The sequence below is a fragment of the Hemiscyllium ocellatum genome, unplaced genomic scaffold (assembly GCF_020745735.1).
Source record: "Hemiscyllium ocellatum isolate sHemOce1 unplaced genomic scaffold, sHemOce1.pat.X.cur. scaffold_495_pat_ctg1, whole genome shotgun sequence".
Classification (NCBI taxonomy): Eukaryota; Metazoa; Chordata; class Chondrichthyes; order Orectolobiformes; family Hemiscylliidae; genus Hemiscyllium; species Hemiscyllium ocellatum.
The window spans coordinates 407,670-478,002 of NW_026869086.1; the positions used below are offsets into that span (position 1 = coordinate 407,670).

General features: G+C 43.6%; 2 non-coding genes across 2 annotated transcripts; one reads left to right on the forward strand and one right to left on the reverse strand.

Moving 5' to 3' along the window:
* Positions 1 to 21,709: 21,709 nt before the first annotated feature.
* Positions 21,710 to 21,791, forward strand: trnal-aag (transfer RNA leucine (anticodon AAG)). The gene has a single exon. It is a non-coding gene; the product is annotated as a tRNA-Leu (tRNA).
* A 22,735-nt stretch (positions 21,792 to 44,526) lies between these two features.
* On the reverse strand, positions 44,527 to 44,608 carry trnas-uga (transfer RNA serine (anticodon UGA)). The gene has a single exon. It is a non-coding gene; the product is annotated as a tRNA-Ser (tRNA).
* Positions 44,609 to 70,333: the final 25,725 nt, after the last annotated feature.

The window sequence follows — 70,333 nt, forward strand, 5'->3', positions numbered from 1 at the left end:
TATGGACCTTTTACACTCTGGGTGACCCAGTCAATCCAGGGGAAGTTAAAATCTCCATCCAATACTACTCTATTATTTTTATAGGTACCTGCAATCTCACAATGCAATTGCTCCTCTCGTATCCTCTGGCTATGTGGGGATCTAGAACACCATCCCAGCAGACTGACCATCCCCTTTTTGTTTCTAACTTGTCAAAATATGGCCTCATTCAAATACCACTTAACAATATTGTCCCTAAGCACTGTTGCTATGTCCTCCCTAATGAAAGGGACAACTTCCCCTACTCACTTACTTGTCCTTCTGTCCAGCCTGTAGCTTCTGCATCCTGGAACACTGGTCTGCCGGTCCTGCCCTTCTCTCAGCCATGTTTATGTTATGGCTATAATATCCCAGTTCCCAGAGTCAATCCATGCTCTGAGCTCGTCTGCCTTACCAGTCAGGCCTCGTGCGTTGTAATAAATACCCTTTAAACCAGAAGTCTATTCCCTCCCTTTACTGTGTCCTGGATATCCTGAATAGGAAACTAGCTCTCGATGGCTGATGTATTTTCTCCTGACGAGTTGATGGCCCCTCTCTTATTCAGAGTCTCAACTCCCTGCCAGACTCGTTTAATTCCTGCCCGGTAACACGAGCAAATCTCCACTCAGGGATACTGGTACCCCTGCTTCGAGTGCAAACCATCCCCCTGGTACAGGTCACCTCTACCCCAGAAGAGATCCCATTGACCTAAGAACTGAAAAATCTTGTCTGAATAAATCAGTTCAGTTTTTTTTTAATTGGTGTCTGAAAATATTGATGAGTGCAGTGCAAATGATGTGAGATCCATGGAGTTCATTAAGGTCTTTGACAAGGTCCCACATGGGAGGCTGGTCCAAAAGGGAAGAGCCCATGGGATCCAAAGCAAGTTGACAAATTGGATCCACAATTGGTGGAGGGTTATCTTTTTGTTTGAAAGCCTTTGCCCGGCGGGTGTACCACAGGGGCCTGTGCAGGAGTCATTGCTGCTACTTATGGGCATTAATCACTTGGATATGAAAGCAGAAGGAATCATTAGTAGGTTTGCAAAGACTTGAAAGGTGAGGGTGTTCTCCACAGTGAGGAGGATGGTCTCAGGCTACAGTCTGAAGGTTGAGGCTGGGACGGGATTTCAACAGAGTAATTTCAATTGATAACCAGGCAAGAGCACAGCAGGCAATGAGGGAAAACTGATCAATTAAACTGCTTTTACTTTGATGTAAAATGCCTGACAGGTAAGGCTGATTAAAGCAAGGCATGGATGAGAACCTGGGACTGGGAAGTCACAGGAGTTACAGAAACACAGCTGAGGGAGGGACAGGACTCGCAGATCACTGTTCCAGGGGACAGTTTCAACAGGAGGGATAGAAGGGGAGGCAAGAGAATGGGGGAATGGAGTTTTTGATCAGTGAAAACATCACTGCAGCACTGAGAGAGGATATTCCTGGGGATCGCCCAGTGAAGCTATGTTAGTGGAACTGAGAAATAAGAATGAATAATCAGTTTGATATGACTGTACGACAGGCCCGCAGTAGTCAGTGGGAAATTGAGCAGCAAATATGTCGGAGATCTCAGATATCTGTAAGAATGGTAGGGTTGTAATGGTCGGGGATTTTAACTTTCCAAAGCTAGACTCGGACTGCAAGAGTGTTCAGAGCTTGGATTGAAGGAATTTGTTCAGTGTGTTCAAGAAAACTGTCTCTATCTATGGAACTGGTCCGACTGGAGATAGGGATAAAATCTGACCTCCCTTTGGGAGACAAGGTAGTGAAAGGGGCTGAAGTGTTTGTGGGGGAGCACATTTGCAAAGTCACCATAATTCCATTAGTTTGAAAATAGAGATGGAAAAGGACAGCCTGGTCCACAAGTCAAAGGTCAAAACTAACCTTGCCCCAATCCAGAAGGTATTAGACAAGACCGTCCAAAAGTTGATTCGTGGAGGCTATTTGCAAGTAAAGTGGGATTCTTTCAAAAGAGAGATAAATTAAGATTTCAGGGCCAGCATATTCCTTTTAGTGTGAAGGACAATGCAGACATAAGTGGGAAATACTGGATGACTGGGGATATTGAGGCTCTGGTCAAGACAAAAGGGGATACATGTCATATACAGCCAGCTGGATTAACTCAATCCCTTGAAGAACATTGTGGGTGTAGTAATACTCTTAAGGGGGAAACCATGAGGGCCCAAAGGGGACCTGACAGAGCTTTGGCAGAGAAGGTTCAGAAAACTCCAGAGAGATTGTACAAGTATAATAACAACAGAAGATTACCTCGAGACATAATGTGACTCCTTAAAGTTCAGTGAAGCCATCCATGTCTGGAACAACAGAAAATGGCGAGATCAGAAACAAAAATTTCATGTCAGAACTGACTGTGGAAAAAAACACTGGAGAAGCCGGGAAATAAACAGTGATGTACACAGGAGATGCTAAAGGTTTTAAAATGCATTAAAATTATACAACTCCTTGGGAACTAGTCAAGTACATCCCAGGACATTGGGGTAAATTAGGAAACAAACTTACAAAGACATTTCTATCACTGACAGCCACGGGGAGTGAGTTGGGAGCCTGGATTATGGCTAATGTTGTGCCAGCATTTAGGAAAAGCTGTGTGGCAAAGCCAGGGACATAAACACAAATTAGCTTGATGTCAGTGGTGTGAGTGATGTTGGAAGTGATTCTGTGGGACAGGCGTAACATGCATTTGGAAAGGCAATGATTGATTAGAGATAGTCAGCATAGCTTTGTGCGTATAAAGGAGTGTCTCTCAAACCTGATAGAGGTTGTTTAAGAGGTGACCAAGGAGGTGGATGAAGGCAGAGCAGTAGACGTTGTCTATCCTAACTTCAGCAAGGCCTTTGACAGGGTTTATCATGGTGCACTGGTTAGTAAGGTTAGATCACATGGGATCAGGGAGACCGAGACAAACAGACACAAAATGGGCTTGATAGTAGGAGACAGAGGATGGTGGCAGAGGGTTGTTGTGCAGACTGGGGTCCTCTGACCAGCGGTGTGCCATAAGGATTGGTGCTGGGGCCACGCATGTGCATTATTGACATAAGCGAGAGTATAGGAATTAATTTTAGTAAGTTTGTGGATAGTAAAATAAGTGTTATAGTGGGCAGTGAATACAGTTATCAAAGGTGATCTTAACCCACTGAGCCAGTTGGTCAAGAAATGAAAGGTGGAGTTGAATTCAGGAGCTGGATTTTGTTATAACAAACCAGAGACAACTAAAACAATCAATGGAATAGCTCTGGGCCGTGTTGTCAAACAGAGAGAGAGAGAGAGAGAGAGAGAGGCAGAAAGTCCAAGAGCTTCAGTTACATTGTTCCTTGGAAGTGGCATCGCAGGTGGACAGGCCAGGGAAAGCAGCATGTGACACATATCCCCTCATGGAACAGAGCATTGAGTACATGAGTTGATACATCATGATATGGCAGTTTCAGACATTGCTGGGTCTCCAGATGGAGTACTGTGTAGAATTCTGATCCTCCTGCTTTGGGAAGCATATTCTCAAACTGAAAATGGAGGAAAGATTGACAAAGATGTTACTGATACTGGAGGGTTTGACTTGAAAGGAGAGGCTGGATAAGTTGGAAAACAAAACGTTGGGATGAGATATATTTGACAGATAAGAGATCCTACAGCATACACGAACAAAAGAGCAACTGGAGAGACAACAGATCAACGAGGCCATCCATGCGTGGAACCACAGGAGGTGGACGAGAGCCTAAATGAACATTTCATGTCAGAACGTACTATGGACAAAGACTTGGAAACAAAGGGAAATAAACAGTGATGCCTTATAAAGAGTCCCCATTACAGAAGAGGTGGTGCTGGAGATCTTAGAACACAAAGGTAGAGAAAGCCCCAGGTCCTGAACAAGTGTATCCCAGAACATTGTGGCAAAGTTGCAGCAGAGACAGTGGCAGAGATATTTGTGTCGTCCTTCATATTTCCCTTGGGCGTAGGTGGCTGAGGGGTGAGCTTATAAAGGATTATAAAACCACAGGGCGTATACGTAGGGTGAATAGTGAAGGTCTCTATCCCCGGGTAGGGGATCCCATACTAGAGGGCATAAATATGAGGTGAGAGAGGAAATACTTAAAATGGACCGGAGGAGAACATTTCCCACACAGAGGATGGTGCACGTATTGAATGAGCTGTCAGAGAAATGGGAGAGAAAAGTGCAATTACACCATGGAAAATATATTTGGGTAGGAACATGGAGAGGAGAAGGTTTGAAGGGATATGGATCAAATGCAGGGAAATGTCACTCGTTCAGGAACCATGGTCAACATGGACTAGTTGCATTGAAGGTTCTGTTTTCATGCTGCATGACTTTATCATTGGAGGTGGAGAGTATCGAGATAAGGCATGTTGCAGAGACTGAACCAAGTTGCAGCAATAGGGATGGTATTCCGGAGTGCAGCATATTTCAAATATGTGGAGGGAATGTAGGGGAAGGGAGGAGGTTACAGGGACAGGAGCTGTTATAGGAGTTAAAAATTATTGAAGACACTGACATGCTGTAGATACAGTGTTGGAGAGGGAATACAGAACAGAAAGATCCCAGGCAGCATTCCCTCCCTCTTGTGGGAGGCCTGCTTTTCCCTCTGTTGTACTGATGTTCACTAAGACAGCACAGACCTGGATGGATAATTGTGAACTCTATATGCTGTCTCAAAACAACAAAACTTACAGTGGGGGCAGTGATTGAGCCTCAGGTGTGTATCTGTACTGTGCTCCCCCTCCAGCACTGTATCTGTGTCATGTCTTGTTAGCGATGTTAGGAGCCCTCTCATTGCTCCCTGCTCTGTGCACTGTGAGTGATCTTACCTCTCTGCAGGATTTATTGAAGGCTCCAGATCTCCCTGCCCTTTGTCTCTCTGGCTGACCAACCATCTTCAATGTGGTGATGTACGAGACACCCAGCATTTGGGAAGTCAATTGAGTCAGGAACTTTCTGAGAACCTACAGGAGACAGAGAGAGATAGAGAATGGGAAATTAGGCTGATACAATGAGAGTTACATATGGAGAATGGCACAGAGTCCCTTAGATATATGGAAAATCCCAGTCTCCATCCCTGGCCTGTGCTGCTGCGTCTCTGTGGAGTGGACCATTTTGTTGCCTCAGGATCTGGAGTAGCTGCAAGAGCGAGACTCGCTGACAGAGGCAGCAATTAGACCCACACAGTGAGGGATACCACATGGAGAGATACTGAGTGATATCACCAGAGTGCAGGAAGGTGTCAGAAGCAAACAATTGTGTAGGAAGAACGGGTTCTGCTTTGTGGTGCACTGGTATCAGCGCTCAAGGATGAGCAACCTGTGAGCAGACGAAGTGATGGCCTCATGTTATTATTGCTTGAGCAAGTATCCAAAACCTCAACTAATGTTCAGGAGAGACAGGTTTGAATCCCACCATCAGAAATGAAGGAATTTCAATTCAATAACTAAAAAATAATAATTAACAATCCATAAAGGAATATGAGACCATTGCTGATGTACCAAAACCCAAACCCTTGTCCTTTAGAGAAGGACATCTGTCTATCCTCATGTGATCTGCACGACATACCCACAGCAAAGTGTTTGCCTCTAAATGACCCTCTGAAACGGCCAAGCAAGCCCAAGGACAGCTAGGGCTGGATAAGAAAGGCTGGTCTGGCAGAGACACTGACATCCCATACCTGACTTAAAAAAAACAATCCATTAGGATGCTCCTACTGGAACTGCACTGGGACCAGTGTCCTGGCCAATCATATCGGTAGGTTTATGGACAGGGGTTTAAACTGACAGAGAGGATGCAGGGACAGGGTTCAGGTGAAAGGAGCTTTCCAAATCCAAAGAGAAGCATTGGAACAGCATGGGAATGTGGCTGAAGGCATTCAGAAAGGAACAGGATTGGACAAAGTTTAACTAAAACTGTACATCAGTGAATATGGATGTGACAGGAGATTGTGGGAAACAGGAAATTATGTTTTTCTTTGGAATGGACAAAGTCTCCACAATCAGTTGGATGGATTTTTGACAGACAGATAAATGAGATTTAGACACCAGGGAGACGTGGTTACCGGGCGAATAAGAGGTGGAATGTATTAAGTCGATGGTTTAGTCGTGCGGGTCTTAAGCAGAATGGGAAAGGAGGGTTGGGTAACGCTGACAGTAATTGGCAACAAAGGCATTACAGAGAAAGCTTTTGGCCTTAGATCATGAAGTAGAGTCAGTCCGAATGTAAATTCTGGCTATGACTTGCCAAGGACACAAGTAGCAGAACAATTTTAGCCACCGAACAGCATTTCATTGCTCATCACTGCATTAAACACAAATTCCATTGTAATTTTTATTAGAGGCATAGTGTTAATTTTTGGAAACTTCAATATTGGTATAATCTGTGACAATCACACCAACAAAAGTGATATTAGAAAAAGAGTTCAGAGAATGTTTCTGTGACTGTTTCTTTGATTAATACATTGGGCAACTGGCTTGGGACGTAACAATCTTAAGTTGACCACTGTGTCATGAAGTTGAGGGAATGAGTAATGTCACACTGAGAGGTCCTCCGGGAAATTGTGATAAAGTACAGTTTAAAGGGATATAAAATTTTTTAGTGACTCACGGAAAGGGCATGCCACAACTAGAAACAAAAATAGGAGAAAGTGAGGACTGCAGATGCTTGAGATCAGAGCTGGAAATGTGTTGCTGGAAAAGCGTAGCAGATCAGGCAGCATCCAAGGAACAGGAGAGTCGACGTTTCGTGCATGAACCCTTCTTCAGGAATTAAGAAGGGCTCATGCCCGAAACATCGACTCTCCTGTTCCTTGGATGCTGCCTGACCTGCTGCGCTTTTCCAGCAACACATTTTCAGCTAGAAACAAAAGTTGCCAATTACATGAGTTTGAGAGAAGAACTGATCAAGGGAAACAGGCTAAACAGACTGAAATGTGTGTCTGTAAACAAACAGTGGAAAACATTTGAAGGGATAGTGTAAAACATTCAACAGACAAAACCTCAGCAAGAAACTCATACCGGTCACTCACTCAAAACAAAATGGATCATATTAGATTATCAGGCTGAGAAGGTCACAAAAAAGTACTTAAAATTCTGTGGTGATAGCGAGGGCTTAAGCAGTAAGTGTTAAAGGGAGATTGCGATGGGTCTGCTAGCAGGAGGAGGGCACTGGCAAGGGGAATTGTTGTCAGTGTTTAATGATACGATAGGAACAGGGAGAGGTGAAGGTGCTGGAGGTGGTGAGAGTGTTACAGAGAGTGATCAGGGCCTGAATGGTGTTACAAAGTCATTATGGATTACTGCAGCTGGAGGGGTTTGCAGAGATGGGAGGGACATATGTATTTTTATTTATTCAGTGGATGTGGGTGTCACTGATTGTACCAGCATTCTTTACCCCATAACTAATTACACAGAGGTTAGCTCAGAGTCAGTCATATTGCTGTGGTTCTGGAGTCACGTGTAGGCTAGACCAGGTAAGAGTGTTAGATGTCCTTCCCTTAAGGAGGTAAGTGAACCTGATGAGCTCTTCCTACTGATTGACAATGCTTTTATGGTGACCTCACCAATGTCTTGTACAGATTCAACATGACATCCCAACTCCTACTCACAATGCTCTGCCCAATGAAGGTAACCATCTCAAATGCCTGCTTCACCAGCCTGTCTACCTATGACACCTCTTTCAAAGAACTGTGTACCTGCATCCCTGCGTCACTGACTGACAACACTACCCAGGGCTTGAACATTAACTGTATAAGTCCCTCCCTGGTTTATTTTACCAAAGTGGAACACTTCGCATTTATCTAATTAAACTCCATCTGCTATTCTTCAGCAGTACTGCTAATCCTGTTGTATCACAGATAACCTTCTTCACTGCCTACTATATCACCAATGTTAGCGTCACCCACAAACTTAAATACCAGGAAACCAATATTCCCATCTAAACCATTTATCCACATGACAAACAACAATGGACCCACTACACCGCTGGTCACATGCCTCCAGTTGGAAAATCAAAACATCTCCTACCACACTCACTCTCCTACTATCAAGACAATTCTGCACCTAATGGATATCGCATCCTTTCACATTGACTTGATGTTATTACCCATTCTACCACAAGGAACGTAGAATGCAGATCAGTACAAGACTCTTCGGCCCTTTTTGTCATGCTGACCTTTTATCCTCCTCTAAGATCAAACAAACCTACACTTAACTCATTTTACTATCATCCATGTATCCATTCAAGAGTTTATACAATTAATTCAATTTATCATTTCTCTGCCCATTCTTTTTCCAGCTGATGTATTGATTGGTGTATCATTTGATATCCTTACTCGTTCTTAACAACTCCACCAAAATTTTTATCATCTGCAAAATTACTAATCGCACCATTGTCATTTTCAACTGAATTACAATGAGGGGTGCAGCACCTACCCTTGCAATACCCCATTTGAAACAGACCATCCAGAGCTTCCTCACCCTCTGCTTGTGGTGGTACGTACACAGCAGTTAGTGTAGCAGCAGTAAAATCCCGTGGTAGAGTGAACATTGGAATATTATTTCACTCGCAGGAGAGATTAAGATCTTCCAAACCCTGTTGACTTCTTTGTCCAAGGTAATTTTGTCTCCAACTCCAACAAGATTGTAAAGATTGAGTGAGGTTACAGATGCGGAGAAGGGTCACGTGGTTTGATAATGTTACATAAAGGGAGGATTGGTAGGAAAGGCTGTCGGGACTGGAGGACTTTATACAGATGAGGAGGTTGAGAGGGATGTTAAAAGGTTAGAGGCAATGAGGTGGATAGGACAGGATGGAGGAGTCCTCTGATGACTGGAGAAAGTTACAGTGATATCATGTGCTGTGCAGCGTGGATAAGGTACACAGATGGGAAGGTTGGTAACGTCTGAGGGATGTCACAGAGACAGGATTGGCTGTCGGTACTGGACATGATGACAGAGATATGGATTAGATAGATTTTTGGGAATAGTGACCATAACTCTAAGTTTCAATGTTATTGTGTAAAGAGGTAAGGATTGTGCAGAAGTTAAGTGTCTAAATTTGGGAAAAGCCACTTGTCATTTGATTATCACTATCATTCAACTTAATCACTATCATTAGACAGGATCAGACAACCAAACACTGGGAGGAATTATATGCAGTTGAGGATACAATCGGAAAGTGGGAGTATTTTAAAATGATACAGTAAGAATTCCGGGCCAGTGTGTCCCGGGAACAGTGAATGGAAAAGGCAGCAGGTCCGGCGAATACTGATTAAGCGATATCGTGAGTTTGATAAAGAAAATACAGTACAATTTTAAAAAAAACGCAGGTGAAGCCCTTCAAATGTAGAGAGAGTGCAAGGGGGTTCTTAAAAAAAGAGGGGCAATCAATGGGCATGAAATATCCTTGGCAGATACTAGTAAGGAAAAGCCACAAGGTATGTTATTTGTTTTGTTACAGTAAAAATGTTCCCAGATAAAGGGTACGGCCTGTTAGAGACATAAAGGGACCTTCTGTGCATGGAGCCAGAGGAAGTATATGAGGTCTTCAATGAATACTTCCCACCTGTACTCACAAAGGGGAAAGACATTGTAGCTGCGGATTTCAGTCGGGATGATCAGGTTCTAGAACATGGTAAGATCAATAAGGATGAGGTATTAAATGTTTTCACCGGCATAAAGGTGGTGAAATCCCCGGTGCCCAATGCAATGTATCCAAGGCTGCTAATGGAGGTAAGGGAGGAGATTGCTGGGGCCCTGGTGTCTATATTGAATACTTTGCTGACCATCAGCGAAGTGCCGAATGACTGGAGGATAGCTAATGTGGTTCCTTTGTTCAAGAAACCACTCTCTGGGTGAAGAGGTTTCTCCTTGTCTCATTTCTAAACAGGCTTCCAATTACTCAACTCTGGTGCTATTCGGATCTTAATCTCTCCTGCCAGTGAAATAATATTCCAATGTCCACTCTACCACGGGATTTTACTGCTACTACACTAACTGCTGCGTACATACCACCACAAGCAGAGGGGGAGGAAGCTCTGGATGGGCTGTACTCCATCACTAACACCCTGGAGACAGAATACCCCGACTCCCTGTGTATTGTAACTGGTGACTTCAATCAAGCCAATCTGAGGAAGGTGTTGCCCAGGTACCATCAGGGGCCCGCAATTTTTAAACCACTGTTACACCACTGGGAACGATGCTGACCACTCCAACCCCCATCCTCATTTCAGCCATGTCTCTTCTCCCAGCTTACAGGCATAAGCTCAAGGAGGAGACCTCCTCGCGGATATAGGTCCAGTGCTGGTTGTAGGAGGCGGAGGATCAACTCTGGGGCTGTCTGTAATCAGCTGATTGGGTCGTTTTCAAACAGACCGCAGGTACCTTGAACAAGTATGCTACCACTGTCACAGGCTTTATCAGCAAGTGTGTGGAGGACTGCATACCCAGGCAGTCAACCCAGGTGTTCCCCAACAGGAAACCCTGGATGAATCAGGATATACAGAACCTGCAAAAAACAAGGAGTGAGGCCTTCTGATCAGGAGACCCACTTGAATATAAGTAATCCAAGTATGGCCTTCGCAGAGCCATTAAGAGAGCCAAGGGCCAACACCGATCCAAACTAGAGCCCCAGAGAGACACCCGGCGACGATGGCTGCAGTTCGAAGGGTTTGCAGTGGTAGGGAGGGAAGATATGTACATGCATTTATTCATTCATGGAATGTGGATGTCACTGATTGGGCTAGAAATCTTTGCCTCACTACTGATTATCCAGAGGACAGCTCAGAGTCAGCCATATTGATGTGGATCTGGAGTCACATGTTGGCCAATCCAGGTGAGAATGTCAGATGTTCTACGTTAAAAAAGAGGTCCGTGAACCAGATGAAATCTTCCTGCTAATCAACAACGCTTTCATGGTGGCTTCACCAATGTCTTGTACAGATACAACATGACGTCCCAACTCCTACTCTCAATGCTCTGACCAATGAAGGTAACTATCCCAAACACCTGCTTCACCAGCCTGTCTACCTGTGACACAACTTTCAAAGAACTGTGTGCCTGGGTCTCTGATTGACGACACTACCCAGGGCCCGAAAATTAACTGAACAAGTCCCACCCTGGTTTGTTTCATCAAAATGGAACAAATCACATTTACCTAATTAAACACCATCTGCTATTCTTCAGCCCACTATGCCATCAGTCCTGTTCATCCTGTTGGTTCTTCGCTGTGTCACAAATTTCAGTGTCACCCAAAAAACCTTACTTACCAGGAACCAATACTCCTATCCAAACCATGTATCCAAATGACAAACAACTCTGCAACCACGACACGGCAAGTCACATGCTTCCAGTCAGAAAAACAATACGTTTCCCACCCCGTTCTGTCTCCGACCATCAAGCCAATTTTGTATCCAGTTCACTACCTTCTCCTGAATGCCATATCCTTTTACACTGATCTGAGCTTATTACCCAGTTTACCATATGGAACGTAAAATACAGAAGAGTGCAGTACATGTCCCTTCGGCCATGATGTCATGTCAACCTTTAATCCGACTGCAAGATCAAACTAACCTGCAAACTGCTGATTTAATACCATCCTTGTGACTATCCAAAGACCTAATAAATGTCCCAAATGTATATCATTTTCGATTTTACTTCCACCACTGGCAGTGCATTCCACCCATCCAACTCCCTCTGTGCAAAGAACCTACCTCTGAAATATCCCCTTAACCATCCTCAATTCACTTAAAATTCTACCATCTTGTGATAGCCATTTTCCGCCACGGGGAAAAATAAAACATCTCACTATTAACTCTCTCTGTACCTCTCATTGTTTTGTTCAACTCCTCCAAGACCCCCTCACCCTTTTTCACTCCAATGAGAAAAGCCTTCGTTCCCTCAACTTTCTTCATAAGACATGTACTCCAGTCCAGGCAGCATCCTCGTAAATCTCCTCTTTACCATCTATAAAGCTTCCACATCCTTCCTGTTATGAGGGGACCAGCACTGAACACAATATTCCAAGTGGGGTAAAACCAGGGCTACACAGAGGTGCAGCATAACCTCACAGCTTTAAAACTAAGCTAATGAAAGCCAACACAACATATTCCTTCTTAACATTCCTATCAACTTTTGTGGCAACTTTGGTGGGATCTCTAGATGTCTACCCCAAGGTCTATCTGTTCCTCCACATTGCCAAATGTCCTGCCTTTATCCCTGCATTCTGCATTCGTTTTCGACCTTCCAAAATGAATTACTTCACATTTTTCGAGGTTGAACTCCATCTGCCACTTCTCAGCCCAGCTCTGCATCCTGTCAATGTCCCGTTGCAGCCTATAACACCCCTCCACACTATACACCACTCCAGCAACCTCTTGGCATTGACAAACTTATTAACCCACTCTTCCATACCCACTTCCAAGTCATTTTCTAAAAAAAATGACAAAAAGCAGAGGTTCTAAAACAGATCCCTGCACAACACCACTGGTTACCGACCTGCATCTGAGTGATTTCGATCTGTTATCACCTTCTGTTTTTTATGGGCCAGGAATTCAGTGTCCAGGATGGCAGGTTTCCCTGTAACCCATGCTTCCGTACTTTCTGAATGAACCATTAACGTGTTTTGTCACATTCTCAAAGGATTCAGTAAGATTTGTAAGTTTACACAACCATGCTGACTATCTCTAATCAAACTATGGTTTTCAAAGGAATTATAATTCCTGTCTCTCAGAGGCATCTCCAATAATCAGCCCACCACAGACATAAGACTAAATGGTCTGTAATTCCCAGGATTAATTATATTGCCTTTCTCAACCAAGGTAATAACATTTGCCATCCTCCAATCTTCTGGTACGACACCAGTGGACAGGAAGTGGAATGGTACTCACAAACGGCACAAAAATCTCTTCCCTCGCTTGCGGCAGTAACTTTGGAAACATCCCGTCTGGCCCAGAGGATTTATCTATCCTTACATAATTCTCAGCAAATACGCATTCTTTACATCAACCTGTTGACATACATTAGTTCTTTTCACGCTGTTCTCACAAACAACAAGGTCCCTCACAGTCGTGGCTACTGAGGCATAGTATTCATTAAGGACCTTCCCTATCTCCTCTGCCTCCAGACACAAGTTCCCTCCACTATCCCTGACCGGCCCTACACTCAATCTGGCCATCCTCTTATTCCTCACATAAGTGGAGAATGCCTTAGTGTTTTCCTTAATCCTAGCTTAATGTTTTGTAATGCCCCCTTGTAGCTGTCCTAAGTCAATTCTTAGTTCCTTTCTAGCTACCTTCAAAGAATCCCTACAGTGTGGAAACAGGCCATTTGGCCCAATTCTATACACTTACTCTAAAGCGTATCCCACTCAGAAATATTCCCCCACCCCATTACTCCCCATTTTCCCTGACTAATTCACCAAACCTACACATTCGTGAACACTATGGGTAATTTACCATGGCTGAGTCACCCAACCTGCACATCTTTGCACTGTGGGTGGAAACCGGAGCACCTGGAGGAAATCCACACAGACATGGGGAGAATGTGCAAACTCCAGACAGACAGTTACCTGAGGCTGGAATCAAAATCGGGTCTCTGGACCTATGAGCCACCATGTTTCTCCACATAACTCTACAAAGCCCTGTCTGTCCTTGCTTCGTCAACCTTAAATAAGCTTCCTTGTTCCTCTTGACTAGATAGTCTACATCCCTTCGAACAGTGTTAAATATGTCACTAAAGACCATTTGGACAATGTTCACTGCTCTGCCTTGATCCATCTTTGGCCACCTCCTCAAAGAGTCACTCCGGTTTGTGAAACACGGTTTCCCACTCACAAAGCCATGCTGACCATCTTGAATCAACCCTTGCCTTCTAAATATGCGTCGCTCCTTTCTATCAGAATCTCCTCCAACAAGTTCCCCATCGTTGGGCTCACGGTGCTTTAATTTCCTGGCTTTTCTCTGCAACCTTTAAGTGATGAAACAGCATTAGCCGCCCTGCAGTCTTCCGACACCTCACTGTGTCTGTTGAAAATATAACTATCTTTTAAGGACACTACAATCTCTTCCCTCGCCTCCCACAAAAAAAATCTAGGTTCGACCTAATGAGCTACTGAGGATGGATCTACCTTTATTTGTTTTAAGATTCCAGCACTTTATATTCTCTGTTGATGATTCTTTCCAAGGCATCACTATTATTTCCCAAAGTTCCTGAGCTTTCATGTCTTTCTCCACAAGATTTATTTTGGTTAATATCACATCCAAATCCTCTGTTTCTACACATAGAAGATCTTATTTATATTTAATGGGCACTATCCTTGAACAAGTTACCCCTCAGCCCTTACTGAAACTTACATCAAGGCTTCTGAAAATTCACATAGAACGTATCCCCCATAACAACACGCCCTACCTACACCCTTATCTATTCTGCCATTTCTATTTACACCAACAAATAAAGTCCAACTGGTTCAAAAACACATTTTATTTTACAAAATGTTTTTCTAAGGGTCCAATTATTGTTTATTCACATATCCTTTCTAACGTATATCAGCATGCTGTCAGGCTAACACGATTTGGTTTCAGACTGCCAGCAGAAGGGGTTGACGGAGTTCTTGTTTGTCAATCTGAAAAAGGTAGTTCCCAGGCTCAGCAGGTATTAGAGAAGGCAAATCCAATGTTGCCACTTATTTCAAAGGGAATGTTGTCTTGCAAAAACTATACAAGATACGAGTCAGACCACACCTACAATATTATGAACGGCATGAGTGCCCGAAGGAAAGATATTCTTCCAATGGAAGCAGGCCACAGAAGGGTAACTCGGCTAATCCTGAGAATGGATGAACTTTCAAATGGGAAGAGGTGAAGGTGATTGAGGGTGAACCCATTGATGTTTAGAAAAATGAGACAGGAATTGAATGTAACTTCCAAGATTCTGAAGGGCGTTGACATGGTAGATGCTGGGAAGTTAGAAAATAGAACAGTACTGCACAGCTATAGACCCTTCGGCCCACCATGGCTGTGCTTGTCCATGGTGCTGTTCTCGACATATACCACCTGCCTGCACATGATCCATATCCCTCTATTCTCTGCCTGTTCATGTTTCTGTGTAAAAGCCACTTCAAAACTTCACACACATTTCTGCTTAGAGGACCGCCCACACTCGTACATCTCATGGTCTTAACTCAGACACCATATCTACATTATAACATTGTGGGTCACTGCTCACAAAACTCCTTTATAATGAGATTATGAGATATTTATAATTACACTGCATTTAATCTACAATAGACAATTTTGTGGCTGGCTCCTTGATATGATCTTATAGAAAAACATCTCATGTGTAATCCTGGATTCTATCCGATACAGCCCTGATATCTAGTCGGGATGGAGACCACTGTCACACAGTTACTGTACTGCCCTTGCTACAAGTATATTCAGTAACCTGACCGTAACCATATTGACATTACCATCAGTGCCTGGTGCCTATAAAAGAATTTCTGATAAGGGCTGCTGCTGCTTGTTTATTCTCAGCTCCATCCAAATAGATTCCAACATTTGATCTTCAGATCCACATGACTGTCTCATTAATGCATTAATCTCATTCTTTCTTCACAACTTGCTGGCTTTTTGCCTAGCCTGCCGAGATCCCAAAAACCCTTCAATATTCCCTTCCCAGCAATGGTCATTCTGCAGCTACATCTCCGGAATGACGGTTCCGTTACGTCTGTTCACTGTCATTCCATCTGCCTTATGGCGAATGCAGAGAGTCATTCCTCAGTACTGGGGGGCTGAACAGATGAGAAGAGGTTACAGATTTAGGGAGGCTTACAGGGGCTCGAGGATGCTAGAGTTAAACAAAGTTACATCTGGTCAAGAATGTCAATGGGACAAAGGTGTTTGGTGATTGGAGGAATTTACAGTGATAGAGGGAGTTGGATTCCATTCTGGAGATAGGGATAGGTATGGATGTAGGGAGAGGCAGGCAGACTGAGAGGTAGAGACAGGGGGTGTTTCAGGGAGAAGAGAACCGTGTATACTAACAGAGATATGGCAGGTTGTAATGACTGAAGATGCTTACAGATACAAGAGGGCCTCTAGGTCCTGGAGACGACATAGATAGAAAGGCAAGGGAGAATGCCAGGTTGCTGGGTTGGAGACAGATACACAGATGGGGAGTGTTGCGCAAGCTGAAAGAGTTTCCTGTGGTCGGGAGGGTGGAGGGAAAGATGGTGAAATTTAATTTAATTAGCATCAAAGAATTGGAGAAGGATAAGGAGATTATAGATGGATGTAGAGACTGGATGAGTTGGCACTGAAAGTGAGTCTTATTGGAACTGGACAGTCACAAAGATTGCAGTTGGTGATAAGATCAGGAATTCGTCAGGGTCTTAAAGTGATTACACAACAAGGGAACATTAAAGGGGCACCATAGATTGGGGCTGTTGACAGGACTGGAAGAGGTTATACAGAAGGGGACAGCTTTATGAACTGTAGATGTTTATGGAGATAGTGGATAATTTGGAGCAGTTTACAGAGACATGAAAGTTTTTAGGACATTACTAAGATACACAGGCTTTAGTTAATGCAAGCTTGTGAAGCTTAATGGGACTGCAGGACTGAAGAAAAGTACACACAGCAGTGGTGGCTGCAGATGTTAATGGATTAGAGAGAGAATTGCAGGTTAGAGTGAGTGTGGACTTCAGATTCTGACAGATATTGTCGGACCTGGAGTAGCCTTGGCAAATGGGGTGTTTGCATTTATATAAGGTGCTGAAGGGGCTGGAAGTGGGAAAGGATGTAGGGAGGGTTGTAGAGGCAGTTGGTGATTAGAAATAGGGAGGGCTGCAGAGACTGCGTGGTATTAGATAGATGGCGGTTTCGAAGACGAGGGGAAAGTGACAGAAATAGAGAAAGTGCAGTGGCTGAAGAGGATTCAGCAAACAGGAGGTTGAAAGATGCAGGACAATGTTACAAAGACAGGGACTGTTGTATGGATGGGAGGACCATGCAACGGCAGGGAGGGCTTTAAATCCTATTGGATAGTACTTTGCAGAGATAATGAGAGTTTCACAACTAAAAGTAGTTAGATCGATCAGGAGAGTTAGAGGATATTTGATCAGCTTTGAATGGAAGGTTTTTTCCAATGATAAGGAGAATTGTCGAGGCTGGAACAGGTGACATAGATAGGGAGCGTTTGAAGGAGGATATTCAGAAAAATGGTGGGCTGTAGGGGTGGGACATGGTGAGAGTCACAGACAGAATTAGGGCAGCACATGAAGGTAATGGAAATGACTATTGTAGTCATAAGGGGAGGATGTGAAAGGTAGAAAGATTTGTAGTGACCAGCATTATATCTGAGTGTTGTCTTCCCGGTCGAAAGTTAGAGGCCACTAACTTCTCCCTGTGCTGTTTACTGTGAGTGACTTTACTGGTTGCAGAATTTACTAAAGGCTTTAGACCTGCCTCTCGATCTCTCTCTGGCTGACCAACCATCTTCAATGTGGTGATGGATGAGACAGGAGTTGGAATATCCTGAGTATCTGCAGGAGACAGAGAAACAGACAGAATGGGTAATTAGAATGATGCAGTGAGGATTACTCATGTAGAGGAGCACTGAGTCCAACAGAGATCTAGAGAAAGCCAGTCTCCGTCCCAGACTTCTGCTGCCTCCTCTCTCTGGAGTGAAGAATTCTGTTATCTCAGGATCTTAGACCAGCTGTAAAAGCGAAAGGCATTGACAGAGGCAGCAGTTAGACATTGAGGCATACCACATGGAGAGTTAATGAGTGATATCATTAGAGCGCAGGAAGGTATCAGGATGAAACCATGGTGTCAAAAGAAGTGGTTCTGCTGCAGTGAGCACTGCTACCAGTACTCAGAGCGGAGTCAGCTATTTTACAGGGATGGTACAGCGCTGGGACCTGGTCAATCATATGACCGGGATTATGTAGAGTGCTTTAAACTGACACAGAAAAGGAGGGACAGGGCTCAGCTGAAAGGAAATTCCCAATTCCATAGAGAAATGTTGAAATATTGAAACTTGGGGATGTGACTGAGGAGAAACAGAAAGAAACAGGAAGACACTGAGTTTAAGTAAAATTGTACATCAACAGATAAGTTTGTAACAGGAAATTGTGATTTTTAAAGTAAATTAATGCTTCTTAATTTGAGTGCATGAAGCATTTGCAATAAGGGATTTGCTCGTGTGACTTGTGATTTCTATCTAATCACCATCACGGAGACACGGTCACAAGGTGAACAAAAAGGTGAGGTATTAATATTCACAGGACACAACATTGTGGAAGGTCAGGCAGAATGGAAAGCAGAACGGGGAACTCTCACCATTAGAGATTGCAATAGATGGCTAAGACAATATGTGGCTTCAGATTATCAAACAGTCGGAGACCAAATTCTGGGTAATAAGGATCAGAACATAGGACTGGACGGACAGGTGTTCAGGGCCCCTTATAAGCATTCCAGTTTTAGACACTGCATTAACAGGGAATTATTGGAATTTGTAACAAATGCACTGGGATAATAGTGAATGGATTCAATCTTCCTATCTCACCATCTCATTGGTAATGGGTCACAGACAAGGCTGATTCTCTCCCATTGTCAGGGGAATCTGTTGGTGGGTGTACAGACCAATTGGGCCTTCCACAGACTCTGTTACACTTGGGGCAGAAGGTGACCGTGGAAAGGGGGTGGGTGGGGCATTGCTGTGACAGTGCGCTCCTTGTACTGTTTTCTCCTGGATTCCCCTTTTTCCCCACAGCAAATATCGAGGTGCGCAACCCCTACCTTGCTGCAGGAAGTCGAGGTTGAGAAAGTTAAAATCCCCGACCATTACCACCCTATCATTCTTACAGATATCTGAGATCTCCGACGTATTTGCTGTTCAATTTCCCGCTGACTACTGCGGACCTGTACTACCGTCATATCAAACTGATCATCCAGCCATATTTCTCAGTTCCATGAATAAAGCTTCGCTGGCAGTTCTCGAGTAATATGCTCTCTAAGTGTTGCAGTGATGTTTTCACTGATCAAAATCACCAATTCCCCTCCTCTCTTGCTTCCCATTCCATCCTTCCTATAGCATCTGTGCCCTGGAACTTTGAGCTGCCTGTCGAGGCCCTCATTCAGCTGTGTTTCTGTAACTCCTGTGATTTACCATTCCCATGATCCCATCCAACCGAGTGTTCATCTGCCTTACTTTTCAAGTCTTTTACATTGAGGTAATGCAGTTTAATTGATAGTTTTCCCTTAATGCCTGCTGTGCTCTTGCCTGCTTATTAATTGAAATTACTCTCTTGAAATTCTGTCTCAGACTCAACCTTCAGACTGTAGCCTGAGACCATTATCACACTGTGGACAACACCCTCACCTTTCCTGTCATTTGCAAACCAATAATGATACCTTCTGCATTCACATCCGAGCAATTAATGCCCATAATGCACAGATCCCTGTGGCACACCCGCTGGACAAAGACTTTCAATCACAAAACCAACCAACATTGCCAAGTGTCCCTGCTGCTATGATGGTAATTCTTTAAAACCGGTGTAAGCAACACAATGTTATTGGGGAACACCGCGTGGAAACAGATACTTCAGTGTATCTCATCCATGCTCGCCATATAACCAAAATTAAACAAGTCCCGTTCCCCAGCATTTGGCCTCAATCCCTCTAAACCCATCCTATTCAGAAACTCATTCGATTACCATTGCAATTTTCTTAAGTGCAATAGCCTACTCCACTCCCTCTGGTAGCTCATTTCATACACGCACAACCTTGTGTGTGGGAAATGTGCCTCAGGTCCTTTGTCAATTTCAGATCACTCACCGTAAACCTATGCTCTCGAGTTTTCAACTCACCCCAGCTTGGGTAAAACACGAAAATACTCAGTTTACAACCCTTCCATAAAATCATGTCGCAGCCGTTACGCTGTCGGGAAAGATGTCCAGCCTGTTCCACCTCACCCTATAGACCAAACATTGACGACATCCTTGGCTCAATTTTGTAACCAATTTCAACTGTCATTTGTTTTAACTTTTTCAAGATGTCAATTACCCTGGACAACAATGAGCTGTTGGAAACAGAAAGGTGAAAGATAAGTGAGTGACTTTCTATCTGTTGTCATGCAGGAGCTCAATTGGAAATGCAAGAAAATGGGGTGGTAGCGCTGCTGGTAGTGTTGCCGAGCGGTCTAAGGCGCTGGATTAAAGCTCCAGTCTCGACAGGGGCGTGGGTTCGAACCCACCACTGCCATTTCTACTGATCAGTTGCAACGACACAGCGTTCTTAAAATGCTGTTTCCATTCCCGCTGTACTTCTGTTCACAAAAAAATTCGATTTGCTTCCCGGGGAATTAAATGTGTAGTGGGAAAGTGCCAAATTGTCTATGCTGCCTCATTTGGAAGCTGTCTGTCGTTATTCAAAGTGCGAGAATTGGCACCAGAGGTCCTGAATCATGTTTTGGAGCAGTTCGCACGTTAGTGGCTCATTCAATCAGCAACAGCAATGAAAGAAATTGCACTCTCAGAGGAAGCTCTGGACCTGTGCTTTCAAAGCTAGTATTAAGGTGCGCCCCGAGATCTAAGCCATGTTGGAATTTAAACGGAGGAATCGACAAAGAGGCTGCAGAATAACATCGCATCCTTTTGGTTTTCTTTAAATCACTGATGAGCAGGAAAATGTCAACGGGGAGAGCGACTGGGAAAGTGAGGCAGTTGCAGCTCTGGTGAAACTCCTTCTTTTTGAGTCACTCAGCAACAAGAGGCGTGAAGGTGACTCAGGCGTGAGAGCTCTTCACATCGAGAACAAAAAGCAATCAAGTGCAGTTAGCACCTCTCCCGGAGTGGAGGTGGGGTGAGATAATTAGCTTTTGATTTCAGTTACTATGTTCAAAAACTGCCTTTTAAATTGAGGTGAACAGAAACTGCATTTCTAATAAGCACCATGGAATTTAGCAAGATTTATTGAGTCGCTTCTCGTTGATTCCCACGCAGGTTTCCAACTCAGTTGTATCGATGTGGCTCATGTCCAGGTGTGAACATCCCTGCAGCCAATTGCACGGTTTATGTAAAAGGCAAGGAAAGTGGCATCTCGAACTGGCCCCGAGGTCAGAGCATCCTCACACTGTGATCGGTCGTTCTCGGATTGTAATGCTACCTCCGCTTTTAGGCTGGAGAACATTCTTTGGGACTCTTATTCTGCAAAACAGACACAGTGACTGAAACTATGCTGCACGGTATGATGTGGAACACGGCCTGCTCAGCTTTGTGCATTTTCCCTGTAGTCCGGTGTGTTTCATGTTCCGTGTAAACGTGAAAGTTGTCCTGTTTCGAGCAATGGGTGAAATCATTTAGCAAAGCAAGAATCGAAATTGCAGTAATGTCAAGCAGTTCATGGTTATTTGACCAAATCATAAGCGAACATGTTTGCTCACGCACTCACAGATACATTTGTAGCTGAAAAGAGTCTGAGAAGATAGCCTCAGCTTACCATTGATTTTTATCCGGATTGATGAGCTATCATTATTTGTTGCGAAATTGATATTGTAGCCGGCACATCCAAGCAGCCGTGCGAGTCGGAGAGGAATCATGGAACCCATTTCACGTGACTTTCCATCTGTTGTCATGCAGGAGCTCAATTGGAAATGCAAGAAAATTGGGTGGCAGCGCAGCTGGTAGTGTGGCCGAGCGGTCTAAGGCGCTGGATTAAGGCTCCAGTCTCGACAGGGGCGTGGGTTGGAATCCCACCACTGCCATTTCTACTGATCAGTTGCAACGACACAGCTTGTTAAAATGCTGTTTCCATTCCCGCTGTACTTCTGTTCACAAAACAATTTGATTTGCTTCCCGGGGAATTAAATGTGTAGTGGGAAAGTGCCAAATTGTCTATGCTGTCTTGATCGTGTTCGCCTCCCGCGTGGAAAATTGCAAACAGCTCTACTGTTGCTTTATGTTCCAAGCATGTTGAGATTTTACTGGAACCGAATGGAGACTGCTATTTCAACGCTGTTGTGAAACAAAGTCCTGCGGTGAGTCGATTCATCGTTACTTGGCTTTCTGACGAATGGGAAAATCGTTCCGATGAATTTTGATGTCATATGTTATTGAATTTCTCCAATTTCCTTCGTTTCCGTCCCGGAGACACCGGAAGGGAAAGGTGATCTAATCGAGACTGTGATTGGTGAAATTCACTTTTTGTGGCCTATTCTTATTATGTTCTTTCTTTCTCTCTTTTCAGCATTGTCTGGGATATGGTGGTGCACTGAGGCTCAAGTATCATTGAAAGAGTAGTTTGGAATTGCCCTGATGTTAGTTGTGAGATTACTTTATGGCTCATGCGCTCGGAGTGTCTCACATTTAGCATTCATGCTCACTGTATCTGAAAATGCATTTGGTTTGCCAGTTTTGTTTCTGTTGCGTGTCAAATGTTTTCTGTTTTGCGATTCGTTCAATACATTACGAATTAACAGGCTTTCTGAGATAATTTCCAGCTGCAAAAACTCCTCAACTGAGAATCTGGGAAAATTTCACAGAGTATGGTCAGTCGGAGCAAAAGTAAGGAAGTCCTTCGTTTCTGCAGTGTTTCACAATACTACCTTTCCAGTGAGCAGTCGAACAGACTAAAGATTGTGCCACAGACTGCGACGGCCAGCTCGGCTAAAAAGTTATCCTTTTAAAGCCGGTGTAAGCAACACAACGTTATTGGGCTACACCGGGTGAAAACAGATACTTCGGTGTATCTCGTCCATGCATACCACACAGCCAAAATTAAACAACTCCCATGAAACAACGAGCATTTGGAAACAGAAAGGTGAAAGGTAGAATGTCTTCAACTTTCAGTGTCGGATACCACTGAGCTGCAGCAGGGGCGGCTGTGGGCTTGTTTCTGTAGCATAGTGATCAGCACGTTCACCTTCCGCAAGATAGGTTCCCGCGGTCGAAACTGTTTTGTTCTTCATCTGCAGCCTTTTACATGGACAAGAACGGAGCTTTCCTGCTTGCTTTCCCATCTGCAAACCTGCCTTCGAATTTGCTTGAACAAATCTGCTCTCGTAGTGAAATGCAATGCATTTCCATTTGATTACTGTGCAGAGCATTGTAAAGATATTCTACAAACTGCTTCTGATCATGTGCCATTCAGTTTGAGAGTGTAGTTACCGATCCTTCCACGGTGATGCGCTGGTGTCACAGTGCACCACGGATTCCTGAACTATTCTGTCTGCCAAATGTACCCCAAAGTCGTATCTGAAAGGCCTCATTTGGAAGCTGTCTGTCGTTATTCAAAGTGCGAGAATTGGCACCAGAGGTCCTGAATCATGTTTTGGAGCAGTTCGCACGTTAGTGGCTCATTCAATCAGCAACAGCAATGAAAGAAATTGCACTCTCAGAGGAAGCTCTGGACCTGTGCTTTCAAAGCTAGTATTAAGGTGCGCCCCGAGATCTAAGCCATGTTGGAATTTAAACGGAGGAATCGACAAAGAGGCTGCAGAATAACATCGCATCCTTTTGGTTTTCTTTAAATCACTGATGAGCAGGAAAATGTCAACGGGGAGAGCGACTGGGAAAGTGAGGCAGTTGCAGCTCTGGTGAAACTCCTTCTTTGTGAGTCACTCAGCAACAAGAGGCGTGAAGGTGACTCAGACGTGAGAGCTCTTCACTTCGAGAACAAAAAGCAATCAAGTGCAGTTAGCACCTCTCCCGAAGTGGGGGTGGAGTGAGATAATTACCTTTTGACTTCAGTTCCTCTGTTCAGAAACTGCCTTTTAAATTGAGGTGAACAGAAACTGCATTTCTAATAAGCACCATGGAATTTAGCAAGATTTATTGAGTCGCTTCTTGTCGATTCCCACGCAGGTGTCCAACTCAGTTGGTGTCGATGTGGCTCATGTCCAGGTGTGAACATCCCTGCAGCCAATTGCATAAAAGGCAAGGAAAGTGGCATCTCGAACTGGCCCCGAGGTCAGAGCATCCTCACAATGTGATCGGTCGTTCTCGTATTGTAATGCTACCTCCGGTGTTAGGGTGGAGAACATTCTTTGGACTCTTATTCTACAAAACAGACACAGTGACTGAAACTATGCTGCACCGTATGATGTGGAACACGGCCTGCTCAGCTTTGTGCATTTTCCCTGTAGTCCGGTGTGTATCATGTTCCGTGTAAACGTGAAAATTGTCCTGTTGAGGTCAACATGCTTGGAACGTAAAGCAGTTTGCAATTTTCCACGCTGGAGGCGAACACGATCATGACAGCAGAGACAATTTGGCACTTTCCCACTCGACACTTAATCCCCGGGGAATCACGTTTTTCTCCCATCAACGACCTGTAATCCCATTCTGACTCCGTTGTCCAGGCATTGGCCTGTGATCCCGTTTCGTGACTGTTTTCGTAGCAATATGATCTGATCCCAGCCCCATTTTGCTTACGTCGCAACAATGTGTAACTCAATCCCCACTCTGCTCCCCCAGGAATTACCTGTGAAACATTCTCCACTCTGTTCTACGACTGATGGCCTGTTAAATCATTCTGTTCCCTACCAAGAACCTGCAACCCCATTCCCAATCTGTTGTCTTGGAAACAATCTGCGAACACATCACTCCATATGTTGCCCTAACAGCAGCTTGTGTCTTCATCCCTGCTGTTTTCCACGAACAATTGCCTGTGATCTCTTCACGACAGAAGCAAAACCAAGCATCACGTAATTCAGAGACATGGAGATTGGTAGGTAGAGAGAGTGCAAGTTGGAGAGTGAGTGAAGGAAAACGGCGGAGGATGTGTAAGACCAGAAGCGAGAGCAAAGACAGCGAAACTCAAACCCAACTCTCAAACCCGGTCCCCTCCACATCCTTGAGAAACAGGACTGGGGTTAAAACTTCGCGAGAAGATTTGTAACTCGGTTGCTCGTTGTTGTGGTTCTGTTGGCCGGACTGCGAATTTTTGTTGCATACGTTTCATCCCCTGTCTATGTGACATCCTCAGTGCTTGGGAGCCTCCTGTGAAGCGCTCCTGTGATGTTTCCTCCGGAATTTATAGTGGTTTGTCTCTGCTACTTCCGGTTGTCAGTTCCAGCTGTCCTTTGCTGTGGTCGGTATATTTGATCCAGGTCGATGTGCTTATTGATTGAATCTGTGGATGAGTGCATTGCCTCTAGGAATTCCCTGGCTGATCTCTGTTTGGCTTGTCCTAGAATAGTAGTGTTGTCCCAGTCGAACTCATGTTGCTTGTCATCTGCGTGTGTAGCTGCTCAGGATAGCTGGTCGTGTCGTTTCATGGCTAATTGGTGTTCATGGATGCGGATCGTTATTTGTCTTCCTGTTTGTCCTGTGTAGTGTTTTGTGCAGTCCTTGCATGGGAGTTTGTACACTGTGTTGGTTTTGCTCATGCTGGTAATCGGGTTCTTCGTTCTGGTGAGTCGTTGTCTGAGAGTGGCTGTTGGTTTGTGTGTTGCTATGAGTCCTCGTGGTCGCAGTAATCTGGTTGTCAGTTTTGAAACATTCTTGATGTATGGTAGTGTGGCTACTCATTTGCGTTGTGGCATGTTCTCGTTCCGTTGCCTTTCCCTTAGGCATCTGTTGATGAAATTGCGGGGTTATCCGTTTTTGGTGAAAACATTGTATTGGTGTTATTCTTCCTGTTTTTGCAGTCCTGGTGTACTGAAGTGTGTTGTTGCCCTTTTGAAGTGTGTTTTGATGCAACTTATTTCGTGTGTGATGGGGTGGTTGCTTTCATAGTTCAGGACTTGGTCTGTGTGAGTGACTTTCCTGTATACCTTTGTGGTGAATTCTCTGTTCGGTGTTCTCTGTACCATCTAGGAATGGGAGTTGATTGTCCTTTTCTTCTTCTCTAGTGAATCGGATTCCTGTGAGGATGGAGTTGATGATCGGGTGTGTGTTCTCTATTTCTGTGTTTTTAATGATTACAGAGGTGCAATCCACATATCTGACCCAGAGTTGAATTTGCGGTTAGACAGTTTGTTCTAACCTTTGCATTACCGCTTCTGCTATGAGTCCAGAGATGGGTGAGCCCATTGGTGTACCGTTCATATATTTGGTTGTTGAATATGAAGCGTGTTGTGAGGCACCGGCCTAGTAGTTTAACTATGCCATCCGTGTTGAAAGATTCAACGCCCTGTTGTCTGTTCTGTATGTCCAGCAGGCTGGCTATTGTTTCTCTGGCTAGGGTTTTGTCGATAGAAGTGAACAATGCCGTTACATCGAATGAGACCATAGTTTCTTCCTTGTCTATATGGATATTTCTGATGATGTCCAAGAATTCCAGCGTTGACTGTATAGAGTGTCTGGATCCGCTGATCAGGTGTTTTTATTTCTGTTGCAGTTCTTTAGCCAGTTTGTGTGATGGTGTCCCTGGTAGTGATACTTTGGGTCTGAGTGGGATGTCTGGTTTGTGCACTTTATGTAGTCCATAAAATCTGGGGGTGTTGTTGCTTTCAGGTTTCATTCTTTGTAGGTCAAACCTGGTTATCCCTTGACAGTTTTTCCTTTGACAGTTGAAGGCTGGTTATTTTCAAGCCCTGCAGAAGGGTCACTCTTTCAAATTTTGATGTGCTGTTTCGTTGAGGTCTCTATTCAATCCCCTGTGAAAGAAGATAGAAGTGACATTGTCAGCTCAGGAAAGAAATTCACGAAAGAAAGTCTGAGAACCTTAGAGGAGAACAGATTAATTGAGCAGAAGCCAAACTCAGGGAAAAAGATTCCCCAGAACGTTCTGTCTCAAAGGTTTCCAGTGTTCAAGCACAACCGGAGAAGAGAGACTGACAGCCAGTGAGCACCTCGACCTTTGGGCCACGTGGTCTAATTTATAATGTGTTGCTTAAAACAGGATAGAGAGTGGGTCCAGGTGACAAACTAATGAGTTCTCTAGCTTCCTTCCTCCACACTTCCTCGCTTCCTGGGTTCAAAACCATATGCAACAAATTCAGAATTTACATACTTTCCACTGTTTTGTTTCCAATTGTTTATGTCCTTTATTTTCTTTCAGTTGGAAGCTGGCCCCGGCACACACTTTATTTCTCTTCTCCGGGCTTAACGGCTCTGATATTCCATTGTTCCTGTGTTCCACCCTAACTTAGAACTTTCTTTTTTTTCTTGATACAAACCACTTATTGTTAAAGCCTGTTCAATGTCTAGCATTCCCAGATCTATTGAAACCATCTTGACGTCTCTCTCTCTCTCTACCTCTGCACCCCCTCTCCCTCTCTATCTACCCCTCTCGCCCTCTGAGTTTCTGATTATTTTCCAGCGTTTTCAGGTAATCAAGGTGTGTATTTAAGATCAAGTAACTCGAAATGAAATCTGCAGCTGATAACAAGCTGTGTATCTAAACTGAGGCAAAATGCAACTTGACACAACAAACATTGCAGAACACACAGTTTAGGCACTTAGTTAGCATATTAGACCATAACATATAGGAGCAGATATTAGTCCATTCAGACCATCAAGTCGTCTATACATTTCAATCTTGCATGATACGTTTCCTCACCTCATTCTCCCGCTTCTCCTCGTATCCCTTGATTCTCAAGAACCTATCTATCTATCTCAGTCTTATACATACTCATCGGCCTGGCCTCCACAGCCTTCTGTGGCAATGAATTCCATAATCTCACCACTCATTTGATGAAGACTTTTATCCTTATCTCTGTTCTATTTGGCCTTCACTTAACTCTAAGTCTATGCCCTCAGGTCCGAGTATCTCCAACTAATGGAAACATTTTCCCAACATCCACTCTGCCCAGGACATTCAGTATTCTGCACTTTTCAGTTAGATGCCTGTTCATCTCTCCAAACTCCACCGAGAATAGAATCACATTAACCAAACAGTAAAACAACAACTAATGAAGTTAGAAGACCCCATCCAGACAACAAGCAAAACTAATACAATTTACGAAATAACGTGCAAGAACTGTAACAAACAATATATTGGACAACAGGCACAAAACTAGCCCGACGATACATGAACACCAACTATCCACAAAACGATATGACCTTCTCACTAGTATCCTTACAGATGAGGAAGGATACCACATCGACTGGAACAACACATCCATCTTAGGACGAGGCAAACAGACGCAATCGGGAATTGCAAGAAGCTTGGAATTGCAGCCAGAACACTATCAACAAACAAATCGCGTTATACCCCGTCTACCACCCCCTGAGGAAAATAACAAGAAATGACATCACCACAGGAAATAACATCACCAACCCAAAGAAACCCAAACATATAAATAGAAAACAGGAATCATGTTCACTGATTCGCCTGAGGCCCACTGAAGATTTACCAACAGAGTGATGAAACTTCTGAAATGAACCTCCCAGCTCAAGCGAGCGAACCTAACTCCACATCCATGCCTCAGTCCTGAGAACATTCTCATGAACATCCTCTGAACACGATAAAAGTGCAGTGGATTCCTCCTGAGATATGGGACACAAGACTGTCGAAAATAGTCCAATTGTAAGAATGTAGAATCTGTTTGTTTAGATATGAGAAATTGTGAGGAAACAAGTCACCAGCGGGTGTAGTTTGCAAGCCCACTCACAGCAACTATGATGTGAAATAAAACATATGAGAAAAAAAAATTGTGTGTGATAAATAAAGGATGGCAATAATCTTCAGTGATCTTAATTTTACTCGCCCAGTCTCGGCTCTTTTGTAAAGAAAGTTCAGAGAACATTAAACGATGTATCAAATATGTCCCATCGAACAAAACGAAACTTATCATGGTCTTCGATTAATTTGCAGATTCCTTAGTTCCAGTGATTTCCTGGAAAACCATCTCATTGCAAAAATTAGAGAAGGATATGGATCTTTTTGCCAGAAAATAATAAATCAATCGCTCATCTTTGTTTCATGCGTTAGAACATCCAGATTCTTCTGCACCACATTTTATTGCAGTTTCTCTCGATTTTAATAGTTTTCGGACTTTGACTCTTCCTACCGAATTCATGGCCTCACATACCCGACTGGAAGCTGCATCTGTCATTTTTTTTTCCTTACTCAGACGATCTACATACAGTATATCGCAAAGCAGATTCCCCAACCTCATCACAAGATGTCCTCCAATCTATTGTGCATCATCAGCAAAACTGGACAAATTTCACTCTGCCACTTCATCAGGTCGTTAATACAGAGAAACATCATTGAAGCCATATGCCTGACATTACTGCATTTCACGATTTACATTTTACAACTTCAAAAATTACACATGATTCGGTGGCGTGTGTTCAGTAAATAATGGACAGTCAAAGGTCATTTATTACACAACACCATGAACTCTTAACTTGTTCAACGACGTTTTATTATTTAGCCCCATATTGAGTCTCTGCTAGAAATAGAAATAGTGTTCATCTACCTGCTTCCTTGATAAAATCTTCATGTCATGTCAGCAAAAAATCTCTGGCAAATTGCCAAAGTGTGATTTTCCTTTCAACGAAAGATGTTGACTGAGTTTACAATCATCTTTTCTCAACTATCTGCTTTACTTCCGTTACTATGGTCTCCAGCATTTTCAAATTCACAGAAATGGCATTGGTGCAGATGGAAGCCATTTGGGCCATCCCGTCAGCGTCAACGTTCAATGAGATCCTGGCAGATTTGTTTTATCCTCAACTCTGAAAATGTGTTGCTGGTTAAAGCACAGCAGGTTAGGCAGCATCCAAGGAACAGGAAATTCGACGTTTCGGGCCAGAGCCCTTAATCAGGAATGAGGAGAGTGTGCCAGGCAGGCTAAGATAAAAGGTAGGGAGGAGGGACTTGGGGGAGGGGCGATGGAGATGTGATAGGTGGAAGGAGGTCAAGGTGAGGGTGATAGGCCGGAGTGGGGTGGGGGCGGAGAGGTCAGGAAGAAGATTGCAGGTTAGGAGGGCGGTGCTGATTTGAGGGAACCGACTGAGACAAAGTGGGGGGAGGGGAAATGAGGAAACTGGAGAAATCTGATTTCATTCCTTGTGGTTGGAGGGTTCCCAGGCGGAAGATGAGGCGCTCTTCCTCCAACCGTCGTGTTGTTATGTTCTGTCGATGGACGAGTCCAAGGACCTGCATGTCCTCGGTGGAGTGGGAGGGAGAGTTAAAGTGTTGAGCCACGGGGTGGTTGGGTTGGTTGGTCTGGGCGTCCCAGAGGTGTTCCCTGAAGCGTTCCTCAAGTAGGCGGCCAGTCTCCCCAATATAGAGGATGCCACATCGGGTGCAGCGGATGCAGTAGATGATGTGTGTGGAGGTGCAGGTGAATTTGTGGTGGATATGGAAGGATCCCTTGGGACCTTGGAGACAAGTAAGGGAGGAGGTGTGGGCGCAAGTTTTACATTTCCTGCGGTTGCAGGGGAAGGTGCCGGGAGTGGAGGTTGGGTTGGTGGGGGTGTGGACCTGACGAGGGAGTCGCGAAGGGAGTGGTCTTTGCGAAACGCTGATTGGGGAGGGGAGGGAAATACATCCCTGGTGATGAGGTCCGTTTCGAGGTGGACCTCCAAACCTGCACCTGCACCTCCACCTCCACACACATCATCTATTGCATCCGCTGCACCCGATGTGGCCTCCGCTATATTGGGGAGACGGGCCGTCTACTTGCGGAATGCTTCAGGGAACACCTCTGGGACGCCCGGACCAACCAACCCAACCACCCCGTGGCTCAACACTTTAACTCTCCCTCCCACTCCACCGAGGACATGCAGGTCCTTGGACTCCTCCATCGGCAGAACATAACAACACGACGGTTGGAGGAAGAGCGCCTCATCTTCCGCCTGGGAACCCTCCAACCACAAGGGATGAACTCAGATTTCTCCAGTTTCCTCATTTCCCCTCCGCCCACCTTGTCTCAGTCGGTTCCCTCAACTCAGCACCGCCCTCCCAACCTGCAATCTTCTTCTTGACCTCTCAGCCCCCACCCCACTCCGGCCTATCACCCTCACCTTGACTTCCTTCCAAATATCACATCTCCATCGCCCCTCCCCCAAGTCCCTCCTCCCTACCTTTTATCTTAGCCTGCCTAGCACACTCTCCCCATTCCTGATTAAGGGCTCTGGCCCGAAACGTCGAATTTCCTGTTCCTTGGATGCTGCCTAACCTGCTGTGCTTTAACCTGCTCTGATCTCCAACATCTGCAGACCTCACATTCTACTCGAAGATTTAATCCTCAACTCCACCGTTCTGCCTTAACCTCATGGTCCTTGATTCCCAAAGTGCGTAAATGTCTCTTTACCTCAGTCGTGAATGTACCCAGCCTTGTCAGTCCTCTGGTGTCAGGAAATCAACAAATTTGCTGCCCTCTGAAAGAGAGAATATCCTCCTCATTTGTGTCTTAAATGGGCAACCCCTTCCTCTAACATTAGACCCTCTGGTCCTACACTATCCCACGTTTAAATCAAAGCAAAACAAATCTCTAAAGTTAGGTCTGCACTCACTCTTGTGTCCAGTGGCAATTCTGAGCATTGGAATTATTTTCGCTTTTGACCTCTGGTTAAACAATCTGCCCTGATTTACAAATTCGATTTGCCGATGACGATTCTGCTTCAAAAACACTTCATCAGCTGTGATCCATTTGGCGCTGGCCGACACTATACAAATGACACGACATATTTCTTTCTCGATCCATTACCAAGTTTATTAATCTCACTGCGCATGAAAATGGATTCTTCCCATCCACTCTATCCAACATCAATGTGTGTCGTTCAGGTCAACTCCCATCAGCCTCCTCAGTTCTTAACAAATATATATGGAAAGCAAATATTGAGATCATTGTGCAGACAGAGCAAGCCAGAAAGCAGTCTTTCAGGTTGGAAGCCTCCATTCCAGAAGCAGTGCTAAGGGTCACCACGCCCCACGTAGCTGCGGCTGAGGGGATAAGGTGATGCGTTAGCAATCCTTCCGGGGTTTCTCTGCATTGGTTCGAATTCTATCGGCTACAACTTCGCAATTTGAGTTTCGACTTACCTCCTGCAGTACGAATTATTTTTCAAACTTCAAAACCCAGTCGCATCAAACAGTTCTGGACATTTGTCTACATTTAGGAAACTCGAGGTCTGAACCCCAAATACACTCCTGTTTCTCTTTCGATGGATACTGCTCGATTGTCGAATATCTGCAGTAATCCTTGCATTTATTCTGCGCAGGTGCTGCCTTCCATTCAAAAATCTTCAATCCCAGTGCTCAGGTAACTGGCCCTGGTGAGTGACAACACTTCCTACTGTTTATCAAATTGCCCATCCTCACTGCTCCTTCCAACGTCATTATGAACAGTCAGTGGAAATATCCAGTTCACCTTTCCTCCAAAAAAAACTTACCTCCCTCGGCAATCTGTCCAGAAAAGGGGATTTCCTCATGCCTGGTAATGTTGTAAGGCGGAGGTTTATGAAGTGAATTTGGGAATACATTGTCAGTTGGCAGGTGGAATTTTTGTAACGAAATGCAACAGGAAATCTAGTGTGCACTTTTGTGAATCTTTACGACCAGATTGGGAAGCAGAATGAGAGGGAAATGCAGTGTGAACCGCTCAACTGAGCAGAGACAGTCCAGACATCTTTCCCTTCGTTAAGAGGCCGGACCATTGACTCTGATGTTCTTCAGACATGCTCAGATCTGAGATATTGAAAGGATCCTCATTCCTAGACATTAGGAATTTAAACATCATCTCGGTTTTGGAACAATGAGAAAGCTCTGGTACAGACAAGACACTGAATGGTTCAAACGGATACAGTCCTGGTTATAGAAGAGCCGGTTACCGGTGACATGAATGTGTCTGCAGAGGGTGCGATCAGACTGTGACCTTGTCTCCACAATGAATACATCGGACTTTATTTTGGGCAAGTAATAATGATAGAGGATAATTGACATTCAGAGAGTGGCAGGCCAAACGTGAAATCAGTAACAGCCAGTTTTAGAGGGCCATGCAAGCTCTGGATTCAACAGTCTCTCTGCCGAAATTGGTCAACACTTGCGGCTGTTAAACGAAAGGTCGGTTGTTTGAGATCTTCAGGCGCGGATCTATGACTGTTCTCACTTCATCCGCCTTCTTTCCTGCACAGTTCTGGGTTTTAAATTGGGTCAGCAAAATGTTCCCTAAAACAGTAATCTTATCCGGAACCACAGCCGTCTTTCTGTATTCTTTTAATGACTAATGTTATAGACTGCGGATTTCGGGACACTGAAAGAAAAACAGAAACTTCTGGGGAAAGCCACCAGGTTTTGCATTATATGTGGGGGAAAGCCAAACTCTAATAATGATCTGAAGAAACTTTGAAACATTGTCTCTGAATCTGTCTCCACAGATGCTGCAAGACCTGTTGAGTTATTTTTCGTGCAATTTCTGCTTTTGTTTTCACCTCAATGTCCATTCCATCTATTGGCATGGAGGATCCAGTCCCAACATATACCGACATTTAGCCCTTTCGGAACCTTTGATCTTTGAATTCAAATGAACCCAGCAATGATTAACTCTGCCTCAGCTCCACGGAGAAAGAGAAAACTGAAAAGGTATACCGCTGGCGTGGTTCTGTTGCCGTGGGCGAATAGTTAAAGTGTTCGACTTGAAATCCATTGGGAATTCCCCACGGAGGTTGGAATCCTGCCGACTACGGCTGTGTGCAGAGAAAACCGAAGTTTCCTACCCATCCTATTGTTTGGGATCAAATCAGGGCGTGAGGATTCAATTGATCCAGGTAAGGATTGGTGCAAATCTCCAGCACACTCATCAAACCGTTCAGTTGCACATGTACATGGCAAATACTTTTGAACTGATGGACCACAAAATTGGAGAAGAGATGTGAACCGTGCAAGTGCCAGAAGACATTTTCTGTTCTGGAGACCTGTGACCAACTGCAGTTACTGGACAACTTTTGCAAAATGTACCTGAGCTGGCAAGGGGTGGAACTGATTCTACCCAATCTGTGTTCCAGATATGGTATCGATTGGAACATTGGGATTGGGTATAACTGCCACAGTGCATTCTATGAGAATCGGGAATATAAGATCCTGGTATCTCTTTATCCTGCCGTGTGCAAGCACATACCTTCTCAATACTCGGTGTTTGATATTCCATAGCCCCGCTTTCAGGTAATCATTGAATTTATGATTTTCCTGTGTTTATATCAAACAGCTCAGTACCTTCGGAATTGGATGGTCAGAAGGAGATGGAGATGAAACAGGCAGAGAAGCAAAACGAGACCCGACGTGAAAGTGTTTCGAGTTTGCCGTGTGTCAGTTGATTTAAATGAGGGTTATTTGCTTGTCGCTGTTCTTTCAGATTCCCAGGTGCCACAAGGCGGTGGATTTTGGGAAATTGAACATTACACATGAACAACCGGTGGGATTATTACAGCTCACTGTCGATTTTATATCACAGCTCACTGCAACGTTTTATATTAACTGGAAAATGAGCTTGCGTTCAACCTAAAGCTGTGTTTTGTCGAAGAACCTTTAAACATGAAGCACATGGAACGTGTATAATCCTGGGACCTCTGCCCCTCTGGGGAGATGTGTCCGTATATCTTCCACTGTAGCTGAAAATGAGGATGAGTTTCTCAAGGGGGTTACAACATAATATGAAAATGTGTTGCTGGAAAAGCGCAGCAGGTCAGGCAGCATCCAAGGAGCTGCTGCGCTTTTCCAGCAACACATTTTCAGCTCTGATCTCCAGCATCTCACATTCTCCTACAACATGGTATGACCATGTCAAACTTCAGTCCCATTATTCTATCACTTACGATCACAGGGAGAATTTCATTGGCGTTTGCCCTGGAAACATCAGAATAAACGAGATTATGTGGCAAAAACTAAAAGTCGGACGACAATAGAATGATGTTTCTGAGCCACAAAGCGTGATGGGCCAAGTGGGCATTTTTAAAAGCTGTAAAAAATGTAAGACAGGGGGAAACCGATCTGCAGCGAGACTGATCCGAAAGGAAAATGCAAAAGCAGTGTCATTGAGAAAGAAGACAGTGTTTTCTGTCGCCCTCGTTGGTGAAGTAATCGTTATGGATCTACTCACTCACTGCCACGGCGCACGTTCAGTTCCCAATCTGGAGACGGGAGATCGGCACTTCCCGCCCATTGTGATGACAGTGTTTGTGAAACAGGAAATGAAATGTGGAGCTGAGAATTGATTCACTTTTGTGCCAAACGTGATTCATGCTAACACAAAATAAATAACTACGGTTGATGGAAATCTAAAACAAAATCAGGGATTGACTGGTAGACTATGCGCCTTGCAGCATGTGTGCAGAGAAACAGAGTTAATGTTCAAGATCGACAGAAACAGATTGATATATCATGATGCCGGGGAAATGACCAGCTTTGTCAACATTTTTATCAAAATTTCTCATTCGCTGACACCCATCATTTCGACATATTTGAAATGGTTTCATCGACTGTAATGCTGTTTCCGTTGCCTTTCAGCTGCTGAAGGTTGGTGCTTATATTGTTACTTTTCTTTTACTTTGTCTCATTCTGCAGCCATGTCGAATGGAGAATTGGTCCCCCCTTTGTATAAATCATTGGAGCCTGTATTTGTCTCTTTGTGTGATGTATGCAACACTCTCTTTCACATTTTCTGACGCTGAATCTGTACATATTCCTCATTTCCCATTACTGGTCTTTGCAATGTCTCATATTCGGAGGCAGTGTATTGTGAAGTTGCTGAGAGACTATGTCCTCCCGCCAATGGCTGGATTGTGTATATCTGGGCCCACATTCTCCTGATAATGTATCTGTTACTTAGGGCTGCGGTAAGGAGACATTATTTACTCAACATGTTATGAGTCTTTCGAATTCTAAATGCAACATCTTTTCCTCCGGAAATAAAAGCAGTTTCATCCGAAATATAGGATGATAATGATGTATTTACTGTTGGTGAAAGACGAATGATCGCTGTCTGCAGAAAATGAAGATGATCAGCTCTTGGTGTCTGTGCTATGGCCACAACATTTCCCGACAAATCTGCAGTGTCTGCTGCCTCAACTCGTTATTCCCACTAAAACCGGGAGTGAAGGAGCGAGCGCAACAGAAGAAGAAAAAAAATTGTCGGACAATGGAAAGAAATTCCAGTTTGTATTAACTGGAAGAAACAACATTCATTCGTGGAGCAAAAAGGAGGGAATAACTCTAGGTGCATCAAATCACAACAGGCTGAGCTCAAAGTCAGAAAGCTGCGGGATCAGCAATATGACATCTCAAGAAGATGAAACAATGAGCCTTTGAAAGAGTGGATATCCACAACTGGCATTTGTATCCAAGTTCTCTTGTTTACTAGAGAAGCACTTTAACGAACCGAGTCACAGTGCCTACACGAGGTGTGTGTTTACCCATCCAGACTTGTATTTCTCTAAGCACTTCATCAAAAATAGTTTGGAAATGTTTTTCTTTTTTGTGTAAAATGTTGTTTGGTGAGAATTGCATTCATAGCCCGCTTTTGCACAGACATTTCACAGTTTTGCACAGACATTTCCACTGAAAATGTACAGGGAAAGTCAATGTGCAGTTACATTGGTTTCAAACTGTACTGTTCATCTGTTTAAACGGATAGAATAAGGAGAATGTGTCCATCCTTTCTTGGCCCATTGACGGCGTTGACACACCCAGAGGGATCCTCAAACCAAGAGGAAGAGGGTTATTGTGGTGAATTGAGCTGGAGTGAATGTGAGCCAGAATCAACAGTGGGCAGTGTAGGCAGACCCATTGGCATCAACACTGAGCCTAACACCACCAGCTCCACTATTACTTCCTGCCTCATGCGTTCCAGTCATCATTGCCATGCACTTTTATTTGACTTTCCCACTCCGCTTCTTCACTTGTTCCCGACCGATTGCAGGTGTCTGCTTAGAACCTGACACTTTTAGAAACATGTCTCTATCAATGAGATGATTCACTGATCATCCGAAGATACCCCGGAGAAGGAGGGAATGGCTTAGTTTCTTGAACCTTTCAACCCATGAGCACGACGAATCGTCATGCTGCTGCTAACGATGGATTGCTCGGAGTTAGACCCGACAAAACTGAAAAAACAGCGAGATGATGGGCGCGGGATTTGCCGTGGAAGTTTCTCCGGGTATCTGCTGCCATAGTCTTTCTAATTGGATGCAAACAATCCATATCTGCTGTAGAAGTGAAATGGAAAGCAATTACAATTAATTGATGTCTGAAACTTTGTTAAGCTGCTCTCATACCTTGTCTTGAACGTGCGCCAACGTGTACAGCAGCAATTATCATCCTGGTAAGGAGTGCAGTTTCCGTCCCCTCACCCTTTCTGTAACAAAGGTACCACGTTTGCTTTCAGTGCGAAGGCAACACTGTTGAAAACAAGGTAACACTTATTTCCTGGTGTCACTGTGCCCCACGGATTGTTGATGTAGCCTCTCTGTCAAATTAATCCCACGTTAGTCTCTGAAATGCCTCATTTTGATTTTGTCTGCTGTTTTTCAACGCGAATGAACCAACATCAGAAATCCTGAATCATGCTTTGGTGCAGTTCGCATGTTAGTGGCTCAGTCATTTCATAACAGGAATGAATGGATTTACAGTCTAACCTTCACATGTGCTCTGAAATCGAAGCCATGTTGGAACTGGAACTGAGAAAGTGATTGACACGAAATGACGTTGTATCATTTACCTCATAGAAGAGCAGGAAAATGTAAACCTGGTCAGGGGAGGTGGTGGGGACAGCAAAGTGAGACACGTGGAGGTCTGGAGAAACCTCTGCTTTCTGATTCAGTCAGCAACAAGAGTCATGAAGGTGCCTCAGGCTGGATAGCTTTCCCATCTCGGACACCGAACAATCACGTCGAGTATGGACCTCTTTGGCACCTCGTTGTTTTGTTCTGCTAATTCGATTTGGAGTTTCTTACCTCGGTTCTAGAAGCGCTTTTGTTTAACCTCCTTGTTTATTCTCCGTCCTTCATTCTCAGTTTGTTGGGAAGAACGAGGTGAGGCAGGAATCACTGCGGATATCACACGCTGATCATTCTCTGCTGTAACTGTTCATTAATTTTACACGAAAAGCAAAATATTATGAATTGTATTTGGAACTTAAAAGGAAACATGTCGAAGGCCTCAGGCCTAAGTGACAGATATATTATCTAGAGAATGTGAGCCCAGTTCTCCACACTCCAGTCAGCGGGAGGAGAAATTGCCTCATCAGGTGCACTTTCACACGGTCTTCTGCAGTCAGAGTTTCCAAAGACCAGAATCGGGAAATGAGGGATTTGGACAGAGACTGTGAAAGAAGGTGGCAATGAACAGAAGTAGAAAGACAAATGGAAAGTCACATTGTGGAAGACACTGAAAGGGTCAATTGTCCACTTGACATGGCTGCTAAGTGACAAAAAGGAAAAGAAAAAGGTAACCATTAAAGCACAGCTTGTCACCAGCTCATGGAAACGGAAGCAGCATTACCGCCAAAACAAACCTTTCAAATTTGTAAAAGTGACGGTTTGGGGTGATGTCATTTCCTTTTCGTTTTCTAAGAGGTTGACAGATGGTATCTCGATAAATGTATTTGTTTATGGCGTTGTGGATGGAGTGCCAGGAGGAAGAAACCGACAGCAACCGACGTCACAGTAGAAAGAAAGGACAACGGAGAACTACAAACCTGCGTATACAGAAAACCGACAAACACTGACCAAATACCTAACTACACCAGCAACCATCCCAACACACACAAACGTAGCTTGTCAGAACACTATTCCAACGAGCCACCATACACTGCAGCACAGACGAACATCGGAAAACAGAGGTGAACCACCTATATAACGTATTCAAGAAGAACAAACACTCAAAAAGTACAGTCCGCAGATTCCTCGAGAACAAGGCACGACAAGCAGACCAAACACAGCCAGAAACACTAACCACCTTACCATCCATCAAAGAAGTTTCAGAAATGACAGCCAGACTACTAAGACCTCTCGGAATCCTAGTAGCACACAAACCCACCAACGCACTCAAATAAAAACTAGCAAACTTAAAAGACCCAGTACAACTCATGGACAAAAACAACGTCATCTCCAAAATTCCATGCAAGGACTGCCACAAAGACAACGTAGGACAAACAGGAACAAAGTTAGCCACCAGGATACACGAACACCACCTATCCACAAAAAGACACGACCCTCTCTCCATCGTAGCCCTACACACGGATGAAAATAAAAACATTTCGACTGGAACAACACATCTATCCTGGGACAGGCTAAGCAAAGATATGCCAGAGAATTCCTAGAGGCTTGGTACTCCAAACACAACGCCATAAACAAACACGTAGATCTAGATACCATCTGTCAACCACTCGGAAAACGAACAGGAAATGGCATCACTACAAACCCCAGGAACCCCATCCAGGACAAACCTACAAATAGAAAGCAGGAGACAACAGCTTCGCTTCACTGCGAGGTCGCCACTGATGATGTTACCTAAATTAGTCTCGAGGAAAATGGAGTGAGAAGATAAACAAAGCGAGAGAGAGGAAAGCGAGAGGGAGAGAGAAAGAAAGGGGGGAGAAGAATGAGAAAAAGTTAGAGAAGAGAAGGAGAGAGAGACAGAGAAACAGAGAGAAGGGAAATAGAGAGGGAGGAAAAAGAGATCAGAAGTTCCTTGGATGAGCAAAGGGAGATAAGAAAGGAACAGAGAAGAGAGAGAAAATTTGAACTTGAGAAGTTGCGATTTTGTCAGCAAAGTGAAGTTAGCAGGATGGAAATTAAAAGATAAATTAGTGATATATGTAAATGTGTCACAACTCCGCAACATTTTGATGAGGATGATGGTGAAGCCTTCTTCATTTCAATCAAAAACATGGCTAGGCAGATGGAATGGTCCGAGGATTGATGGGTAATGCGAGTTCAGACTAAACTCGAAGTCAGAGCGAGTAACGGATTTGGTATCATATTACGTGAGGTGTGAAAAGATTATGAATGAGTAAAACAGGCTCCTTTCAGTGCTTCTGAACCGGTACCAGATGTATATCGAGAGCGTTTCTGAAACACAGGTCAGACTTATGTTGAGTTAAAAAGAAATAAACACAATACTTTGATGGATGGATTCTTATTTGGATAATGAGAGGATATTTCAGGCTATTAGAGAGATAATTCTGCTGGAGGAGTTCAAAAACACACTTTTAGAGATTGCAAGAATTCACGTGGAGGAAAAAAGATTTCGGAAAGTCAGAAGGACAACAGAATTAGTAGATGAGTACATGCTGGTGCATAAGACAAGCTTTTGAACAGATATTCGTCCTGTGAAGGATCGAAATTGGCAGAAGGGGAGATTCTGCATTACGAAACCAAGAACCTTCCTGCACTTGGAAGATACTAGAGCAGGAAAAAAAAAGTCCAAGAGAGTCAAAAGGAGGTGAAAGGACTCAGCTGTTTCCATTCTGGCAAAGTTGAAGACGGAAAGTATTTGAAAACGGACAGTACTTGTCAATAATTAAAGGTGTTGTGGAAAATAGAAGTGTTTAAAGAAGCCAAACTGGTGGCACGAGAGTGACACGATCTAACCAGTTGCTGGTAGTAAGGGGTGGGCGAATATGTCCCCTTTCATATCTATTTCCCATGAGTGTTGTAATTTGTGGTATATATGAGCAGAATTTCGCGTTCCCTTATGTAAGATCACGTTGGAGCCCTAATTTAAGCCGGGGGAATTTACGCTGGGCGTGTTAGACAGAGTGTCAGTTCCACGAATTCAGCATGTGCTTGGAAATGATTTGGCAAGATCCAATTTGGAAGTGACTACCCTTATTGTGGAGAAGCCCAAGGAAAACGAAGAAACTGAGGAGTTAAAACAGAAATATCTTTCTATTTTCCCAGACTGTGTGTTAAACAGATCCCACTCTCAATAGGCACAGCACCAAGTGACAAGTAAAAAGAAAGATGAAGGAGTTGAGTTTAGGTCAGCTGATACACTACTTGATGTGATTCGTGCAGTGGGCCGAAGGACACAAGACTGTGTTGCAGCTACCACAGAGAGAGGAAGTGTTATGGGTAGCACATGAACTACCTATAGGGGGTCCCCGAGGGTTACAAAACACGCAAGCTAAATACTATACATTTCTTTGGCCTGGAATGCACACGGGATGTGGTTGCTTTTTCTGACAGTGTCATACATGTCAAATGGCAGGTAAGTCTCAGGCGGCAATAAAAACATGCCTTTGTTGCCAATTACCACAGTTGGAGAATCTTTCAGGTGGATTATAATTGATTGTGTGCATCCCCTTCCGAGAACTAAATGTCAGAACCAGTGCTTGTTGACTACAATGGGTGTGCTATCCATATTTCCAATGGCAATTCCTTCCCGGAGTATCAAGGCCACAATTTTGGTAGAGGAGTTAATAGTTTTCTTCACATGCTATGACCTAACTAGTCAGATTTAGTCGGACTAAGGGTCAAATTTTACTGCTCAACTGCTTAAGGAGGTTATTGATAGCTGAGATACACTTTAAATCTAGTGCATATCTTCCTGAATCGTTGGGAGCTTTAGAAAGATGGCTTAAGACCTTGAAGACCATGAAGAGAGCATACTGTCAAGATTACCCGAATGCTTGGGAAAAAGATATCCCATTCGTATTGTTTGTCATTAAAAATGTTCCAAACGAATCCACTCAGTCAATTCCTTTTAAGTTCATATTCGCACATGAAGTGATTGCCCTTTGGAATTAATTAAAGAAACAAATGGCAGAGTCAAAGTCGAAGATCACACAATTAAATCACGTGTCGGAATTGAGGGAGAGACAAAATTTGGTCGGTGATTCAGCAAAACAGCACCCAAAGATGGCACAGCGTAGAATTACGCAGGTGGCAGATAAAAATCTGGGACTCAGAAGTTTTCCCACGGGGATAACTGTCAGTACTATTACCAATCATAGGTGATCCCTTTAAAGTTAGATTTAGTGGTCCCTGTGAAAAAGTTGAGTCATTTGAACTATTTAGCAAAGATGTCAGATAGAAAATAAAACTGTATTGTGTATGTCATGTGAACATGTTGAAAACGTATTACACAACAAAGGAAGAACTGGAGGAAGAGTTGTTCGTTACTGCCCAGCAGAGTGAGGAATCGAATTCAGTTGCTTTGAATTTTGCTGTACCTCAAAACAGATTCTAAAATGATGAAGTCCTTGAGGAGTGGAATAGATTAGAAAGCTGTCTGTCTCAGGAGCATAGAAAAGTGTTGAAAGATTTTTTTGTTCCGACAGAGTCAGGGTACATGCAAGAATCACATAGAGAGGACGAAAGCAATTGAACACGAAGTAGGTGTGGGGAATTCTGCTGCGATAAAGCAGTATCCCTCTCGACATAATCGTCTCAAAGGCTAACAGGACTAGATGCAGGTGAACACCATGCTCGACGAGAACATCAGTGAACCAAGCCTGAGCGCGTGGAGTTCGCTGATTGTCTTAGTTACCAAACCAGATGATTTGTGTTGAATTTCGTGTGGATTATGGAATGGCCAACGCCGTTACAAAATCGAACTCATATCCAATTTCTAGATTGGAGGACTGCATCCAGAAAGTCCGTCAAGCCAGTTACATCACCAAGTACGGCATAATGCGTGGCTACTGGAAGGTACCATTGTCAAAGTTGGTGAACAAATCTCTGCGCTTGTAACTCCATATAGGGTATATCAGTTTAAAGTGATGCACTTTTGAATGAAGAACAAGCCCGGCACACCCAAAGACACTTGTACAGAGTTGTGGCCGGGTTGACAAATTGTGTAATCTATCTGGACGATGTAGTGATCCTTAGCAATTCAAGGAATGATCACAAGGGTCAGTTGGCAGAGCTCTTTGAACGATGGCAAACATATAAAAAACAGAATTCACGGAAGCAGAGGTGATGTTCTTGGGATGTAACATCCGCCATGGCAGTTTGAGCACCCTCCAGAATGTGAGGACGAAGGCTTCTGAGGAATTCCCATGATCAACCTCGAAGAAAGAGTTTCTTTAATTCTTCAGACTCAGCGGACTCTATCAGAAGTCTGTTCCAAACTGTACTAGTGTAGTGGCAACGTTAACCGATTTGCTGAAGAAAAACACTACTTTTCGGTGCACAGCAACATGCCACGTGGCAGTTGACCGTTTGAAGTCGATATTAACCACCAAACCAGTATTACCTGCACCAAACATCTAAAAAAACTTTTAAAGTAGCCATCGATGGCCGTTAGAGTTGGAGGTGTACTCCAACGGGAAAAATGAGCATGGGGAAGAACTGCCAGTTGATAACTTTTCATAGAAAATAAACATCTATCAGAAGAAATGCTGCACAATCGAAAAAAAAAACTATTGAGTTTGGTACTGGCGTTACAAATTTAATGTATGTGCCACGAATAATGGATCGGAGAGGTTATGTACACAGATCACAATCCATAAAACGTTGTATATATGTAATAATATGAGAATATTTCGTTGGCTTCTTATGGAAGAGACGTTCACTTTAAAAATCATGCATGTTGTGGGTCAGGAGAATGAAATCACAGATACGTTATCGCAGATTCAACTGATGGTGTTCAGATGAGATTGCCTTTATTTTATGTTTTATATGTTTATATAGGAAAAACCTAAGTCGAAATTGTATGAAATTTATCGATATATTAGTGTAAAGTACTTAAAAATTAAAATGAAAACATATCTTCATTATGATGGTTCATTTTTTTCCTGTAGAGGCGATGTGTTTTAAACATATTAGTGCACATTTAAGAGATTTAAAAGCAGCAGAACAACCAGACACAGAAACAAGTGTTCTCAATAAGACAACGACGTAATCCTGGGTCGAACAATTCAATTCGTTCATTGCCTGGAGACATAAATAGTTCGAGTTTGGCCACTCAGTTTAAATTTTAATCAGGAAAATATATAAATTTCAATTCAAATTTTAATTGCGTCTCTTGAAAGTCTTTAAAAATAAACAGGGACCCAATCAGATGCTCTGGGGTATGAGATGGGGGACATTGAACAGTTGAGAGGAGGACTGCCATGACCTTGCATGTAACAATCTTCTTCAAAAAATATATATGTGGAAAATAACTTTTCGATCCGTGATCTATGACACAGAATCTCCCAACAGGGACAAAGAAGAGACAGGAAGATCCGAAGACAAGAAACTACAGCTGCCTGGTTTTGATAAAGAAATGCTGTATTGTAAACCTGAACTGGGAGTTTTATCTGAATAGCATTATCGAATGGAACATCAAAATGGGTAATAGAAATACATTGGTTTGTTAATTAATCTGTCTTTTACTTTAGAAATGAAGTGCTGAATTTTTACTTCGTGTAGTTCTTGGCCAATCGAATTGTTGCAGATTCCTGTACAGCATAAATCGTTTCTGTGTTACTGGTTTTATCGTAAGCTGGAGGGTTTATGCTGTGTCATAACGAGTCTAAACAAATTTGGCAAAACAAGTGTGCATCTGTGCAGTTCATTGAGTGAACTGTAGATTTGCACAATTCATGACCTGGATGAAGTGATTCTCCTCGCCGTGATCTGAATCTCCAAAAGGGAAAGGCGACCCAAATTCCCCGTAGTTGACAGGATTCGAACCTGCGTGGGAATGCCCCAATGGATTTCAAGTCCATCGCCTTAACCACTCGGCCACAACTACAAATGGATGCACGAGTTTCTCATTTCCAGGTCCCTGTCCCTGGGGAGATTAGCAGTAGTGAATCATTGTTTGCTTTATTTGAATTCAAAACCCACAGCTTTCAAATCGATGAAATATCGGGACAAAGTGGGTCTGGGTGATTCACCCCGGTAGGTGGCATCTATATTCAGATTAAACGACGGTGGAAAATACAGAAAATTACTCAGCGGGTCGAACAGGATCTGCGCTGGGAAAAGGCGATTCAACGTTTCAAAACTTCTTCAGAACGTTATCAGAACTCCGTTTTCTCCCAGTAGTACTGACAAACCTGTTGACATTCCCCAGAATGTTCTATTTTTTTTCAGATTCCCAACATCCACAGTCCTTTGCATTAGCCATTGAAACGATACAGAAATTCCTTTGGATAAGATTCCTGTTTGGGGCACATTTTCGTGACCACATTAAAAACCCGGAGCTGTGCAGGAAAGAAAGCCAATGAAGTATGACCAGTGAGAGATCCGACCCTGGAACGTCCCAAACCACCAACCGTTCGGTTAATGGATGAACGTGTTGACCAATTACGCAACAGAGACGGGGTGAACTGACTCATTGTCCGATCCAAAAACAGGCTTTTCACGAATTCAAACTTCAGCCTGCCCTTTCACGAAGTGATTGATGTCCTGTATCCGTTTTTCTTTTGCAAAATAAATCCTGGGACATTCACTGCAGTGAAATGGCGACAATCCTGCGCCCGCTGGAAACACATCCACGTCACAGCAACCAACTTTTCTACAACAGGATTCCTGCTCTCTTCGAGGCTTTTCCGTAACTTGTTTGTACCCGAGTCTTCACGTGGTCTTGTAGCTGTGGCGAGGTTTGAATTCCTGACGCGCAGGAATGAAAATCCTTTCAATGTCTCAGATTGGTTCATGTCTAGAGAACAACAGAATCAACAGTCGTGGCCTCTGAAAGACTGGCTGCGTTAAGTGGGACAATCCACCCTTCATTCACCTGTGGTTTCGCTTCCCAAAGAGATTCTAAAGTTTTCCAAAGTTGGAGACATGCGTTCACTGTTATTTTCCCTTGTTTTGTTTTAACCTTCCCAGTGGCGATATTTTCCCCAAACAGCTTCGCAATTCTCCACCTTGCATGATGTCCAGCGATGAGCAAAGCCCTTTTGTGGAGAAATTACTGAGGTTGGGATTCTTCTCTTTGGAACAAAGAAGGTTAACTGGAGATTTTTATGGTCTGTTTATAATGATAGGGGAGGGCGCAGTGCGGATTGGAGGGTTGATGTTGTGGAGGAAATGTTGCCAACGATCAGTGACAGTTTCCAGAAGACTGGGACTAAAGACATTTAATGAAAAACGAAATTTGCGAAGAATATATAGAGCCTAATCTCAGGGGAACCCTTAATTATTTAAGACACGGATGAGGAGGACATTCTGTCTTTGAGAGAGTAGCAAATCTGCAGAATTCTTTACACTGTAGGGCTGTCAAGGCTGAGTATAATCAAGGTTGAGACGGCCGCACAATTAGTCACTTTGGGAATCAAGAAGAATGGGGATAAGGCGGAAAATTGCCATTAGGAATTAACCAAATCAGACGTGACCTCATTAAAACTTGGAGCTGACCTAATGGGACGAATGGCTTCCATCTGTTGCAATATCTTATCGGTCATTTGGAAACTGCGAGAGACAATCGTGAAGAAAGAAATTGCAGGACGTTGAGAAAAAATGATTAGAATCAAACTGAGTCAACATCATTTGTTGAATGGAAAAACACACTTGACAACTTTTTCAGAGTCCTTTGATCATATTCCAAGCAGAGTTGATCAAATGTTTGTAGGCATTCCATAAGAGACCGTAGGAAAAGCCATTGAACAAGGTTGGAGTTCACGATGAAAAGTTAAAAAAAAGTCCAGGATTGTCCGTTGTTTTATTGAAGAAACGGAATCTGGATTATTGCGTATTTTTTAAGTTGTAAAAAGGTAATTAGTACAGTGCTGGAATGGTGAGTCATAGACTTCCATGATTTATATCTGCCTTAATTACTTGATGGAATTGGCAGAGTGAAATGTCCGCAGTTTTACTGACGATACGCAACAGATGGGAGGACATTTTGCGATGAGAACAGTGGAATCTGGAAATGGTTAGTGACAAGTTGAGTGTGTGGGAATGCAACAGGTGCACGGAGGAGGTTGCAGAGTTGATAGTTTGGAGGGGAGGGTGATGCACATGGGTGGGAAGGAAATGGGACAGATGGGACAGGTCATAAGGATGGTGCTGAGCTGGAAGTTTTGAAGTGAGGTCAGGTGGAGGGAAGGGAAATGTGGAAACTGATGAAATCTTAATTGATGCCATGGGGTTGGAGGTCTCCGATGTGGAGATTTAGCTTTAGAACGTAGAACAATGAAACAATACGGCGCAGCACAAGCCCTTTGGCTTTTGATGTTGCGCCGACCAGTGAACTAATCTAAACTCATCCCCCTTTATTATCCCATCATCATCCATGTGTTTATCCAAGGATTGTTTACATCTCCATAATATAGCTGAGTTAACGACATTGACAGGCAGGGCTTTCCACACCTTTACTTCTCTCTGAGCAAAGAACCTGGTTCTGACATCTGGCTTAAACCTATAAACCCTCAATTTGTAGTGTTGACCACTCGTACAAGCTGACATCATCTTCCTAAGAAAAATAGTTCCACCGTCTACCTTATCTAATCCTCTTATCATCTTGTAACTCCCGGGAGTAGTTTTGATTGCAGAGCTGTAGATTTGATTCAAACCAACAGCTCAGCGAGCAGACCTGCACCCTCAATCTTAACCTGAGCTGCACATCTTCACAAACCTTGCAGAAATCTTGTAACTCTGTATCATATCTGCTCTCAGACTTCTTTCCGATGAGAACAGACACAAGTCTCTCAGATTTTCCTGATAAGACTATTCCTTCAGGACAGGCAATATCTTGTTCTATTTCGTCTCCAACTTTTCCAATGTTTCCACATTCTTCCAGGAATAGGCGACCAGGCAGTTCAAAATATTCCAAGTGGAGCCACACAAGTGTTTTGTTTCTTTGCAGAATGACATTATGCTCAGGAACTCAATCCTCCACCAATAAAACCGACGACGTCGTACTCTTTCGCAGGAACACACTGGTTAGTACTGCTGCATCGCAACACCAGCGACGCGAATTCAGTTCCTCCGTCAAGCGGCTATCTGTGTGGGTTTTCCCCCAGTACTCTGTTTTCCCCTCACAATCCAAAAAATGTGCAGGTTCGCTAAAGGGGTAAGTGAAGGAAAATGGGTCTGTCTGAGTCGCGCCTCGGAGGGTCGGTTTATACTTGTTGGGCCGCAAGGTCTGTTTGCACACGGTAAGTAATCCAAAAAAAAATCAAACTGGCTTGAAACTATGTACATGGACTCCAAGGTCACTCTTCCCATCCACATTACCAAGAATCTTTCCATTAACTCAGTATTCTGCCTTCCTGTTATTGTTCCCAAAGTGAATTACTTCACATTTCGCTGCATTGAAATTTATTTGCCACCTCTAAGACCAATTTTGCAAATTATTCCAGCTCCCCTGCAACCTGCAACAGTTTTCCACGCTGCCCACTACTCCAGCACCTTTAGTGTTATCTGCAAGCTTACTAACTCATTCACCCTATGCCTGCGTCTTAGTCATTTACGAAAATGACAAACAACAGTGATCCCAAGCAGATCGTTGTGCCACACCACTCCTTACCGGATTCTAGGGTGAATATTTTCATTAGCCACCACTTGCTGCCTTCTCACAGAAAGCCAGTTTCTAATCTAAACAGCGAAATCATCGTCAATACCATGCCTCTGCATTTTCTCCAACAGGCTAACATGTGGCTTCTTATCAAAGATTTTACAGACGTCACGTACACCACGTCAAGTGCCCTACCCTCATCCAGATGCTTGGTCACCTTCTCGAAAAACTCACGAAACCATGTGGACCCTCTGAAATCAAGTTGTTGCTGGCTGAATGATTATACATCCTGTCTCTTATACTCAGTTCCATATTCTTTCCTACAAGAAAGGTAAGGCTCACTGGTTCAAGATTACTTTGGTCATCTGTATTACCCTTCTTCAACAAGGCAACTACTTTTGCTATCCTCCAATCTTCGAGTGCTGTAGACAATATCGAAAATAAAGATCAAAGGCAAAGGCTCTGCAATCTCCCCCCGGCTTCCCAGGAAATCCTTGGATAGATCCCAGTTGACCCAGGGGACTTACTTATTTTCGCCCCTTCCAGAATTGTTAACAAGTCCTCCTTGTAAACCGCATTGTAAACCATCAAGTCGAGTAGCCTGTATCTCAGATTCTCCTCGACACCGTTGTCTTAAACCAATATGAACACTAACGATAAATATTTGTTAGCGCCTTCCTACCTCCTCTGACTCCACATACAATTCATCACTCCTATTTTTGACTAGTCCTCATCTTCCTCTCGTCGTTCTTTGGTTCCTGATATACACATAGAATTCCGTAGGGTTTTCTAAGATTCTATCCGCAAGCGACTTCTCATGTCCTCTCCTGTCTCTTCTGGACTCTCTGTACAGGTTGTTCCTAACTAACTTGTAACTCTCAATCGCCCTCACTGAGCCTTCAAGTCAAATCCTAACATAAGCCTCCTACTTTCTCTTGACATGAGCTTTAAGTTCTTTAGAAAACCACGGCTGCTTCGCTCAACAACTTCCTTCATAACTGACAGTTACATACTCATCAAGTACATGCGATATCTGTTCCTTTAACAAGCTCCACATTTCAATTGTGCTCATACCAACCGTTTCCTTTCACATCTAGTGCAAACTAAATCTTGACAAATGTCATCCTAATTGCCTTTCCCTCGGATATAACTCTTTCCCTGCAGTACATAACTATACCTTTCTATTGTTTAAGTTAACATACCGAACTGTGTTCACGATGACTCAATTGCTCACCTACCTTCACATCTAACACCAGGCCAATTACACAGTAACAAATCCAATGTGGCCAGGCAAAATAGTGAGAGAGCGTTCAGCCTGTAAACGTTTGCACCTTTTCCATTTTCAAATGTAGGATGTAGCATGCTTTCTGAAGCAGTCATCTTAGCAGCTGATCTGTCGCTGACAAACACTGCAGGAAGGCGTGATAACTTGCTACATATGCTGTCAAACGAGGATTGCATAAGCAACATGAGTCATTGAGGAAAACGTGCAGTTGTGTTCTGTGCTGTTGCTGACTCTAAAGCAAGTGCGTCCTTCGGGAGCAGAAAGAATCCCACTGCTAGATTACAATTCAAATGCATTTGGTGTAAGGTTCTCAGCAGTTTATCAGCAGCACATAACCCTGACTCCAAAGGTCTGTGAGTTTCCAGAAGCACAGTGAGCGATCGTTGAAGGTACGTTTCTCCAGACGATATTTGGCAACATGACAAAGTGCAGCTGAGCTGGTGGCATTGCGATTGAAATTGCATGCGTCCGGACATTGCACTTAATTTTGGATATCAGAGCAAATGGTTAGCTCGAGTGTGCGCGTTCGGAAAAGTCAATGCTTTTTTTTGTTGAAAGGTTATGCAACGAAAAGAAATACCTCGGACGAGCGTGCGATCGATATCAAATCAGAAAATGAATAGCCACCATGATTGTGAGAAAGGGCAATGCAGGAATTTGCCTTCAGTTGGCAGCTCTGTTGGTCAGTTAGCTCAGCCGGTTAGAGCATGACTTTGATAATGCCAAGATCGTGCGTTCAATTCCCCACTGGCCATGGAAAGTGCTCGTGTCGTTATCTCCCCTGTGCCCAGGTTCGACCCGGTTTTTGATTTCAAACCTGTCACATGATCGATTCAGATGTGTATTCGTTCGAAAGCCGATCATCGCTGTCTTGGAAGGGCAACTCGTTGGTCCCATGCCGGATCTCAGCTGCGTTGCTGTATTTCTAAACAAAGTGAACCACAAAATCACCAAGCCGAAAGCCTCGCCAGCGCAATAAAACATTTGACAGGATAGACGCACAACTCGATCGCCTTACCCTTGATGACTCTTGGATGATGTCTGCAGCAAATCAATCAATCTCAATTGATTTCACAACGAAATGCAAAACAGGAAATATATGCAGTATTCAGTCGACCTGGCACAATCTCGGAGGAGAACCAGAGTTCAGGCTTCAATTCAAATCAAAGATTCGTTCATCTTATTTTCCTGGATCTCTGTTAGTACTTTTTACACGACTTCCAGAGGGAATACATTCGCTTGTTCACCTCTTATGCATCTACACTGGAGTTATCATGTGCCCAGCAATATCATAGAGCCATTAATAGAAGCAAATTACTGCAGATGCTGGAATCTGAAACCAAAAGAGAAAATGCTGGAAAATCTAAGCAGATCTGGCACCATGGGCAAGTAGAGAAAAGAGCTGACGTTTCCAGTATAACTGACCCTTTGTTAAAGATTTTTTTAAAAAAATGGGGAGGATTAGGGAGCTATTTACACCATGCTGAGAGAAGGTGAGTCAGGTCTCCAGATGCAAAGGTGATAATGACAGAGCACGGAGAGATTTAAGGGAGATTAGGAGCTGCGAATGACCAAGGCTGAAGCCAGTGCTATGTGACAAAATATGTGGGGGATGTGTGAAGCAGACTAAATGGAAAATAGGGGAGAAGCATAGCAAAGCGGGAAGAGGAGAGGAGAAACGTATTGAAAGAGTGGGAAGCGACAGAAAGAGAGACAATCAAGAAAGAAGAGGTACAGAACAGTGAAAAAACACAAACGAAAAAGGTAATTAATATAATTGAAAATAAAATTATCTGATGTTGTTGGAATTTAACAACTTCGACAATTTTACTTCATTATTTTATTCATCTTTTTTATCATTTTACCAGCAATATCATAGAGCCAACAGATATGTACAACACTGAAAACACAGTTTTTGATCGAATTCGTCCATTCCGAACAGATATCCTCACCTGATCCGGCCGCGATTGCATGCACTGACCCATGTCTCTCTAAAGCTTTAGTATTCAAATACACGTCCAAATTCGTTAAAACTATTGGAATTGTGCCAGTCATCACCAGCTTGTCTGGCAACTTATTGCAGACACGCACCATCCTATGCGTGAAGCCATTGCTCCTCATTGCCTTTCGAATTCTCACTCGCACACAACAGATGTATACCCTCTCGTTCTGCACTGCCTCAGCTGAGGGAAAGGAACTTATCTACTTACCTGATTCATGTCCCTCATGATTGAAAAACCTCCATAAGATCAGCTCCCAGCCTCTGACGCGCCAGGCAAAATAGTGAGACAGCGTTCAGCCTGTAAATGTTTGCACCTTTTCCATTTTCAAATGTAGGATGTGGCATGCTGTCTGAAGCAGTCATCTTAGCAGCTGATCTGTCGCTGACAAACGGTGCAGGAAGGCGTGATAACTTGCTAAATATGCTGTCAAACGAAGGTTGCATAAGCAACATGAGTCATTGAGGAAAACGTGCAATTGAGTTCTGCTCTGTTGCTGACTCTAAAGCAACTGCGTTCTTCTGGTTCTGTTCGCCGAACTGAAAGTTTTTGCTGCAAACGTTTCGTTCTCTGGCTAGGGAACATCATCAGAGCTGTTGGAGCCTCGTGTGAAGTGCTGCTTTGATGTTTCTTCCGGTATTTATATTGTTTTGTTCTTGCCGCTTCCGGATGTCAGTTTCAGCTGCAGTGATTTGTATATGGGGTCCCGGTCGATATGTCTGTTGATGGATGTTCTTGCCGCTTCCGGGTGTCAGTTCAGCTGTAGTGGTTTGTATATGGGGTCCAGGTCCATGTGTCTGTTGATGGAGTTAGGGATGAATGCCATGCTTCTAGGAATTCTCTGGCTGTTCTCTGTCTGGCTTATACTATGATAATGGTGTTTTCCCAGTCAAATTCATGTACCTGGGTGTCTGAGTGTATGGCTACGAGGGATAGCTGGTGATGTCGTTTTGTGGCTAGCTGATGTTCATGGATGCAGATTGTTAGCTGTCTTCCTGTTTGTCCTATATAGTGTTTTGTGCAGTCCTTGCATGGTATTTTGTAAACTACGTTAGTTTGGCTCATGCTGGTATTGGGTCCTTTGTTCTAGTGAGTTGTTGTCTGAGCGTGGATGTTGGCTTGTGTGCTGTTATGAGTCCTAAGGGTCGCAGTAGTCTGGCTGTCAGTTCTGAGACGCTCCTGACGTATGGTAGTGTGGCTAGTCCTCTTGGTTGTGGCATGTCCTCGTTCCGTGGTCTATCTCTTAGGCATCGGGTGATAAAGTTTCGTGGGTATCCGTTTTTGGCGAATACCTTGTATAGATGTTCCTCTTCCTCTTTTCGCAGTTCTGGTGTACTGCAGTGTGTGGTGGCTCTTTTGAATAGTGTCCTGATGCAGCTTCGTTTGTGTGTGTTGGGGTGGTTACTTTCATAGTTTAAGACTTGGTCTGTTGGTGTTGGTTTCCTGTGTACCCTTGTGGTGAATTCTCCGTTGGGTGTTCTCTCGACTAACACGTCTAGGAATGGGAGTTGGCTATCCTTTTCCTCTTCTCGTGTGAATCGGATTCCTGTGAGTGTGGCGTTGATGATTCTGTGTGTTTTTTCTATATCTGTGTTTTTGATGATTACGAAGGTGTCATCAACATATCTGATCCAGAGTTTGGGTTGGATTTGTGGTATGGCTGTATGCTCTAACCTATGCGTAACTGCCTCTGCTATGAGTCCCGAGATTGGTGATCCCATGGGTGTTCCGTTGATTTGTTCGTATATCTGATTGTTGAATGTAAAGTGTGTGGTGAGGCACAGGTCCAGTAGTTTAAGTGTGCCGTCCTTGTTGAGAGGTTCGGCCTCCTGTGTTCTGTTATGTATGTCCAGTAGGTTGGCTATTGTTTCTCTGACTAGGGTTTTGTCAATTGAAGTGAACAGTGCCGTCACGTCGAATGATACCATAGTTTCTTCTTTGTCTATGTGTGTATTCTTGATGATGTCCAAGAATTCCAGTGTTGATTGTATGGAGTGATTGGATCCGCTGACTCGGTGTTTCCCTAGCCAGGGAACGAAACGTTTGCAGCAAAAACTTTCAGCTCGGCGAACAGAACCACAACAACGGATACCCGAGCTACAAATCTTCAATCAAACTTTAAACAACTGCGTTCTTCGGGAGCAGAAAGAATCCCACTGCTAGATTACAATTCAAATGCTCTTGGCATAAGGTTCTCAGCAGTTTATCAGCAGCATATAACCCTAACTCCAAAGGTCTGTGAGTTTGCAGAAGCACAGTGAGCGATCGTTGAAGGTACGTTTCTTCAGACGATGTTTGGCAACATGACAAAGTGCAGCTGAGCTGGTGGCATTGCGATTGAAATTGCATGCGTCCAGACATTGCGCTTAATTTTGGATATCAGAGCAAATGGTTAGCTCGAGTGTGCGCGTTCGGAAAAGTCAATGCTTTTTTTTGTTGAAAAGTTTTGCAACGAAAAGAAATACCTCGGACGAGCGTGCGATTGATATCAAATCAGAAAATGAATAGCTGCCGTGATTGTGAGAACGGGCAATGTAGGCATTTGCTTTCGCGAGGTAGCTGCGTTGGTCGGTTATCTCAGCCGGTTATTCTTATTTTCCTGGATCTCTGTTAATACTGTTCACGCGACTTCCAGAGGGAATTCTTTCGCTTGTTCACCTCTCATGCGTCGACACTGGAGTTATCATGTGCCCAGCAATATCATAGAGCCATTAATAGAAGCAAATTACTGCAGATGCTGGAATCTGAAACCAAAAGAGAAAATGCTGGAATATCTCAGCAGATCTGGCACCATCTGCAAGGAGAGAAAAGAGCTGACGTTTCGAGTATAACTGACCCTTTGTTAAAGATAAATAAAAAAAGTAATGGGGAGAATTAGGGAGCTATTTACACCATGCTGAGAGAAGGTGAGTCAGGGCTCCAGATGCAAAGGTGATAATGACAGAGCACGGAGAGATTTAAGGGACATTAGGAGCTGCGAATGACCAAGGCTGAAGCCAGTGCTATGTGACAAAATATGTTGGGGATGTGTGAAGCAGACTAAATGGAAAACAGGGGAGATGCTTAGCAAAGCGGGAAGAGGAGAGGAGAAACGTATTGAAAGAGTGGGAAGCGACAGAAAGAGAGACAATCAAGAAATAAGAGGTACAGAACAGTGGAAAAACACAAATAAAAAAGGTAATTAAAATAATTGAAAATAAAATTATCTGAAGTTGTTGGAATTTAACAACTTCGACAATTTTACTTCATTATTTTATTCATCTTTTTTGTCATTTTACCTGCAATATCATAGAGCCAGTAGATATGGACAGCACTGAAAACACAGTTTTTGATCGAAATCGTCCAGTCCGAACATATATCCTCAACTGATTCAGCCGCGATTGCATGCACTTGACCCATGTCTCTCTAAATCCTTCCTATTCAAATACACGTCCAAATTCCTTAAAACTATTGGAATTGTACCAGTCATCACCAGCTTGTTTGGCAACTTATTGCAGACACGCACCATCCTATGCGTGAAGCCGTTGCTCCTCATTGACTTTCGAATTCTCACTCGCCCACAACAGATGTATACCCTCTCGTTCTGCACTGCCCCACCTGAGGGAAAGGAACTTATCTACTTACCCGATTCATGTCCCTCATGATTGAAAAACCTCCATAAGATCAGCTCCCAGCCTTTGACGCGCCAGGCCAAATAGTGAGACAGTGTTCAGCCTGTAAACGTTTGCACCTTTTCCATTTTCAAATGTAGGATGTAGCATGCTGTCTGAAGCAGTCATCTTAGCAGCTGATCTGTCGCTGACAAACACTGCAGGAAGGCGTGATAATTTGCTAAATATGCTGTCAAACGAAGGTTGCATAAGCAACATGACTCATTGAGGAAAACGTCCAATTGAGTTCTGCGCTGTTGCTGACTCTAAAGCAACTGCGTCCTTCGGGAGCAGAAAGACTCCCACTGCTAGATTACAATTCAAATGCACTTGGCATAAGGTTCGCAGCAGGTTATCAGCAGCATATAACCCTAACTCCAAAGGTCTGTGAGTTTACAGAAGCACAGTGAGCGATCGTTGAAGGTACGTTTCTCCAGACGATGTTTGGCAACATGACAAAGTGCAGCTGAGCTGGTGGCATTGCGATTGAAATTGCATGCGTCCGGACATTGCGCTTAATTTTGGATATCAGAGCAAGTGGATAGCTCGAGTGTGCGCGTTCGGAAAAGTCAATGCTTTTTTTTGTTGAAAAGTTTTGCAACGAAAAGAAATACCTCGGACGAGCGTGCGATCGATATCAAATCAGAAAATGAATAGCCGCCGTGATTGTGAGCACGGGCAATGTAGGCATTTGCTTTCACCGTCCCGCTGGGTTGGTCGGTTAGCTCAGCCGGTTAGAGCGTGGTGCTAATCACGCCAAAGTTGTGGGTTCATTGGCCACGTGAAGCACTCGCGTCGTTAGCTACGGGGGCGCCAAGGTCAGTCGCGGCTTTTAATTTCACCGCCTGCAAGAACTTGTCACATGATCGATTCCGATGTGTGTTCATTCGAAAGCCGACTGCCGCTGTCTTGGCAACTCGTTGGTCCCATGCCGGATCTCAGCTGCGTTGCTGTATTTACAAACGAAGTGAACCACGAAATCACCAAGCAGAAAGCCTCGCCAGCGCAATTAAACATTTGACAGGGATAGACGCACAAGTCGATCGCCGTACCCTTGATGTCTCTTGGATGTTGTCTGCAGCCAATCAATCAGTCTCAATTGTTTTCACAAAGCAATGCAAAACATGAAATATATGCAATATTAAGTCGACCTGTCACGGTCTCGGTGGAGAACCAGAGTTCAGGCTTCAATTCAAATCAAAGATTCGTTCTTCTTATTTTCCTGGATCTCTGTTACTACTTTTCACGCGACTGCCAGATGGAATCCATTCGCTTGTTCACCACTTATGCATCGACACTGGAGTTATCATGTCCCCAGCAATATCATAGAACCATTAATAGAAGCAAATTACTGCAGATGCTGGAATATGAAACCAAAACAGAAAATGTTGGAAAATCCTAGCAGATCTGGCACCATCTGCAAGGAGAGAAAAGAGCTAACGTTTCGAGTATAACTGACCCTTTGTTAAAGATAAATAAAAAACGAATGGGGAGAAATAGGGAGCTATTTACACCACGCTGAGAGAAGGTGAGTCAGGTCTCCAGATGCAAAGGTGATAATGACAGAGCACGGAGAGATTAAACGGAGATTAGGAGCTGCGAATGACCAAGGCTGAAGCCAGTGCTATGTGACAAAATATGTGGGGGATGTGTGAAGCAGACTAAATGGAAAACAGGGGGGATGCGTAGCAAAGCGGGAAGAGGAGAGGAGAAACGTATTGAAAGAGTGGGAAGCGACAGAAAGAGAGACAACCAAAAAATAAGAGGTACAGAACAGTGAACAAACACAAATAATAAAGGCAATTAAAATAATTGAATACAAAATTTTCTGAAGTTGTTGGAATTTAACAACTTCGACAATTTTACTTCATTATATTATTCATCTTTTTTATCATTGTACCTGAAGTATCATAGAGCCAACAGATATGGCTGCAATTGAAGAACAAAGCAGTTTCTGTCCAGTTTCGAACAGGGGATCTTTCGCGAGTAAGGCGAATGTGATGACCACTACACTACAGAAATCAGCCTCAGCCAGCCGCGCTGGGGCTCTGTGGCACCCAGCACTGAAAGGTGAAGACATTCTCCGTTTCACCTTTCATTTTCCAACAGCTCGTTGTTATCCAGGGTAATTGACATCTTGAAAACACTGCAGAAACGCACGACTTCCTTACTTTTGCTCCGACTGACCATACGTCGTGAAATTTTCCCAGATCCTCAGTTGAGGATCCTCCATGGTCCCACTCCGACTCGCACAGCTGCTGGGATGTGCACGGTTGCAATGTCAATTTCGCAGCAGGTAATGAAAGCCAATCCATCAGGACAAAAATCAATAGTGAGCTGAGTCTATCTTCTCAGACTCTTTTCACCCACAAATGTATCTGTGACTGCGTGAGAATATATGTTCGGTTATGATTTGGTCAAATCACCATGAGCTGCTTGACATTACTTCAATTTCGATTCTTGCTTTGCTAAATGATTTCACCCATTGCTCGAAACAGGACAACTTTCACGTTTACACGGAACACGAAACACACCGGACTACAGGGAAAATGCACAAAGCTGAGCAGGCCGTGTTCCACATCATACCGTGCAGCATCGTTTCAGTCACTGTGTCTGTTCGAGATGCCACTTTCCTTGCCTTTTACCTTAACCGTGCAATTTGCTGCAGAGATGGTCACACCTGGACATGTGCCACATGGATATCAACTGAGTTGGAAACCTGTGTGGGAATCGACAAGGAGCGACTCAATAAATTTTGCTAAACTTCATGGTGCTTATTAGAAATGCAGTTTCTGTCCAAGTCACTCGAAAAGGCAGTTTCTGAAGATAGTAACAGAAGTTACTGCTCACCCCACCCCCACTCCGGAAGAGGTGCTAACTGCCCTTGAGTGCTTTTTGTTCTCGATGTGAAGAGCTCTCACGCCTGAGTCACCTTCACGTCTCTTGTCGCTGAGTGACTCACAAAGAAGGAGTTTCACCAGAGCTGCAACTGCCTCACTTTCCCACTCGCTCTCCCGTTTACATTTTCCTGCTCGTCAGTGATTTAATGAAAACCAAAAGGATGGGATGTCATTCTGTAGCCTCTCTGCCGATTCCTCCGTTTCAGTACCAACACGGCTTACATCTCGGGGCCCACCTTAATACTAGCGACGTTATGAAAGCACAAGTCCAAATGTTCCTCTGAGAGTGTAATTTCTTTCATTGCTGTTCCTGACTGAATGAGTCACTAACGAGCGAACTGATCTTAACCATGATTCAGCACCTCTGCTGCCAATTCTCGCACGTTCAATAACGACAGACAGCTTCCAAATGAGGTCTTTCAGATACGACTTTGGGCTACATTTGATAGACAGACTAGTTCGGGAATCCGTGGTGTACTGTGACACCAGCGCGTCAGCTTCTTCCTTGTCTTTGAACCGGCCCGCCTGCACAAGGAATGCAAACGCGGTACTGCTTTTGGTGAAAGATTCAGAACACGGCAACTACACTCTGAAGCAGAATGTCATATGATCAGACCCGGGCTGGAGAAAAACTTTACAATGCTTTGCAAACTAATTAAATGGAATTGCATCACATTTCACAAAGAGAGCAGATTTGTTCGAGCATTTTCGAAGGCAGGTTTGCAGATGGGAGAGTGAGCAAGAAAGCTCCGTTCTTGTTCGTGTAAAAGGCTACAAATGAAGAGTAAAGCAGTTTTTGCCCAGTTTCGAATTGTGGACCTTTCGCGTGTGAGGCGAACGTGATGACCACTACACTAAAGAAACTGGCCCCAGCCGGGCCCTTTGCGGCTCTGTAGCATCCAGCACTGAAAGTTGAAGCCATTCTACGTTTCACCTTTCTTTTTCCAATAGCTCGTTGTTATCCAGGGTAATTGACATCTTGAGTAAGTAAAAAAAATAGAAGTGAAATCAGTGACAAAATATAGACAAGGATGTGGTCAATGTTTGGACTGTAGAGTGAAGTGGAATAGGCTGGGACAACTTTCCCGGCAGCATAACAGCTGCGACATGATTTTATGGAATGGATTTCAATTGAGTATTTACGTGTTTTAGCCAAGCTAGGGTGAGTTGGAAACTCGAGAGCATAGGTTTAAGTTGAGAGGTCTGAAATTGACAAAGGACCCCGAGGCACATTTCCCACACACAAGGTTATGGGTGTATGGAATGAGCTAGCAGAGGGAGTGGAGGAGGCTATTGCACTCAGAAAATTGCAATGGTAATCGGATGAGTTTCTGGGTAGGATGGGTTTATAGGGATTGAGGCCAAATGCTGTAGAACGGGACTTGTTTAATTTTGGTTATGTGGTGAGCATGGATGAGATACACCGAAGTATCTGTTTCCACGCGGTGTACCCCAATAACCTTGTGTTGCTTACACTGGTTTTAAAGGATTACTTTTTAGCGGAGCTTGCCGTCGCAGTCTGTGGCACAATCATTTAGTCTGTTCGACTGCTCACGGGAAAGGTAGTATTGTGAAACACTGCAGAAACGAACGACTTCCTTACTTTTGCTGTGACTGACCATACTTCGTCAAATTTTCCCAGATCCTCAGTTGAGGATCATCCATGGTCCCTCTCCGACTCGCACAGCTGCTGGGATGTGCCCGGCTACAATGTTAATTTCGCAGCAGATAATGAAAGCCCATCAATACGGAAAAAAAACAATAGTAAGCTGAGACTATCTTCTCAGACTCTTGTCAGCGACAAATATATCTGTGACTGCGTGAGAATATATGTTCGGTTATGATTTGGTCAAATCACCATGAGCTGCTTGACATGACTTCAATTTCGATTCTTGCTTTGCTGAATGATTTCACCCATTGCTCGAAACAGGACAACGTTCACGTTTACACACCGGACTACAGGGAAAATGCACAAAGCTGAGCAGGTCGTGTTCCACATCATACCGTGCAGCATCGTTTCAGTCACTGTGTCTGTTCGAGATGCCACTTTCCTTGCCTTTTACCTTAACCGTGCAATTTGCTGCAGAGATGTTCACACCTGGACATGAGCCACATGGATATCAACTGAGTAGGAAACCAGTGTGGGAATCGACAAGGAGCGAATCAATAATTGTTGCTAAACTCCATGGTGCTTATTAGAAATGCAGTTTCTGAACATAGTAATAGATGTTACTGCTCACCCCACACCAACTCCGACAGACGTGCTAACTGCCCTTGAGTGCTTTTTGTTCTCGATGTGAAGAGCTCTCACGCATGAATCACCTTCACGTCTCTTGTTGCTGAGTGACTCACAAAGAAGGAATTTCACCAGAGCTGCAACTGCCTCACTTTCCCACTCGCTCTCTCCGTTTACATTTTCCTGCTCGTCAGTGATTTAAAGAAAACCAAAAGAATGCGATGTCATTCTGTAGCCTCTCTGTCGATTCTTCCGTTTCAGTTCCAACACGGCTTAGATCTCGGGACGCACCTTAATACTAGCGACGTTATGAAAACACAAGTCCAAATGTTCCTCTGAGAGTGTAATTTCTTTCATTGCTGGTGCTGATTGAATGAGAAACTAACGAGCGAACTGATCCAAACCATGATTCAGCATCTCTGCTGCCAATTCTCGCATTTTGAATAACGACAGACAGCTTCCAAATGAGGTCTTTCAGATACGACTTTGGGCTACATTTAACAGACAGACTAGTTCAGGAATCCGTGGTGTACTGTGACACCAGCGCGTCAGCTTGTTCCCTGTCTTTGAACCGGCCCGCCTGCGCAAGGAATGCAAACGCGGTACTGCTTTTGGTGGAAGATTCAGAACGCGGTAACTACACTCTGAATCAGAATGACTTATGATCAGACCCGGGTTGGAGAAAAACTTTACAATGCTTTGCAAACTGATTTAATGGAATTGCATTACATTCCACAAAGAGAGCAGATTTGTTCGAGCATTTTCGAAGGCAGGTTTGCAGATGGGAGAGCAAGAAAGAAAGCTCCGTTCTTGTCCGTGTAAAAGGCTACAAATGAAGAGTAAAGCAGTCTCTGCCCAGTTTCGAACTGGGGACCTTTCGCGGGGAGGCGAACGTGATGATCACTACACCACAGAAACAAGCCGCGGCCGCACGTCCAGCAGCTCAGTGGTGTCCAGCACTGAAAGTTGAAGCCATTCTTCGTTTTATCGTTCAGTTTCCAACAGCTCGTTGTTGTCCAGCGTAATTGACATTTTGAAAACTTTAAAAAAAGACGAGAAATTGATGACAAAATAACGACAAGGATGTCGTTAATGCTTGGACCGTTGGGCGAGGTGGAATAGGCTGGGACAATGAACAAAAATCTTCAAGAGCTCGATAGGACAGATCCAGTAAGGATGGATGTGCTCCTAGGCTGGTGTGCCTGTAATAAAATAAACAGTAACTATGGTATCTTTACCCAGCATCCCCTTTAGCTGCATCAATGTTGAAGATTTATTTGCTGCTCTAATTCCACTCTCTCGATCACTCCCTTTTTTCACTGCTGTAATGTTTATGACTGCAAATGTATAAGATTTAATTTAATTCATCCCAAAACCTCTCTGTGCCTGTGTCTCACTTGTGTTCACCGAGATGTTCATTCAATCTGACCTCTTTGCAAACCCTGCTCTGATATTTCCTTTGTGGGCTCAGAATTAATTATTCCCAGAATTGTTACTGTACAAAAGGAGGCTGATTGGCTGATCAGCTCTCCAAAGGATCACCTCACTGAATGCCATTCTTCTCCCTTTACTCCATAAACCTTCCCATTCGTTCTCTTCCCATAACACCAGCGAGTTCACAACTAACCACAGCGATCGGATTTATTTTGTTTGTTCGTGGGATCACGGCATCACTTGCTGGGGCAGCAGTTGTCATCCATTCTAACTGCCCAGGAGATGGTTCAGAGTCAACCCCATTATTCAGGGTCTGGATTCACATGTCGGCTGGATCAGGTCAGAATTAACACAGTTTCCCAGTCCCAATGACATGAAGAGTTGATTTCTGGCCTACTAACTTATTTCTGAAATGATAATGAATAATGTTTGCCTTTGATTAAACGTGCGAGACCAAAATGGGTTTTATTCTGATTCAGCACGTCCTCCTGTTTATCTCAGTTATTATTGACAGTCTCAATCCCCCCGCACCAGAACCTGTTCCAGAGAGTGTTACAGAAACAGCGGAATGGTCAGCTGCAGCTGGTCACCTGACCGGTCACTGGACCCAACGGTTCACTCTCCACAGATGCTACCAGATCTGTGACTTTTTCCAGCAATTTCTGTTTTTGATCCTGATTTCCCAGCATTTGCAGATGTTTTGTTTTTGAATATTGATCTTGTCTGTTGCAGAGGAGTTTACTGATGAGTTTTGAGAGTTTTGAACATTGCAACTCAGGCCACAAATCAGCCATGACCTATTGAATGGCAGAGTAGGATTGAAGGGCTGAATGGTCTCCTCTTGTTCCAATGAAAGTTATTCATCTGCAGCTTGTGGTAACATTTCCCCTCACTGCTCACTTCACATCCATGTCTAACACACTGTTTCTGACTGTACAAACCTCCCGGGTTTGAAGTAAACCTGCTAATGTTCAGTGGCTCTCTCTCCTGCCATCTGGGTTTAACTCTCATCATGTAATGCTGTCACGTTTAACTGCGGGAAAGACCACAAAGGATTCAGCCTGGAGTCTGCATCCCCTGGGATAGAAAAATCGTGTTTATTTCCTTCTACCTATTTCATTTTGGCTATTGAACTCACGGTTTCAATCCATTCCCCTGTCATGCTCTTCAACATGCCCATGTGGGTGGACTCGAGGCAGCTGGCACCTGAGATTGTCGGTGGCGGGGGGGGGCAGATTCAATCAGGAATTCGGGAAAACACTCAGACAATGACATATCCATCTGATTTTCGACTCAGACAGATAGAAAGAAAGATGGACATTTAGATAGCACCTTTGTTGATCTGGGGCAATGAAGCATGCTTCCAACCCAAATATTTCAACCTCAAATCTCTGAAAATATAGGCACAACACTTCCTACTTGTACCAGGTTGTCTCTGAGCCTCCTCTTTTCTTAAGAAAAGAGTTTTAAGCTGTTAAGTCTTTCCTGGTGATTATAACCTCTGTTTCTGTCAGATTTGTGACTGAACCTTTATTTTTCTGTTCCTTGTAAGTGATGCTAGTACCAGAAACAGTTCCTAACTTGTGAGGGGTTCGGTTGGAGTATTTATATTTACACGTTCATTCCCACCCTCACAGACAGTGTGAAATTGATGTAAAACAGAAGTAAAGGATTGAGTGAGCACCCACAGAAACACAGAAGGCAGCATGTGTACTTGAGCTGAATGAACCTGGCCTTAGGAAAATGTGACAACAATCACAACTAGTTAGAATCACAGAATCCCTGAGCAGCACAAAGAGACTATTCGCTCCATCGAGTCTGCAATGACCTGCTGTCCCACCCTACCTCCATAGCCCAACATGTACCATGGCTAACCCAACCCACCTAACCTTTACACTACAGGCCATGTTAGCACGGCCAATCCAGCAAACCCTGCACATCTGTGGGAGGGTGACAGATGATGTCTAAGTGCTCAGGATTGTGAATGAAGGCTCACAAATACTTAACTCTGACACAAATCCTCTTTGTTTTCAAAATAAAATCTGGGGGAAACTGCAACCGGAAAGATTTCCGATTATCTCATGAGGAAGAGAATTCAAAACTCGTGCCATTGACCCAGGGGCACAGTGAAGTCACGGAGGTCAGGGAACCATCAAAATTTAACAAGTTGTGAGCAAGGTGGGAGTGAGACAAGGACAAAAAGAGAGTCTGTCACACGGGGGCAGGCAGGAGAGATTAAACAGCAGAAATGGTCGTCCCTCAAAGTCATGAGGAATGGAGTTAGGGCGGGGAAAGAAAGGAAATAAAGTGAGCAGCTGTCAAGGAATACATTGAAAAAACAAATTATAACAACATAGAGGGCAGAGTCCGCAGTTTGAAATTGTTGCTCTCATTGATGAGTACAGAACGCTGTAAAGCCTGGGTCATTCTATTACAGCCATGACATGCAGGACAGGCCAAGTGGCCTCGATCTGTGCTGTAACTTTCTGATAAATTTATTCTGACATTTGGAATTCAGGTCGGATGATGTTCATAAATTCTCAAATTGGACTTGAGTTTAATATTCTGGAGAAATGTTAAATAAATCACAATGATCCCATTCTGCAAACTTTAGTCCACAGCCCTGTGTGCTCCAGCATCTCAGTTACATCCATGTCCTTTTATCCTAATGTGATGCTGGTTACTGCCTCTGCCACCCCATCAGTGAGTTCCTGTTCCCCACCATCTCCGAGTGAAATGAATTCTCCCCTCCCCTTCTTTCTCAGAATTAGTTTCCATCTAAATCCTCCAGTTTCTGACCTCTCTGTTAATGAATAGCTCCTTCCTATCCACTCGATCTGGATTCCTCAGCATTTTATCACTTCAATTAATCACAGCTCATCCTCCTCGGAAATCATCCCCAGCCTATCCAACTTTTCCTCATAGCACAAATTTTACAATTGTAGAAACATTCTGATCAATCTCCTCTGTACCCTGTCTGGCGTGATCACATCAACCCTGGAATTTGGGATCAGAATTGTGTTCAGTACTTTAACGAGTGTTCCTGACATTTCCAGTGTCACCTCTGTGTTCTTGTGGTTGTCGCTCAGACAAGACGTGTCCTGGTTTTCCCACATGGAACTGGATGTGCACTCCATGGGGCTGGGATTCCCACAAAGTGTTTATTTGTTGAATAATCCTAAATTAATTTCAGATTAAGGCAAGATTATCAGCTACCCACCAATCAATTTCTTCCATTATACTCAAGTCACCTTACTTTTTAAAAATTTCCTTAAAATTTTTACTATCTAAACACAACAGGCTTTAATTTGCTGATCAAGCTTTCAGACGTGTCCACTGTTACAATCACTTGAAGATTGTCTTTACCTTCAGCTACATTGGTGAATTGAACATTGATTGTAAATATATGAATATCAAACGGACTTGAGTTTTAAGATAATTAATCCAGTCTGATGTTCTTGTTGGTTAATATCTTGAAGAGAACTGTCCTCAGAACTCCAGCTGTGCTCTGATTTCATTCACAGCTGGATGTGGTTGGACTGCAGATCTTAGATCTGTTGTTTCCCGGATTGCTTCGCTCTATCACTTGCCACTTATGCTGTTTGGAACACAAGTAGTCCTCTTTGGTAACCTCATCAGGTTAATACCTCATTTTTAGGTATTCATGCTGTTGTTACTGGCATGCCCTCCTGAATTCTCTCATTTGAACGAGGATTGATCCTCTGATTCGATGGTAAGAGGTAAATTGGGGGATATGCTGGGCCATGATTCTGTAAGTTTTGTTGGAGTACAATTCTACTGCTGTTGTTGGAAGGAAAGAGCTAAACTCTTACACTGTTGGTCCATATACTACATGCAGTATCATGAACACTGATAGGCTAAGACATGAAATTCGAGCAACACTGTACAATGATGCAGGATCACAACTGCAGCAAGGGGAGTTTAAGATCCAACCCGACATAGGAGTAGGGAAAGAAGCAGCTGATCAGATTGTCTCATTCACTGTCATAAAGAGACTCTATGAGATTATTGCACTCTTGGGGGTAAGGATGGACGAGTTGGGGAGATGGAGAGCCCTTCAAAAGAAAGTAATCTGCCTGAGAGTTGTGAAAATGAATTGATTGTCATGCATTTAACAGAAAGCTAATTGAAACTCTTTTAATCGCCAAAAGATAACAAGACTGATGGTGCTTCCAATCATCACCAGAAACAAACCCCAGAATACATGGTGCGGAGATGGATGTCAATTGCCTATCAACATCCAACTCCTGCAATCATTGTGCAAACTTACATGTGATGAACCAGTTCTGATGAACCAGAAAATCACTGTTCACTCTGTGCAGATGGACAGCGATGTGGGGAAGGATTGGCCGAGTGGTATTGTCGTGAGACAGTTAATCTAAAACCCAAGAGTGTGTTCTGGAGAAAGGGATATTTGGGGTCATATAAAAAAAAAAAAACTTGTGAATTTACAGTCTCATGGTGCCCATTAATAGATTGTCAAAAAACCCATCTACCCTTTCAGGAAGGAAGCTGCCATCCTTACTTGGTCTGGCCTACATTGTGACTTCAGACCCTCTTACCTGCTCTCTGGGCAATTAGGAATGGGCAGGAAATGCTGTCAGGCAATCCACATTTGTGGCTGAAAGAGGTTCTATTTTGAGATACAGTCAGCCTCCCCTTTCTGAGGTGTTCTGTCTGTATTCTAAGAGTACAGGCCTTCAGTTGATGAAATAAGGCCTTGGTAAGGAATGTTTAACCATTGGAACCGCAAAGTGTCCTGAAAGAGAAGCAAAAGTTATGGAACTGGCCCCTCTGTGGTATTTTAACTTCCTCATTCTGATCAGGAATCTGTTGACCAAATGAATGTAATGACTGACTGCGACCAAACTAGAGTCTTGTCAAGGGTCAGCATCTTTCTGTGAGTTTTTATTATCATTCCCCCATTAATGAAGCCAAGCATCCATTTGTTTTACTGAAACCAGTTTGTGTGTTCTCTCCTTTAATGATTGGTACACATTGTCCCCCATTGCTGCTGTCGTGCTCTCTGTATCTGTGTCATTCAAATATATATTCCCTTTTGACATTGCTTCTCTCAAAATGCATCAACTTACTGTGTGTTCTAAAGAAGAGCCATATTCCACTCAAAATATTATCTCTCGCTCCACACATTCTATCTGCTGGAAAACAGAACAGTACAGCACCGGAATAATTGGTCCAACATGAGTGTGCGGATCATGAGGCCATTCCAAACTAATTCCACCTGCCTGTACATGGTCCATATCACTGCCAGCCCATGCCTGATTATGTGCCCACCCAAATGCCTCTTAAAAGTTGTGATTTTTTTCTGCTTTTCCTATCTCTCAGGAAAGTACATTCTTGTCACTTACCGCCTTCTGCATAAGAAACTTGTCTGACACAACTGCCTTTAAACTTGCACATGTTGTTGGAAATGCTCAGCAGATCATGCAGCATCTGTGAAGAAAAATCAGTTCATGTTTCGGGTCTGGTCACCCTTCCTCAGAAACGTTAACTTTAATTTATCTTCATAGAAGCTGCTAGACCTGCTGAACTTTTCCCGACAATGTTTCTGCTTGTGTTTTACAGCATCTGCAGTTGTTTCAGTTTTCGTTTCCTTTAAACTTGCCCCCACTCCCCTTAAATCTATGACCTGTAGAATTTGCCATTTCAACTTGGAAAAAGATTGAGATTTTTCACTTTGTCTGAGCCTTTCGGATCACCCGCAGCCACTGACTTCCCCAAGACAAAAATACAAGTCTTTCCAACCTATCCCAATCCAGGCAACATTCTGGTAAACCTTTTCTCACGCGGTCCAAAGCCTGCACATCCTCCTTTTTATGTGGTGATCAAAACAGCACACAATACCCCAAAGGTGGCCTAATGACAGTTTTATATTCACTCCCTGACAGAAGAAGGCATGCCTGCCATCCACCTCCTTCACCATTTTCAGGGAGCTGTGAACTTGCCCTTGAAGATCCCTCTGTATATCAATGCTGCTGAGAGACCTTCGGTTTAGTGAATACATTCCTCTTGCAATGAGTCTCCCAAAATACATCACCTCACACTTGTCTAGATTAAAATCTATTTTTGTATGGGTTTTTCAACTGATCACTTTCTTGCTGTATCCTTTGACATCATTCACAACTTCATCAATTTGTACCATCTAGAAACTTGCTAATTAAATCGTTTACATTTCCATTCTAATCATTGATATATGTTACAGACAATAGATATTGCATTTCGGATCCTTGTGAAACAACACTGAACACAGAACTCCAGCCAGCAGCATGCTGTGGAAGGAACATTTTTCATTTAGTCCGTCAGTCGGAAAGCATTTCAGGTATTGGTGTGGCACTAGATGTTCCAAGATATTCACAATCCTGGTGAAAACACCCTAGAGCAGATTTTCAGTTCTCTGTATCCTACCTGGGGACTCCCCACATCCATGTATAAAGCAATGGACATTATCTCCTGCTGTGGAAGGACAACCTAGGTTGGTCTGAGCATGAACACAGAGTAGATTCACCTTAATGATAATTCAACCCCTGAAGACAAATAACCAGAACAAATTAAGCAAGTACAAAAAAAAATGTGTTTATGGCATAGAAAGGGGCTCATCAAAGCCAAGCTGGGTCTCTGTAGCAGAATCCCTTATTCTCATTCTCCAACTGCCCCCAAAACCCAGAACGTTTATTTCTCTCAGATCTGATATAATCGTATTTGTTAATCATTGACCATCTCTACTTGCACCACCATAATAGGCAGCACGTTCTGCATATTTCCAGTCAGTACAGTCAACGGGAACATTTGCTCATCTCCCACTTTCTGAAAACGTTATATCTTATCTTAAATTTTGAACCATCACCTATCAAGTGCGATTTATTTTATTGTCTGGTCTATCTGGATGTGTTATAATCTTATCCATTTTATTCTATCAAGATATATTCAACTTGATTTCTTCAAAGAAAATAGCATTTTTTCCAAATCTATCCAGTGACTGCATTTTCTTCATCAGTACACCACTCCAGTAAGTCTGTACTCCACACCCTGAAGATCACTCAGATCCTTCCTGAGCAGAATCTGTTGACCTGAATTGGATACAATGATTGACTGTGACCGAACCCGTCAATGAAATTGTTTAATGAAACCCAGGCTCCTATATGTTTTGATCAAAACACTTTGATTATGTCCTATCTCCTTTAAAGAATTGTACACATTGTCCCCCCCCCCCCGCACTTCCCTCAGTCTCTACTCTTTGTGTCTGTGCCATGCAAATATATATTTCCTGTCTCAAAATGTATCAACTACTGTGTGTTCCAAAAAAATATTATCTCTCGCGCTACACACTGTACCCCCGGAAAACAGAACAGTACAGCACCGGAATAATCGGTCCACCATGTCTGTGCAGACCATCATGCCATTCCAAACTAATTCCACCTGTCTGGACATGATCCATATCCCTGCCAACCCCTGTCGGCTCATGAGTCTGCCCAAATGCCTCTTAAGCATCATGATTGTTTCTGCTTTTACCACCTCCCAGGAGAGTACATTCTAGTCATCTACCACCTTTTGCATTAGAAACTTGCCTGACATAACATAACTACCTTTAAACTTTCACATATTGTTGGAAATGCTCAGCAGGTCTTGCAGCATCTGAGAAAGTAAAAATCCCTTCATGTTTCGGGTCCTTCCTCAGAAACATGAACTCTGATTTCTCTTCACAGATGCTTCCAGACTTGTTAGCATTTCCAGAAACTTCTGTTTTTGTTTCTGATTTACCACATCTTCTGTTATTTCGGTTTTTATTTTCTTTAAATTTCCCCTGTCCCCTGAAATCTGTGGCTCTAGAATTTGTCATTTCTACCTTGGAAAAAGATTCAGATGATAAACATCGAACATAGAACAATAAAGTGCAGAAGAGGCCCTTCGGCCCTCAATGTTGCGCTAACCTGTGGAATTTTCTCAACTCGTCCCCCTACACTATCCCAAAAATCATCCATGAGCTTATCTAAGGATTATTTAAATCTCCCGAATGTGGCTGAGTTGACTACCTTAGCAGGGAGGGCATTCCTCACACTTACCGCTCTCTCTGTGTAAAGTATTTGCCTCTGATATCTGTCTTAAATCTATCACACCTCAATTTGTAGTTGTGCCCTCTCGTACATGCTGACGTCATCATCCTAGGAAAAAGACTTTCACTGTCGACCCTATCTAATCCTCTGCTTATCTTATATGTCTCTATCAAATCCCCCCTTAGCCGCCTTCTTTCCAATGATAACAGATCTCAACTCTCTCAGCCTTTCCTCATAAGACCTTCCCTCCAGACCAGGCACCATCCTGATAAATCTCCTCGGCACCTTTTCCAATGCTTCCACATCCTTTTTGTAATGGGGCGACCAGAACTGAACACAATATTCCAATTGTGACCACACCAGCATTTTGTATGGTTACAGCATGATATTGCGCTTCCAGAACTCCATCTCTC